This window comes from Augochlora pura, chromosome 1 (genome assembly GCF_028453695.1).
Source record: "Augochlora pura isolate Apur16 chromosome 1, APUR_v2.2.1, whole genome shotgun sequence".
NCBI lineage: Eukaryota > Metazoa > Arthropoda > Insecta > Hymenoptera > Halictidae > Augochlora > Augochlora pura.
Window position 1 is genome coordinate 14793214 of NC_135772.1, and position 72089 is coordinate 14865302.

General features: G+C 48.6%; 1 protein-coding gene across 1 annotated transcript; it reads left to right on the plus strand.

Moving 5' to 3' along the window:
* The first annotated feature begins 6402 nt into the window (after nucleotides 1-6402).
* On the plus strand, nucleotides 6403-52160 carry LOC144478572 (homeobox protein prospero). Its single transcript, XM_078196599.1, has 5 exons — nucleotides 6403-9346; nucleotides 9807-10277; nucleotides 13742-13896; nucleotides 45574-45718; nucleotides 47645-52160. Exons 1-5 carry the CDS (start codon nucleotides 6743-6745, stop codon nucleotides 47822-47824), a joined length of 3555 nt encoding a protein of 1184 aa, XP_078052725.1. The 5' UTR covers nucleotides 6403-6742; the 3' UTR covers nucleotides 47825-52160.
* The last annotated feature ends 19929 nt before the right edge of the window (nucleotides 52161-72089 follow it).

Consider the following 72089-nt stretch of genomic DNA (forward strand, 5'->3'; position numbering starts at 1 on the left):
CGATTCGAATGCAAAATAATAATAAAACAGTCGGTAGATTGTGGGCTGGGGCAGGTCGGTTGGGGGTGTGTGGGTAGGGGGGGGGGGTCGAGCGGGGGTGGCGTCGGCGAGCGCGGGAGGCGGGGTTTGCAGCGCATTAACGCAATTAACCTCCAATTAATAACACATCAATTGACACCCGGTCAACTTGTTGCATCGGAGCAGCCCGATATTATGCAGAACGCGTATCAGCCCTGTGTGTATGTACACGAGCCGGCGTGCTCCGCTCCTTTGTGTGCGTGCGTCATTATGCATATATGCAGCGCAACCCTGTCTCCGACTGTATCCCGGTCTCTCTCTCTATCGCTCTCCCTCTCTCTCTCTCTCTCTCTCTCCACATCTGACGTGTACGCGCGCGTGTGCGTGTACTCACGATTAGGCATCACGAAAGCGCGGGGCGTACGTTTACGTGTCTGCCGATGCGTGCCCGGCGAAGGATGCTCGGTCATTCTGCGGATAATAACGAAACGAATGTTAGAAATAATTTTCTATCGAGGGGGAGAACGCGAGTGGCGCATAGCTATGCGTGCCGATCGCCGGCGTACGTACACACGAAGGACATGGGCTGATGACCACAGTCGGGTTCCCATGCAACCCCCTGCGAACACTCGCCGCCACATGACACTTACGGGGGGTGGAATTCCAGTGCACATGCCGCGTCGTGGCGGTGCCTCGCGTACGCCATGTGGAATACAAGCACCATGTGATACCCGTCGTGTAGAAACCTGCTGATGCCTACTTGCGAGCCGCCCGCCCGCCCGGAAGGAAGTTGTTAGGGCTCCGATGCGAAAGTATTGTTTCGCTTTCGTTACAGATTCGACCGGTCGGCCCCGCTTCGCGTCGATCGAAAATACTCGAGACGACCGTTTGATCATCCGCGAGAGCTCGATGACACGGCTCGTTGAACTATTTCTGTACCCCTCCCTCCCCCCCCTACCCCCTTCGGTAACTATTACGGCTCTAGCAGCGTTCAGGTGGTAATCTATTTCTGTTAGAACCGTTCCTTGAAAACTTCACCTTCTCATTTCTTGGTAATCATTATAATGCACGTAGGAAATAACTGTCTTCGGTTCTATAGAACAGTTTGAAACATTTCTTTCTTCTACCGTAATCTCTGCTGAACGTAGTTAATATGTTCTACAATGAATCGTATAGAAATTGCAGGCGGTACATCGTCGCCTATGAATTCCAAGTTTTCGTACAATTATAGACTTTCCTGATTAGCAAACCACGCTGGAGTACAGATTATAGTCAAGCTTAGGTTCGCATACGTTTTTCTAGTCGTGCCATCGTTCAAACAATGTAATTAGAACGCAGATACAGTTGTCCGGATTAATTCTGTTGCTGATATTCGTTGCATATACTAATGATTGAAATTTATCATTTTACAACGAAAAGCAGATATAATATGATCTTAATCGATCATGAATTATGCTTTGGACTTCAGTTGCAGTATAGGAGAAAACTATGTACAATGCGCTAGAGCAATATTACCAGCTAATGAGTTCTAAATTCTACAAAAGGTATAAAATAACGTAAGAAGCGGAGCAGCGAAATAGTGGAATCGATGTCGAATTTTGCACGGACAGGTAGCCGAAGCGTCAAGACTTTTGCCGAACGTGAAAAGAAAGAAAAGTTGCGGGTGCTATAGACCGCGTGGATAGAAATTTCATATCTTTTCTATTGATTTTCATACTTTCTGTCCTCGCGGCAGAGGGAGGGTGGCGCGCGTCCGTCAAAAGAAGGGGATCAGAATGGCTACGAGATATACGTTTCTTTCTCTTCACTTGCGGATTCATTAAAAAATTTCGATTCGAAGTATTTCCCTTTGAAATCGCATACAAGGTTGATCTACCGATAGGAACCGCGTGATCGGTGGGTAAGAGAATAACGAACGCTCTCCTCGCCTCGAGCTTCTCAGCGGTCGGTCGGGTCTTCCTTAATTACCCGGACCTATAGGTAGGAGTTATCAGCGTCGATAGCTCGAAACAATGGCTACCTTGGATCGTAACCCCTTAACGCTGGAATTCTCCAGGAAAAGTCGACAGAATTATGAGCCGGTCTTCCATTAACCTGCACTCGTAATCAACAGTTAATTTTTAAGGCTGGCACCCCACCCTCCACCTCCCCCCGGGACCACCCTCCCTCTCGGACTTAACTTTTTACCCGGCGCACTTTGTTTCGCGTCTTTCTTCCTTTCTTTCTTTAATGTTTCTCCGATTTCTGCCGAGCGCTCGTCGATGCCCCGGCCATTCATTTCATTACGTCTCGTTTCGTTTCGTAGGAATTTCATGACCGCATTGAATACGCGGCACTCGATAAATCGGTCTCTCGACCGGTCGTTCTCTAATCTTGTGGCAGCAACCCCACCGGCATAACCTGTAATCACCCCTTCAAATCAAGTCACCTGCTTAAACGGTAAATATCGCATGACGCACAGGAAATGGCTGTTGGAGGTTCATCAGACTGTTTTCGCTTCGTTAAAGTGATCGATGCGACGTCATTAGTCCACACAACCGACCGATCGGCCGCGCTAAAAACCAACTTGTTTGCCAAGATTCGCTTGAACCGTAAAATATAGATACAACAGATACAACTTTTAGAAACTCCACACTAAAACTACGTCGAAATAACAGTTCCATACTTTTTTCATTTACTACTAAATCTCGTTGAAATTGCAAACAGACGTTCATTCGATTTTCCAACTTGGATCGCCTTATTCGATATTCTTAACAATTTAAGGCAACTGTTGGAAAGTGATATCTCAAAGACTTATTCTAAAATTTTACTCCAAAATTTTGCTTCAAATCGAAACGCATTTATTTCTACTTTCGTCGTTAATTAAGAACGGCGGGAGAAAGATGCTGAAAGAGCCACAAATTAATTTACAGAAAATTCGTGGATTTAATAAGATCGTTTCATAGTCGCTATTGATTATTTCAAATTGATTTCGATGGAAGGAAGGGGCGCGGTAAAGCCGTTTGCTTTTCGCCGGACAGGTATTGACGCGCCACGAAGCGTTCCCCATCGGTGTTCTTTGCGTGTAATTAGCCCGACGTGTCGACTTCCGAGTCCGGGGCACCCAATGGGAGAGTTCCTGAAACCATTTCCGGCGGAGAACACCTTTTTATTCTGCTCGCCCCACGCGTGACGGCCCAAAAGGGAAGTACCGATCAAAGGTAGGAAGGACAGAAGTTCACGACCCCCCTCGAAGTGTTACGTTCTTCGAAGGCAGATACGCTCGTAGACGTTATCGAACCCGAGACCATATGTCACCGTTTTCAGGCGGCGAGCAATACTCCCCGCACGTTGCCTAAGATAATTGCCAGGGGACAGTATCTCGGGGTGGAATCTTCCTGTCCGACGTAGACTCGAAAACTTGGAAACGTACTAAAATAGAAGGGTGATCGAACGATGATCGGAAATCGCACGATATTCTGAGCATCGTTACTACGAATTTATACAAATTCTTCGTCGAAAGAAGTTAATTAAAAGAAGTCCGAATATTCGCGCGTTCCGGTATCTCCTGAATTTCGAGTTTAATAACTGTTCGCCGTTTTTTAATTTTGCTACGCGATGTTAACAGTCAATTATTTTCTACTTTCATGAAACAGCACGCATACCTCTTTCGACGTATACACGTATACGAGAGCGCGGTCTCGCGAGTGATTCGTATCTTTTGAAAATATTTGATATGAAAAGGCTTCTGGAATTTATGAATACATACATTGAACAGCGCGTCTATTAGAAGCGAGCAGATAATAAATAAATTTCGAAGCCGGTTGCATCCCTTTCGCGCGCGCGATCGCATAAACGGCGGGGAACAAGCGAGACTGAAAGCTCATGCGCGCAGCTCGAGGAAAAAAAGTACAACGATTCCGTGCTTCCACCAATTCGCCGCTTTTGCCACGTGTTGCTATATACGCATTTCTCTTTGAGCCTCCTTGTTGCTTCATGAGCCGCGCGTATACATACGTCTAGTCGCTCTGTCGATATATAGGGACGAGTACTCGTGTCCTCGAACGCAGGCGGCTCGTGCGTAGGCAAACTATGGAATATGTCGGCCTATTGAGCGCAGGTGCTTTAAGCTGCTCAGCTGTTGCTTCGGGATCTCATGCACATTCACGCAAACATATATCGCGGCGATATTGGTGCACACTAAGCAGCCGGCGCGCGGTCGTATCAAACTGCGTGCGTGCAAACGCAGAAGGTCGACTCGCGTGTACTCACGCACTTATGCGTATCGGCAATTGAATCGTGAAACGATCGAGCCTAGTCGCCGTTGAATGAATTTGTGGAACGGCTGGCCGATTATACGTTCGTCGATTCGCGTCTCGTCGCGAGAAACTAAGACACCCGCGCACACCCAAAACGAATCTTTTTTACCTCGACGATCCGATTAATTTTCTTGCGGTACGATTTCTATCGCAATTACAGTAATCACGACTGTTCTTTAGTTACGACAATTTCTTAGAAGTAAAAACATATACATCTTCGTCGTACACCTATATATGTATATATACAACTACAAGGTTTCTGAATAAGTACGAAAGTAGAATGAAGAAAGTAGAACGATCGACGTAATTTAATCCGTCTGAATGTTAAATCGATAGAAATCGATGCGATGTAAATACGTACAATTATTGTAAATTCCTTCGATTCACGTCGTTCATAAATTAATTGAACGATGCGCAAAATGTGTCAAATTGACAGGAACAGCGGGTAACCATTATATCCCGGGTTTATCGGCTTGTAACGACAGGTGCATAATAAAGTGGATTTATTATTATCGCGAAGATGATATCGAATTCAATGACTGAACCGAGAAAGTTGCGGAGGACTGTTCAAAAGGTGTATATAGTCTGCTCAAGTTTGACTACGCCAGATGGTGTGTGCTGGTCTATGACCGAGGATTCACACCATCAATTACTTTTTTGCGCTCCCCTGCCACCAATCGATCAACGACAGCGGCTCGAATAAGAAATTTAATGCAAAGTAATTTTCTTATGGTCCCTCCTCGGCCACCGGCTACTTTCTTCTTTAACAAATCCTACGTGCACGATCCCTACGTAGTCGGTAGCTCTACGGAAACTCGCGGCAAGACAGCCAAAGTTCGAAGAGAATGTTCATATTCGATTCGAAGACGATCGCTCTCGCCTTGCTTGTTGCATATTTAATGTAACGGCGTTCGGCACCTCCGTGTTCGTCGATGCGAAAGGTGCAACGTACCGATCCACTTTTAATCTAAACTATTTTCCGTAAAATTTTTCAAAGGTTGGTCCAATTTGAGAAAACTCGCTAAAAAAAATTGAAAGCGCTCGCAACGAAAGATAGACAGATAAGATAGATTTTAACTATAGAACTCGGCGCGCGTATAGAGCGTTTCTGCAATTCGAAGAATTTCATAGTAAGCACGTAACGCATCAATACTGCATCGAGTCGTTCTCTAAGGTAATAAAGTTACGTGTGGGAAAGTTATGTCACGGGGGAAAAGTCAACAATAGCGTCGCACGACGGCCGTAGACGTTTCTATCTACGGAAGTGAAGAAGCGTCTATATGCGGACCGGGTCTAAAATAAAAGAAAAAAAAAAAACGAGGAGACGGTCCGGTATAACTTTTCCGTCTAACATCGATTCCCCTTCATTCACCACGTAGGCGAGCCACTCTCGTACACGAACCAACTAAAGGGGGTTCAACGTTATTTCTGTTGCAGACGAATAAGAAGAACCGCGGTAACGAAAATCGAGGCGAGGAGAGAGAGGGGCAGCCAGCCCTTTGGTGAGCTCGAAGGATGCAGCTCCCAGGCGGGAGCACGAGGATTCCGCCCGCGAGAACACCGGCTTCGCTTCCCGTAATTATCAACGGCAGTAGTAACATTTCATTGACTGTCGCCGAGAAACGCAACAACGGCAGAGATTCAAATGGAAGCGGCGGTGCCGGCCTGATTTGCCATCGCAAGAAGATCGGAATAGTGACCAGAAGTTTCGGTAACAGTCCCCAGAGCGTGTCCCGTGTCGCGGGAAGAAGTCGTCATTCCGAGACGAAGACGAATCGCCGACACCGAATAATCGCGAAGCCCCAGTTGTTGGCGTCCACCCCACGACGGAAGGAGGGAGGCGAGGAATAGTGAAAAGAAGGCGCAGAAAAACCGAAAAACGACGGAAGAAGCGGAAGAGGTGGTGCGAGAAAAGGAGACGAGGAGGAAGCAAAAGTTCGTCGGGAAGGAGAAGGCTGCCGACGTCGTCGTCGTCACCGGCGACAGCGGAGGAGGAGGCGGAGGAGGAGGAGGAGGAGGAGGAGGAGGAGGAGGAGGAGGAGGCGGCGGAGGAGGCGGAGGAGGAGGAGGAAGAAGAAGAGGAGAAAGAAGAGGCGGCGGCGGCGGCATAGCAGCGAGAGGAGGAGGAGGAAAAAGAAGTGGCGGCGGAGGCGGTGGCGACGGGCGGAGAAGGAGAAGGAAACGGTAAAGACGAAGAAAGTGGGGAGGGAAGAGTATCGTCGGCCAGAGTGGGGAGCGTAAGGTAGAAGGAACGAGGAGGAAAGGCGGCCGTGGTAGGGGAAACTGCCGGAGAGTACGGAGCAGAGAAGCAGAGGCAGCGCGCTGAGCCACGAGGGGCTATTCAAGCGTGAAGGGGAGGGGTGACAAGGAATCCTGGCGGGGAGGGGACGCGGAGGCCTTCGGGGGGCCGACCAACCAGACGGCCGATGATGTCATCGGGGGAGGAGACCGAGTATTTCGCCCCCTACGGAGCAACCACGGAAAGCAAGCAACAGCAACTCCAGAAGAAGCAGAAGCGCACCAGACAGCGCGTGGACGCCGGCGAGCCGCGCAACAACTATTCGAGTATACCGCACTTCACTTCCCGGCCATCCTTTCACGGCGGCGGTATATACGGTTCGATCTTCGCTGGCAACGGGTCAACGCTTCCGCAACAACAACAACCGCAGTCGCAGCATCCTCAGTCGCAGTCGCAACAACAACAACAGCTCCAGCAACAACAGGCTGGAGCGGCTGGCAGTCAAGGTCACATAGGCACAGCTACGACGGGTCCCACCGCTCATCAGCATTCCGCCCACGCGGCATTCGGTTTCTTCGGGGCACCGGGTTACGGCCCCACCAAGATGTTGAACGAGCTGCTCGGACGACAAGTCAAGCAGGCTAGTGACGCCGGTGGTTCACCGCCAGAGGGCGGCCACGGGATGACTGGCGCCGGCATGGATTCTGCCGCGAATTTGCAATCCGGTGCTGTGGTTAATTGCGACGATCCCGCCACCGCTGAGCTCACGCAGCACATGCTTCGCGACATACTGCAAGGGCGCAAGCTCACGGCGCTCTCGGTACCCGAACAGCCGAACAACAATAACAGTATACACAGTAACAACAACAACAACACCACGACGGATCTACTTAAGTCACAGCAGCAGCATCAACAGAGTCCTCAGCAACAAAATTGTGATAGTGCGCGTAGTGGAACAGTGCAGAGTGGGGGCGAGGAGAGTGTTGATGGAAATAATATGGTGAACAACGCGAATCACAGTGATCGTGATACCGTGATGCCGGGCGATGCCGAGGACAGCGCCGAGGACGCTGCCGCGGCTGCACGTGCTATGGAAGAGGCGTTAGCCGAAGCTGGTATGGAGCCTGGGGCCAATTTGGATGGGTCGGACTGCGAGCAAAGTTTACCGCCGAGTCCCACGCAACCAAGGTCAGGATCGGTCTCGGTCAAGGAGGAGATACAGGACTCGATGAATATCAAACGGAGTCCGAGTAACTCGCCTTGCCCAATCGTGCTGAAGACCGAGATCAGCTCGCCTACCACCGAAATCAAACGTGCTCGCGTGGAGAACATCGTCAGCACGATGCGCAGCAGTCCTGCCCTCCAAACGACCACGGTGAACGGCTGCAAGAAACGGAAATTGTACCAGCCGCAACAGCAGACCGTGCACCACGTTCTCCAGCACAGTGTCAACGACACCATGATGGACTACGAGGAGGAGAGCGAGGAGGAGGAGGATCCTTCGACGATCAAGCAAAAACGCGAGGAGAAGGACAACCTGAAGATTCAGTTGAAGTTGCTGCACGAGCAGCTGGCGATAATGCAGCAAAAGTACAATGAGCTTTCGAGCAGAATGGAGCCAGACACGAGCGAGAGCGGCGATGCGCCCGCCAGTCCTCAGCATCAACCTCAACCACCACCACCAAGACCACCGCGACCTCATCCACCAGCGTACAATGGCCTCCCAGCCATACCAGCTGAGCACACGCACGCTTCGACAGCTATGTATCACATGGGACACAAAGCCTACCTCGAACAGCAACACGCTGCTCTAGAGAGAATAAAGCAGCATCAGGAGGCTGCCGCGAGGCAACATCAACAGCAGCAACAGCAGCAACAGCAGCAGCAGCAACAGCAGCAACAGCAGCAGCAACAGCAGCAGCAGCAACAGCAGCAGCAGCAACAGCAGCAACAACAGCTTCAACGACAAACATCTCCACCACCACCCCCTCCGAGTCAAGTACAACAACAGAGTCAAAGCAATACCGGCCCGTCCACGCCGCAAACGCCACAAATGCAATCGGCGAGCGCGCCTCTTCAGCACAAGGATATCCAAGAGAGGTTAAGTGTTTTTAGAGGAGCCGCCGCGGTTGGCTCATCCGGTCCACATATCACTGGTGCGGACCTCGAAGGCTTGGCGGACATCCTTAAAACGCAAATCACCTCGTCTTTGATAAATCTAGTCGACAGTGTAGTGGCGAGATTCGTGCAGCAGAAGGGGTTTCTTGGTAAACAGAGCGAGGCGGCACAGGTTGCTGCCGAGCAATTAAACAAAGACCTCCTTTTGGCGAGCCAAATACTCGAAAGGAAATCACCTAGAACGAAAGTAGTCGATAGAGGAGCACCACAACCACCCGGTGGCCCAAACGGGGCGCGGGGGCCCCACAGTGGCGGGCCCCCTCCTACGCAGCCTACGGGTTTCCCTCAAATCGGAATCATGGGTGGTGTACCCCATGGTTCTCATACTGGCCCCACGGAAAACAATCTTAATCAAATGAACCAGCTGCCGCCACATGTCAGGTCGAACGGCGCGTTATTTCAGACGCCAAAACCGCCGACGATATACGCCATGACCTCCATGCAGGCGCAGCAGCAGCAACAACAACACCAACAGCAACGCGAACACCAGCAGAGAGAACAGCAGCAACGCGACCAATACTGCAAGATGAGGAACGACGAGAGGGAAAACAGGGATTCGGAACAGAACGAGGCCCTCTCCCTTGTTATGACGCCCAAGAAAAAACGTCATAAGGTCCATCATCCATCCATACACTGAACATTTTTTTAAACTTCATTTCTTTAGCGATTATAATTTCTTGCATCGCTGGTAGAATCGATGAATACGCGTCTTAACATTTCTATCCTCGACATATATATCCAAGTACAGAATCAAAATTATTTTGGGCTCGTGCTATCCTAATCAAATGTTCTGGAAAAGTAACTGGTCTCAATTTTTTCCTAAACAAACTCTCAAATTTTAGCGATACGTAAAATAAATAGACCTTTACTCGTCCATTGTCTTAAGAGAACACAAAATTTCGAGTAGGCTAACGTTCATATAGTTTGACGCATGTTTATCGAGTTCGAGTGCTTTTCTTCTTTCGCTATATTTCTTTAGTTGGCTTTTCACGCTATGCATATCTATATGTATAGGTTAAGTATTTGAATTTCGGATTGTAAATCGAGGTACCAATTAGTATTTTCCACCGCAGGTGACGGACACGAGGATCACACCGAGGACCGTGTCCAGGATCCTGGCGCAGGAGGGCAGCTGTTCGCAAGGGAGCAGCGAGAGTCCGCCACCTCCACCTCCACCGAGACCTTACCACGCGCCACCACCAATGCTGCCAGTGTCTCTGCCAACCAGCGTAGCGATACCAAACCCCAGTCTCCATGAGAGTCAAGTGTTCTCGCCGTACTCGCCGTTCTTCAACCCTCACACGGGTCATCCGGGTCAGGTACCACCCCCGGGATCGCATCATCTACCTGCAAGTCCTCCAGGTGCAAGTGTAGAACTCAGGGATTCCCCACCGCTGCCTCATCCGCCGGCTATACTGCATCCTGCCTTATTGGCGGCTGCCCAGCACGGCAGTCCAGACTATGCACATCTGAGGATGGACACCAATGACCGGGGCAGCGAATGCAACAATGGCGACATCGGCTACGACGGAGTGCAGCCTACAATATCCTTTTCTAATGATACAGTTGACCAAAAAAAGGGACAAGAAATAGATGTAAAACAGATCCGTCGGGCTAAAAGTTGGAGAACGTCCAGAACACGGTCTCCTCAAGCAGGCCACCGGGGGCTCGCTCGCAATTGTTACCGTATTGCACAAGTTCGCGATACAAAATCGGCAACCGGCCGGCAATCAGCGTCTCGAAATTCGATGATACCGCGGAGGTAATATTGCGCCGCGGCGACACCGTCTGGACCGTTCTCCAAAGAAACTACCGGCGAACTTTCAATATTAAAACCGGGGAAGAGCATGCACGGCGCGGGCCAAGGCGAAAGAGCGTTAAAACGCGTTAGTAAAAGCGAAAGAGTTGATGACGATACTTAGGCGAATGTATTCGCTCCCCCTTGCGCGGGAAGGGGGAACGCGAAGCTTGGTAACTTTGGAAAACAACCGTCGAGTTCTCCGGGAGAAAAAGCTGGCCGGCCAACAACCAGAAGGAAGTCGGGGAGAATACCAGGAGGCGGGAGAGGAACCTCGGACGAATGTTAGATTAGTTTGCCACGGAGTTAGGCTAATGTTGGCTGCACCTACGAGTAGAGTTTGTCCGGCAACAACGCGCGAGGTCGAAAGTTCTTTGCCTACTCGGCCCACCCTCGACCTCGAGTCTCACCCAACTTCGCAAGCCAATAATCTGTCCCGCAATTTCGGAATTTAACCGCGAAAAGGAGAGAGGAGGCGGTCTGTGAACTTCCTATCACGGAGCGTATACTCGACTTATCGTAGATAAGTCACTTCTACTACTTCCCCGGGCTGCACAGGAATCCACGGGACTCCTTTTCTGCGCGCGGTCAACTTCCCGCCAACTAGATTCCTTATACTTGACCGTCCGCATGACTATGCTTTGCCTCCAGCATTGTGCTTCTCGCCGCGATACCTTCCGCTTCCCTGCGCCGGGCCGGTTCGTTCACACAAAGCCGAAACTCTTCGGGGAACTGTTAATTAAAATCTGTTCGATCCGCGCGTCCCGGATGGAAAGACGATTGTTCCCAAAATTCTCGAGATCTCTTCTACCGAGACGAAAGAACGTTCCTTTCGTTTTCGATTATCTCGCAATCTCTTCGGTAAAATACGCGAAAATTCTCTAGAGACGCGTTAGTCGCTCCGATGGTTTATTCCTAAAAGAAAGAAAATCGTTGGGAACTTTCGGTTGGACGGAACGGAAACCGGAGGAGGTCGCGAGGACTCTGCGGCGGTCTGAAAGCGTCGCGTGCCGAACCTCGTCGGCGAAATATTAATTAAAGTCTCCTAAATCTCTGGGCCCGAAAAAAGACGGAGCGCCGCGGCGGCGAAAGTTTCCCGAGCCGAAGAAAATAGAGAACGACCGTCGAGTTTGTCGCAACAACCGGAAACCGTGGAAGTCGAGATGCTTGGCCCCCCGCGGCAGTTCGAAAGCGTTAGCGAGCCAGGTGCGAGAAGTTGAGCAGTTCCGATTACCACGCATGACCCGGTCGCGGGGGGGGAGGGGGGTTGGGGTTGGTTGCAGTCCGCAACGGGCGTTCTCACTTACCGAAAGCGCTAGCAAATATCGGGCTTACAACCTGGAAAAAAAGACGTATGTCGCGGGTAGGCGGGGGCGTTTAGTGGACGTGTAAACGCGTCGGAAACGGTGCAACGTCGGAACTGCAACGGTGTGTGTTGGTTCGGGTCGCTCGATCGGCCGCGCGGCGTTCTTTACCACCTTTTTAGCCGGCCTTTGATGTAAAATCAATGGCGCATTTTTTTCACTCCCTCCTCTTGGGGTAGGTCGAGCGCATGGCCGCGGTACAACCTGTGCTGTTCACCATTCTCTTCTGGATTCACCCTTGTGTCTATCTCTCTCGGTGCTCTCCGTGCGCTGGGCCTTCGACGTATCCGAATATGCTTTTCACGGTGTCCGAATTTCCTTCCCGGTTCCACGATGCCGGGGAAACATGCTCGTGCACGCAGTAAACGCACGACGAGGGGCTGCGACGACGCTCTCGATGCATCGTCCTCGAAAAATTGCACTCCACGCTTTTACGCGAACGTCGGGCTGGTCTTCGTGGCTAACATTTTTATAAACAATCGCATTTGAAACCAGATATCGAAAACGTAGCATACAAAGTCGTCATACTTATTAACATTCCAAATACACTAGAGGGAGCAATCAAGAAAAATAAAATTACATTAACATATCGATTTTAATTCTATATCGAATATTTTGAACGGCTACAGAACTCAAAAACATGTACGGCACTGTTTTATAAAATAGTACGCTTGAAATGCATAAATAAAAAGTGTGAAGTATAGTAAAGTAGTAGAGATCCTTCTGTACACCAGACGCTCCAAATTCCTTGCTTTGTCGCGCGAGCGATTCGGATTTGGAATTGTAATTGCAATTATTACATTTAGAAACGATCGCTTGGTTCTTGAGAATCGATGCACACCTACCGCTCGTAAAGCATAGAAGGCTGGTTATAACGCGCATTACGAGTGTAGGAGGAAGGACCAGCTCGACAGCCGTGGGGCGGAATAATCCTTATTACAGTCGGGTATCTCGTTATCATCCATCGGCGGTACCGCGAGCGCAAAATGCGACGCGGGGGTGCGCGCACGTTTGATGGGAACGGCTACACTTGTCGACTCGTTCGCTTGTAAACGACAACTTCGCTTGTGCGCTGAGAGAGTTCGCACGCCCGACAGTAACACCAATAACGATAGGCGTTCGTGAAAAATTGTAAACGCCCCGCGTTTTACTCGTCCCGCGCGGAATTAGACGCGGCTTTGCACGGATCGTGGATCTAGGAGACGGTTGCGTAGATTTTTCCGCGACCATTTCGTTACGGACAATTCGGTAATTGTTTCCAACTGATCGCGCAGCCTCCGTTGTCTTCGTGTTTTGTTTTTCTTTTTTTCTATCTCGTGACGGTCGTGGCAAAACGAGAGGGCGCGTTGCGGCAGTTCTATCTTCGCGTTTCTCGAGGATTGACTTGAAAGCCAGTCGAAGGCACAGACGATGCGCAAGAGATTGAACACAGGGATTAGCCAAATAAGAATGCGATGAAACCACATGAAGAGATCCCATTACCGATAAGGAGTCGGTAAGGCTTCCGCTGAGGATACGGCCAATCGTGGGCCAACCTCGCCGAGAACGTTAGACCCCTATTACCCTCGCGACATCCACAGCTTGTACGATTTCTAATCCAATTTGATACGAAGAAAACACGATTAAGTTTGAGATATTTGCGTACACAGAAACCGATTGTCGGATCGGACGCCCCCCTTTCTCGCGACCGGCCTTTCGACGCTTGCTCCGGTTCATCATGCTCTTCCGATCTTTTATAAGAATACCGGTATGATAAGTCTGGCGAGAGCGGTGCTCGACGTAGCGCCGCACAGACATAGGGTTAACGATCACACAGCAACAGAGTATTTCCTTAACCACGGTGAACTCGACAACGCTGTCGCCGATGCATCTGAGGAAGGCGAAGCTAATGTTCTTCTGGGTCAGGTACCCGTCTTCGTCCATCCTCAAGATGTACTTCCCCGATATCAAGTTCAATAAGAACAACACAGCGCAGTTGGTTAAATGGTTCAGCAATTTCCGGTGAGTACCATACTATTATTTATTCATCGCGGAACTGCGGCCGTTCGCAGCCTGCAATCCGGCACGGGGTGTCTCAATCGAAACAAGCCTCCGTATCAGCGACGAAAATATTTCTCTATTTACTCATATTTCATTGTTTATAAAGCATAAGAATATAGAGATAACATTAAATCATTACACTCGATTTGAAAATCTTCTCTCGTATTTTATTTACATTGATTTAATTGGAAGAAACAGTCGGCAGGCTTGTTTTTCTTTGAAACACACCGTGTATCAAAAAATGACGCGGGCACGGAATTTACTCAGCACGGACATAGTCATCGTTCTCTTCCGGTCAAGTGCATGCTCGTTTATCGTATCATTATCGAAAGAATGTAACAACGTACGGGTACGCGGAAATTTGCATTCAACGTTCGCCGCGATGTTCGCCAACAGGAACGGCTGTGTAACCTCCGGGAACATAGCTGACAGATCACAGGGAGGGGGGAAACGATCTCTCCCGATCGGAGCGGGGCATTTTTTGATCGCCGTTTCGAAACTCGACGTCCCGTGTCCGTTTCCCGGGGAAAAAGAAATAGAACAAGACCGCGGAAGACGTTCCCGGATTACGCGCGATCCCATTCCGTGTATGCAAACGAAATCGAGCTTTCCAAGGGATCGACCACTCCCTACGCAGAGAAACGGTCAGAACCCAAGAGACGACAGTCACGATGGGTGTGTCCGAATCTTAATTACCCTCCCTTCGGCCGAGGATAAGTAACGCCGGCTACATTGCCGCCAGGTATAAAGCGTAGGAGGTGGTGGCTACCGACACATACCGGCCGGCAGGCATTAGCCTGATTATAATTAGCCTGAGTACAGTACAGATCCCAGATATAAGGCGGTCAAAGAGGCCGCACTTGGTCACGCCGTTACATTATTGCCGTTTTCTTATCGCGAGAGACGCCCGTCCTCCCGAAAACCATAAGTTCTCGTCGCGCTACGGTTTCACGAGTCCACCGCTCTGTTTCTTCGGCGCATCCCCGTTTATTTGGTTCGGGAATATTGTAATCGACATTTCACTTATCGACAATCGGTAGAACGTTCGCTTTAACATTAGTATCGGGTTCGACAGAAATCAATGTCGGAATTTTCGGTGTGAAATAAATGTAACATGAATTCTAATGTGATTTCTGACGCGATTTCTTCTCAGTTACATTCGCTTGTTCTCGATGTCTTTTATTCACGTTATTCAGACTAACGAACAACCCGAAGTAATTGAATCAAATATCCAGAACGTTTCTCGAATCCCACACGTTGGACCGTCGATTTTTAGGTTACAGATGGTGTTTATAAATTATGAATAATCGACCGTTTCGAAAACCGTTTTATTGGCGAGCCCCGATATTGATTTCGACTAAAAAATTGATTTCTTTTTACCGATGAATTAACAATGCAGGTACTCCAAGTTCAATTACATTCTGCAAGCTACAATTTCTATTTCGGGCTGCCGGAATTATTGATGGCCTTTTAAAAATAATTAACAATTGCAGACTTTCCGTACGAAAAAAAAAAAACAAAAAAAATTGTCGCGACTGCGATTGTAATTTCAGACGAACATTCCGACCGACATGGTGCAACGATCTAGTCTAATAGACAATTAACGTGTTTTAATCCCGCCTTTGGAAACGGCATAGTCACGGGGAAGCCTATTAATAGTACCCCGGTGGCGAAAGCGTTAAAGTAATTAGAGTTCGTTTAATCGGAACAACGGTCGACGTGTTTACCGCTTTGGATTTCTGGTTAGCGATATTCTACCGTCTGGCCGGTCGTGGGCAACGCTGTCAACTTACGATTTTCGCATACATTAGAAGCGTCGAAATGCGCCGCGCGAACTTGACACCTCCGGCCGCGATACTCAATCCCAGCATCGATTTTCAATACGTTCATCATGCCGGACCGCGCTGCCGGCCGATCTCGTACGAAATATTCGAAGCACTCGAGCGAGACCCGCAGGAAAGCCAGCCACAAAAATTTAATTAACGCAGGGGAAGGTCCATTAAAAATTGTCGCATGAAAAAAATGAGGGAGTAGGAGGAGGACACTTAAAATTTTACCGGGAACATGAGCAGGCTATTCCCGGTCGGTCGCGAAAAAATTTGTTGCGTGGAATGAAGTAGAGCTCTCGCTATCAGAATTATACAGAATCGTTTTTCGAACCAGGAGGACCGCGGAGGCTCGAGGAATTAGAAGGAAGCCGAGTTCGCGGCGGAAATAGGCGCGGCACGGAAATAAAAAAAAAAAAAACATATATGTAAATGTATGCGTGTGTGTGTGTCTATACGTGCACGATGGTACACGTGTATGCGCAACACGTACACGATGGGCCGTGTATGTTGACGGGAAAGAAAAGGGTACGCGGATCAGTTGCGAGCAACTTGTCCCTCGTGCCGTTGCTCTCCGGCACTCGGTCCCCTTCTCCCCTGGCCCTGTTTCGCTCTCTCGAAACATTTTCCACCGTAGCCAACGAGAAAGAGAATCGGTTAGAGTGGTTGATAAGAGAGAACGGCCGTGGTGCGTGTTAGCGAAAGTTTGTAACGTCCAGCAAAAATTGCATCGGAGGCCAGGCTTCCGTCGTTAAGCACAAAGCTAATTACCGACTGAATATATTTCGCTACATTTTGTCGTGTCGGCCGCGGGGCTCTTCGGTCTCTCTTCAACGGCGCACTCTCCCCTGCTCTTTCTTTCGTCGTCTCTTCGCCTTCTCTGACTTCTGTAGCCGCCTCGCGATCGCGGCGACGAATCAGACGGAACCAACGAAACGTGGGGGCTGCTACTCGAATTTCCTTACGATAGTGATCGCGACGCTTAGATACGGTCCAGATTTAGACTAACCAACGTGTTAGTTGCATTTTCGAAAATTCTGACGTATGTGAAATACAACGCCTACCTGTTAAAAAAAACAAGCGAATTGAATTATAAAGTCGTTATAGATTAACCTATTAAAGTTACTATAGTTTAATTCTAAATTATTATATATAGGAACGATCCAATTAAATTTCAATTTTGTAGCAACCAATTGAAACCATTAGTTATTCTCTATTAGCAGAAGTTAATTAATAAAATAGAGAAATTAAATAACTATACTTATTCTTTTGAACATTACATCTAAGAAAAACTAAACGAATTTATATAAACTTAGAAAATTATTTATATAGACTGAGAAAGATATTTTATTAATTTGACAATTTTAGAAGAGAAATATGGAATCTGTCGTTTTGAGTTCGTTCATCCGTTGTAAATATTTTTAAATAAAGAAGCTTTGAAATCCACGTTTTTATTTTTGTAGTCTACTCGAAATTAATAATGTTAAAAATTCAAGAGATTGATCATAACGGAAATATTACAAAATCGGAACGAACTGTCCGCAATGTTTCGTGAAAAATTGAAGCTAGAATTATTCGACTGTTTCTAATTATACGCAATATAAAAGGTTTTCCAACGGAAACCGCCGGATGTTCATAAGTTGTTTGCCATTTGAAACATTCTAAATTTATGTGTGCTTTATTTTAAAACAAACTTGTCCTGCAGTTACTATTGGAAATCCGTACGGCGGAAAAGGTACTACCCTTAATTTATCGCCTGAATCTTCTTGAATGAGCATCCAATAGTCTGGTTACATTTATTTTTAAGTGTCGATACAAAGGAAGGCTGACATTATTCGACTTTATTTATTAATTTTTAAAGACATACTTCTTATGGACGGTCCCATTCAAGTTGACTGGTACTATTATTCGAATTGCCCTTAACCCTCGGGCGGAACACCCTTTTCAGAACAATGAAATTAACAATGTTGATTGAACAATGAGAAAAGAAAATTGTTCCTCCAATGCTCGAATTACCAGACGGATAAAAATCGCATCTTTCGGATTTTTTCTTCCACGATCGACGAAATTCTAAAACGGTTTCTTCTCGTAAACCGGTATAATATATCGGTCGTGCTCGGAGCTCGACAGTTCCAGAGATAGTTTAGCAATAATAAATTCTGAAACGACAAGAGACCGAGCTGCGGGTTTACCAGCATCGCCCGTCGATTTAAGTAACTCACGGAGCGCACTTGTCCCTCCCTGTTAAACAAAGTGTGAAAAAAAGGATGTACCTGCGCCCGTCGTAAAATTAACATGTCCGAAGGGGACTGTTTGTACCAGTTAACCGTTGCCGTTGGTGAAGAATGAAGCACAGGGAAAAAAAGATCTCCCTTCGAGCGATGTCCGCTTATAATCTCAATGTTTCTAGCCGGCGGTGTCCATAAATAATTTTTCACGTCTCCCCCGTGTTGGGGGCATCCTTACGGTCGCGAAAGGGAGAAACGGAAACTTTCCTCTTGACAATCCTTGCATACCAGTTTCGTACAAGTTTTCCCGTGAAATGGCGATTAAAGGACGACACGAAGGTGCCAATATCGTGCCTCATTAGGCACACTTTCACCCTACGGGACCCTCTCCTTTGACGACTAATCACGTAAGGGTTTACCCCCCTCGGACACTTTTTCCTCGTCGCTCTCTCCGGGCACAGTCGTTGTGTCGAGCGTGCTCGATCTGATAGCCTAATGCACGGCTTCCTATGCGGAAATGCCCCGCTACATTATTCTACGCCGGGCACCTACCTGCCGGTCAACCCCTCCGCCCTCTTCCCGACCGGCGATCGTCGTTGTACTTTTGTCACGAGCGGCCGTCCTGCTCCGTCACCATCGCGTCGGCCCCAATGCTTTTGCCAATCTTCCGCTGTGCCGAACGGTCGCCAGCCAAAGAAGATTCGACCGAATCGATCTCCAGATCTACTTTAACGTTCAAAGGGTTCCGTGCGGGGCCTAGAAATTCCCGCTGTCACAGGGAAAATCACAAAAGACCGTTTCTCACGGGAAACTTTGTCACAATGACGGATATCGTTGTTATTTCCACGGTGTCTCGACCGTTTTGGTATATGATTGTTATTGCCGGTTCGTGGATTTCTTCCCTGGTCGAATCGACGTCGTTGAAATCGTACATGTATTTAAAAGTCTTAGCCGCACCGCGAATATTGATCTCTCTGTATTTTAATCGACAGATCGCTAACGGCGATAGACATTCTAGTACAGATTAAGATAAGAAGCTGTTGGAGGGGGTGAGAATTTTCGGATTGATCGGGTAAATAGCGGGGAATCGTACGAGGGTTCGATGCGATTGATAAGGGCCGATAAGGGTTAAAAGTTTGTGAAGAAAATATAAGATCGCCGCCGTTGTTCTTCGGCCGATTTCATTCTATAACGATTTTTCAATAACATCGTAGTTTTACCGCACAATTTCGTTTCGTTGCCCGAATAAAAAAATACTTATTCTTTCCACTTAATCCACTAAAATTATTAATAATAGTATCGTACAATTAGCGCAGGCAATTTTTATACAGATTACATAAAAACATTCCTTCATCAGAAAGCAGCGCACAGTTTGGATAGAACAATAAATTATAGCGCATCGAGGTCACCAATTCGAATTTTACATTTTCGGTTTAGAATCGCAACTTAGAACAATAGAGACTTTAAAATACATTTACAACGTCGACGAAGAGCTCCACCTCGTTAAAAACATTAAAATAGCTCTTCTTTCTTACAAATGCAGATTTTCATTTTACATTAAGACTTACGTTCTAATTATTACCAGCCTCTAGTCACAGTCGAATGAAATCTTGTGCCCTTTCGATGAATGACTTTTTGCAGATTTTTCTGCAGTTTTAAGACCGTAATTTTAAAATATTTTCCGAGGATCGTGGAGTCATAGGACCCGAAGTAAAAACGCGAAACCGCAAAGGGGTGGGGATGAGCGTCGACGTTCTGAGGTAGGGAGTTAGGGGCACAGAGCGAACAGAAGATCAGGCGCGGGAGAGAAAGAAAGAGAGAAAAAGATAGAGATAGAGAGACAGACAGAGAAAGAGAGAGAGAGAGAAAGGGAGAGAGCAGGGCGAGCTTTTACAAAGCGATTCTTCACACCCTATTTTCTCACGCGCACGACGAATCGAAAACACGTCCGATATCTTACGGAGACTCGTTGACGTCGAGCGTACATCATCCGATCTGCTTATATCGACGACGATATTGACAGCCTTCATTCGATGAAGCTCGCCGGGGGGAATGATTGGGGTCGTCGATGACAGGGTTGCGACGACGCGACGCCTGTGTGCGGTGCCTTGTTCGCCTCCGTGTGTGCGTGTCTCTCTATCTGCCTGCATCTCCGCCTCCGTCCGTCCGTTTGTGCGCGAAATAAGGGAAAAAAAGGGCGACAGAGAGAAAAAGAAAGGGTGAGAATCGCGCGCGACTCGGGTTAGTTTGTTATCAGATCTCACGGTAGGACATGCGACACGGCCTGGCCGCGATCATATCTGCCGGATGGAAGGAATTTTATGTCGTATAATGGACAGTGGTCGTGCTCGACATGTACGATGGATTTGCGTTACGCGGAAGCCGCGGTTTCTTCGTGACCAGCGAAAATCTAGCTGCGATTCTTCAACGTTTCGCTTCGCGTTCGCCTTCGATTTTGCAATCGCGTATAACGCACAACGTCGTTTCCATTTTCAAAGCCACGGGATCTATCCAAAAGAAGATCGCAAGACCAAAAATTCTTTAAATATTTAAAATCGCTTCGATTGTGAATTTATGTCGAATGCAGATACTTTCACTAAATAAAAAATTTATTCGTAATAAATTGAAGTTAAAGTACTAACTTTTTGGTTCATTTAGGAAATACATTTTTCTTTACAACAATTAGAGATCAAATAATTTTTTGAATACAAGTCTTTAGGAATTTTAGATCTGTTTAAAAAATTAGAGTAACGCTGGCACGAAAGAAATTGAGTTTAAAGAAATCGGCAGGTTTCGTTATTATTCGGTATTACGAAGTTTGAATGGCCAGTTCTTAAACGCTTTTGAATAGGAATGGATGCGATAAGTAGGAAGCACGAACCCCTCGATGTAAATGCTCATTCATTCGGCAACATTAATAATGTATATTGAGTAGATCGTCGGTGAATGGCAGAAGATACGTTTTAGTAGGCCACCGGGCACTGTTCTTCCCTCATTACTCGCTTAAAATATTCACACCGCGTAATCGAGAGGGCTGAAATAAGACAGGGATTAATGTACCGTTCTACTGGACCACCGGAAGAATGGTTCGGCGAACAAGAGCACAAGATACAAACTGATTCTTAGAAATGTTCGAGGCACGAGCAACGCGAACGACAGCAAGAATAATAATCACGATGTAAATAAGGCGAAACGAAAGCTGTTGAGCAAATAACGATGTCACTGAAGAATTCAGCAGGGGTTGAAAAGGGCGTCGCTGAATACTCAATAATTCTCCGACGAAGGTGACCTTCTCGCGTCGCTATACCTAATTTCTTCTTTGCCTCGTGCTTATCGGCAAGAAAGATCTACATCGCGGCGGACATTACGAGCTCCCCACTACGTTCCAGCCGCCCTCGGTGGTTAGGGTAATAACGTGGTAATTTTCTAAACTGGAATTTCCTTTCTCAACCCCCAGCTACCGGTCTCGCACGTGACCGATCGTTAGCGTCTACTGTCCTTTGCTTCCTTGCCATCCCTGGTGGCTTGTTTCGCGTGAAGTCCTCCGGTCTTCTGCTGTTGCCCTAAAAACATGGTAGAACATTCCGGCTAAGAACACATCCGTTCCATGACATGACAATTTTCATGCGATAATATCGACAAATTTCATCTATGGTAAATTCGACGAAGCTGGTCGTGTATTTTCAAAATGACTCATCTAACAAATTATCGAATATAATAAGACCTGAATAAGCATTACAAACATCTCGCTTAGATACTGTTCTTCAACAGTCAATTGAACATTAAACCTACCTACCGTACTGATGAAAATGACTTTCGCTTGACCTAAACGTGTTCCAATTATAAAAGACGCTTTCGTAGAAATTAACAAAGCATACGTCACGATAAAAGTGGCACACACGTTACTCGCCTTTATTGCTCGATAGGATAAGTGTCAAAATGCGATAAGAGTTGAAATCGAGGCCGATAAGACGATTAACACTGACCCCAGACATATTAAAAGATATTGATTCAAATGGCTTTAACCATCCTCGACCGAACCACCTTCGCGTAGACCGCCCGACAGAGGAGCAACAGTCGCGCGTGCAAATTCCTGCACCGCGTTCAAAAGAAACGCTGAAAACCTGTACGAAAGAAAGGGCAGCTGAAAAAGCAGAGCACAGCAAAGTTGCAGCGGTTGTCGCCCGAGGTTCTACGAAATCTTGACTGGGGACGGGCCGAAGGGACTGCAGGCAATCTCCACGTATGGGACCGCGTGTGTTCGCTTTTCTACGGCGGTGACGGCGGCGGCTTGTATTTTAATCCCACAAGATTGTGTACGCCTCGTAGGAGGAGAGAAACGAAGAGAGCGAGAGAGATGGAGTGGGAGAGGGAGAGAGAGAGAGAGAGAGATAGAGAGAGAGGGATGGAGAGAGGAGTAAGTGAGAGGAGCACGTCGGTGTTGGCCAGGGGTAGGTTGGCAGTGGAAGGCGTGCGTAGGCGGCTGCGTGGTATACAGCTCGCAGGCGAGGGCCATTTAGCGAGAAGGCTAGACGCGAGCGTCGCGCGTGTACCCGGTTTGCACATGCACGTGAGTGCTAAGCGTGAGCGTGCACCCATACGGGAACGATGACGACCGAGCCCCGGTTTTCTCTTATTGTGAGGAATAAGCTGACTGCAACCGAGGGAAAAGAAAGGGGGAGGAGGGGGTGGGGGCGGTCGGAGAAAATTCGAGCCTTGAGGTAGTGCACATATGGGTGCGAGTGAGAGAAGCATAGAGAAAGAGAGAGAGAGAGAAATAGAAAAAGAGGGAGAGGAACGTTGACAGGAGGAGAGAGAGAGAGAGAGAGAGAGAGGGAGCCTAGGCACCACGTATGCAGACGTCCGCAGGTAGGGCCGGAGGTGGAGGAGATGTGAACGCGTGCTTACGTTCATAGGTAGCGGACCGTTCTCCCGTAGAGTATGTGAGCTTCCGGAGTAGAGCCGGAAGAACGGGAACCTTGTAATTACTATGCTCTCGTAATCTTTTCTACTTCTCTATCCCCTACCGCCGCTTCTTCCGGCCTGTTCTTCTTTCAGTTTTTTTACTAGTTTTTGCTCGCTGTTCCCTTGTTTCACGAGTCTCCGGGCTCTTTCTCTGTCTCTCGCTCTCCCCGGTTCGTCTCTTTGCGCGCCGGTCGTGGGCGTCGTTCCCTTTTCCCTATTTTCCTCTCTCTTTTTGGCAAAACCACCCGGCGAAACTATACGGATGTTGTGTGCGGCCCTAATTGGGGTCGTTTTCTAATGTAATGCAAGCCCCTGAAAAGGGTGCCCGCTCTTCGGGGCATCAAGCATACCGCGAACAATTATCATCGTATGGATAATTTCGTTATCCCCCGTGGGACCGACGAGTGTCATTGTCTTGGCTTTGGAATTTTCAGTTTTCCGTTGTTTCCCCGCGAAAAAATCGCGGCTTCGAAACGGGAAACGGGCTAGACGCGAACTTCCGTCGAAGCTCCCTCTCTCCGCGTTCTCCGTCTCCGCCTCCCGGTTTCCGCTTCGAATATCCGTGTTCGACTCGAAGAGGAAAGTCCTCTTTCGATTTTCTTCTCCTCCCACGCGGAATAGTCTGGCCCTCGGAAGGAAGAAAGGATCCTGCGCGAAATGAGCAAGCACGAGTTCTTTGAGACAAAAGCCGTCGGAGAAGGAGAAAGAGGAGACGCGACGAGAGAGGAGAGGATGGTCGCTGTCGGTAGAGCCAGAGGTAATACATCGAACATGAAAAAGAGTTGGGGATTGCCCCGGAATACCGGTGCAAGGAGTCTTGGAGGGAGAGAGAGAGCGAGAGAGAGAGAGAGCGAGTAAAAAAGGATACGGAGAAGCAGAAGACGATGGACCAGACGGGGTAGTACGAAGAGAACGGAGGAGGGAACAGGAGAGAACGTATCGCAGCAGTGGCTACGGTAGCCAGGACCCTCTAATGAAAAGAAGAAAACTTTGGTCTTTGACATTCGGGCCGCGGCCTTGCTGCCGGTTATACCTGGTCCTCGTAGGGAACGAAGGAATGGAAAAGAAGAAGACGCCGGTGATCTCTTCAGCAGCCGGCGAGACCCTTGAAATCCACAAAGGAGCGCCAAGCCCGTCCCCCGCCCCCACGCCCCAGACTCCCGTCGTGTTTCTCCGGCGTGTCTGTACACGGTTTGTCCCGCACACGGTAGACCACGTGCAGACATGCACGCACGAACGTAAACGGCGAGAGCCGCGGTTCTCTATATAAGTACATAGGCAGCTCAGCGAGATCTCGAGAAATTCGCGCCCGGCTCCTTAATTAAAAACTCAATGCACGGCACAATGGAGTGGCAACTCTTTGGCCACTGCTACAGTTACCGCGGCTGCTATTGCTGGCGGAACCGGCGAGGCTGCTGACGGTGGCCTTCCGCAGGCAGGTATCCGCAGCACCGACTTATCGTGTCAGCGGACTTTTGCTTCTTTCCCCCCCGAGGAGGTCAGGATGCCTCGTTCCGGGAGCCTGATTTCTTTTTCGTTCAGCCCAGAATCCATGCTTTCGATTATTCAGGAATTTTCCAATTTTTCAAATGCCTCCGAATTATTCGATGACACGATCGGCGTAAATAAATCCAGCGTATCAATTGTCAATGTTGCACGTTGGACGTTGAGATACACAATAAGCGAGAAATATATTTCCCGGCAAGCGCGGCGGCAGCGTTTTCGAGTGGATCGAAAGAACGCAGTTGCGCGCGTCCGCGAGAAACCGAATTTTTCGAAAGAAGGGTAATCTGACTTATGGTGGTGCAACCGGGATGAAGCACCCTGCATCGAGCGAGGTTACCCCACGTGGTGGTTGTGCGCGTAAACGGCAGTCACTTAATTAAAAATTACTTAATTACGTTCTTGGCACTAATTAGTGGCGCTTGGCTCTCTCTCGCCCGTGCGCCTCGACTGCCTAGGCACCGTTGCCACCTCTTCTTTCTCTCTCGGTCCGCCCACACCACGACCTCCTTCAACCCTCTTGCCCTCCTCGTCCGTTAGCTGCCTCCTTCATCTCCTCTTACACCCTCTTTCACTTCTACACTCCGTTCACAACCAGCCGGCAGCGAAATCTCTGTCTTGGTTTGCATTCTTCTTCTCTCTTCCGCCGCCGCAATGCCGCCAACCCCTTACACCCTCCTCCAGGCTCCACCACCGCCTCCTCCTCCTCCTCCTCCTCCTCCTCCTGCCTCCTACTCCTCTTTCTCCACCTCCTTCACCTCCTCGCCATCGCCAACAATCCGCCCTACTCCCTCTTCCCCCTTTCTTTCCATGCTCACCGGAAGTCAGACTAGCAACGAGTTACCCGAAGCGCCGTAAACTTCCGGTTAACGTCATTTTTCTTTTAATTCGGTTTTCTTCCTGGTTTTCACGCACCGTCCACCCTCCTGCCTTCTCGGCTCGAAGCCCCGTCCCGATCCCCGGCATCCGTCGAGATTACCCTTTTGTTGCCGGGTACACCGTTCCAGAGTCATCTTTGAGACCCTCCGTACATCGTGCTTGAGAAACGACTATCTTTTCTCAATGACGCCGTACCTTCGATTGTTCTATCCTTCGTCGGACAATTTATTTCTACCGATTGTCGGTTCTCCGGAGGCGCAAGAGTCCGTATTAATCGGAATCGATGGATCGATGCCGCGTCTTGCAATTCAGTTTAATATTTGTCTGATCTGGACAACGTTGTCATCGACGCCTTTTTCAAGGTGTCTGCGGGAACTCCACCGAAATCGGACGAATTCCTAATCCCGTAGACCCGAGCCGCGAAGATTCCAATCTCCGGAATTTCTCGACACCTCGGCCTCGCTCGAAAAGAACAAGAGTCTTGATCAGGCAGAGACTCGGAGAAGGACGAGCAAGAGCGGGCTCACCACCCTCGTGAAATGTCAGTGCCGTAACATAAGGGGTTCCTGCTGGCGTTGCAGCAGGCAACCAGTCAGGCAGCAGAGCAGCATCGTTCCTTTTCGAATTTTTTGATAATGAACACAAGTACGAGAACCACGACTGGTATTGGCTGGGCGGCAGACAATGCGGTGGCCGCAGGGTTATCGCGGGAGGAACAACGAAGGAGGCGGGGGCTGGCTGACGGGGTTTCGATGGGAGTGAGTCTCCGCGCGGGGAGAGAGATAGATAGAGAGAGAGGGAGAGAGAGAGAGAGAGAAAAGGAGGACGAGGAACAGGCGCGGCGGAGCGGGGGGCAGCGGAGGGTGATACCAGGGGACTTTATAGGGGGATGTAAGCATCACCACTGCAAGGCTAATCCGCCACTATGAGCTGCTACTTGCAGCATGAGTACGGTACACTCCCTGCCAAAGACCTTTTTCCTGCCACCCCCGCCTCCTGCCTTCTGTCTCTCCCACCCTCCCCCTCCTACGGCTTCGCCCTCCGGGGAGTCTCCTTTCCGGTCGTCCTGTTGGTCGAACGGAACGGTTCGTTGACCCTGCCAAGGGAGAATGCAAGCCGAAGGACGAACGAAGATGTTGCTTCTTCGGCCCTTTCTTTCCGACCGAAAGGGTGTGCTCTCGGGGATCTCGAGTGATTTCGACTACGCCCGGCTGCGGAAACCGCCGCCTGGTTGAAGTCTTCGTGCCCGCCACAGAAAATATATCGGAGAGACTTTCGACAATTTCGTGATCACGATCTTTCCTTCATTTATTTGGAGAGGATAATTGTCTGGTTTGATCCAGTGCTCGGGTTCAACCACCATCTGTCCTCTAGAAAAAAAATGCTTAACGTGCATCTTAGTATGGCGACTCTATGATAGCATTCTGGGTTATCTAGCTTTCCCAACAAAATTTATTATTGAAACCTCAACAATGTGACTGCCACGAAACGTGGAAAATGACGAGAAAGTAATTGATAGCTTTTCGATGTTCAATCGATTAAATAAAACTTTTCAGCGTTATGAAATTTTTTAAGCCGTTGGCGCGGCAGTCAAAGTGTTTTAAATTTTAAGGTTGTAATACCTAAAAGTATTTTAGTTACCTTTACGCGGTCTGGGAAAAGGATATTATCAAAATAATCATCGATTATAAATAGATTGCTGATATTTACGTAGATACGGCGCATGCTTCTCCTCTTCTCTTTTGAGACTTTCATGAAAGAACATGTGGAAATTAGAATCTGCCCATACGATTAAATCATAAATCGTGTTCGGAGTCTGCTTGAGTAACGTATCTTGCAGAAGATAGATGCTCGCAACGTCGTTGGCAATAGAATCCGACAAGGATTTACAAGAAGTAACGAATCGATTGAATCGTCGGGGACGCGATATAATGCACGGTGTCCCGGTTCGGCGAGACCCGGTTGTTTCATCATACCGCGGGTATTTAATATCTGGAGAAAAACTGCCGGTGAGGTTCTAAAGAATTTCATTGTCTTGGGCCGTGTATGAACAGCGGGTCCGAGGGCTCGTTATCCGTCTTCCTATTGTTCGGCGAATGCATTCCTGCCAGACAGAAATTACACCGAAACATCTCCCGGGCCTAGTGTACAATATCCGGTTCTCCCTAAGAAATATTGGAAATAGTTGGTCGATCCGCGAAGGAAACAGTTGGCAAGCTGCCTAGTTCTCTCTCGCCGCGGCTTTGCTCTGGATGTGCTACTTGCGATGCATTACTTAGCCCGGCAAGTGCAAGCACGAAGAGAGACCCAGAAAATTCATCGTCCGATGAATGCGCGCCGTCTGCGCGTCGGTTTTTTTCCTCGAGCCCCTCTGCCCCCCCTCTCCTCTCCTCGGCCCCTTTCGCGGCCACCCTCGTGCCCACCCTCGTGCCCCTACGCCCCCGCGAGAGATCGCCCCGGCGTCGCGGGGCAGAAAAGGTACGCGGGCCGGCCGACCGCCGCCGACGCGGCTCTCTTGTTCGTTACGGAATTAAAATGCGATATTGACCACGGAGAGGACTCCCGCTGCCGAGTAACTAAATATTGATCGTTCTCCTTTGCGGTCCTCTTTGTCTCATTTGCAACGGTAGAGGCCAACTGACACGAATATCTTCTTTTCTGCCTTAAGACGAGAGCACCAGCTATTACCGGGGCCGGGCTCGGTTTTCTCGCGACACTGATTCCACTCCTTGAACCCCTTCGCCCCCTTTCTTCCGTTGTTAAGTACACGCGGACTCGCCGGCTTTGAGTAATTGTTTCCCGTGGAACCGGCAGTCGTGTACTTTTCAGACGTTGCGAGAGAAAAAAAAGAGAGAGAGAGAGAGAGAGTTTCTAGAACCCCGGGACTAGAGTTTTCTAGCCGGCGCGCCTCGGAAGGCGCACTTTTCCCGGAATTAATTAACACCGCCAGACGCTGGGACCGTCGACGTTAATTTAGAATATAATCGTTTCAAAAATTATCGGCTTGCGCCACATTTCTTTCGTTTTATTTCCGTACAGTTTTCTTCTTCTGCGCGCGACCCTCTTATCGCGATACGAAAGACATCCGTATTTAAAGAACTTCGTTTGAATCGATTAGAACGATTCGGCTACATTATGGGATAAAAATGTTTTTACATCGGAAGAGAATATTGATTGCTTACAATTAATTTCCGTTAAATATTTCACCTCGTTCATTATTTCGATATAATATATTTAAGGACGCTGTCATTAAACTGCGGATTTAATGCATTCACTTCGAATGATTTAAAATCGGATCGAATAAACTGTTTCAAATAGAGCGATGGAATCTTTATCGCCGTGAGAATATAGTTTCGTAAACGAAAATATGTAGGGATCACAGAAATAAAATATTTTCGCTTCGTAATTTGAAAATCGGGTCCGGATTTTCTCGAGCTGGTCACCGCCGCACCGGGTCTAACAAAATACGTAGTTGAAGGGACCTCAAATAAATTTGATAATAGCACCGCGCAATCTATTATTGCAGCACCGCCTCTCTCTCTCTCTCTCTCCCTCTCCCTCTCTCGCTCTCGCTCTCCAGGTCTCTCCCCGGGCGTACCTGCTGTCGGCCGTCATTTTTCATCCCGGTTCGAAGGATTTTCGCGGAAAAAGCGTGCCCGCCTGGCTAACTGACGTGTATCCCTTGCTCGCGCAAAATCTCGTGAACACGAACGCACACGAGTGTACCGGCAAAGGCCCGTTATCCGCGAGATAACGGAGACTCCGCACGAAAAATGTGAAATGATAATGTACTCGGTATCCCGCCCTAATCGGCTTTGTATCCGCCGTGATGGCTGCTGGACCGGGGGACTGCAAGCCGAGCGAGGACGTCGACGGCGCGGGGGCGGAAGGCTGGCAGCGCAGGGTTGGCCAGGGGACGGGGAACAGGGGAACATGGTGGAGAGGGACGGGGGCGGTGAGGGACGGCGGTGTCGGATCCTGGGGGCAGCTGGGAGATGCAAGTCTCCTCCGGCCTCCATGGAGGATTTAATTTACATCCACCGGCGAAAAACGCGGAAAACAGTTTATCAAAAAAGTTACTGCGCAGGCTCCGACGGCAAAGAGGCAGATAGATAGATGGATAGAAAGAGGCAGAGGCAGGGGGACGGAGAGAGATAGAGAGAAAGAGAAGTGGGGGGAGGTGGACGAGGAAGATGTAGAGGAGAACGAGATGCCGGAGGGAAAGGGAGGGGGAGTGAGGGATAGAAAGAGGGTTCACGACGGCAGAAATGAAATTGTCCGTGCATGGATTACCGTCGACTTCGTTATACCCTCGAATTAGTCTCCCTCTCTGCCCTCCGACGTCCCTCTTTCTCCCGGTTCTACATGTCCATTCTTCCACCTCTACCGTGCGCGCGGGTGCATCATTTATTCACCGCTCCTAAAAAAACACTTAAGTATTTTTTAATAAAACCTCTTAACCCGCGCGAACGCTTACACCTCCGCCGTTTATTGCGCCGCGACTTCCAACGGCCGTTTCTTTTAACATTCCTCGAAACGTGAAACGATTGCGCCTATTATTTCATCCGAACACCTCGAGCAGGTCGCGCGACCGTTTTTCGAACGTCGCTTACGGGGACGCGGGATCGTCTGCTAGGAACGGCCAGTATTATTCACCTTGGCGTCTCGCGCCCGCATTGCGTCGGTCCTCCTTCAACGAATCGGGCGGGAGAAACGGCGAAAAAAAAAAACGGAAAACAAAAAAAAACCCAACCGGGGACCGTTTAAGTGAGAAGAATGCTCGCGCGTGACCCCTGACGCGGAAAACGTTCATGGGACGGGCTCGTCGAGCGTAACTTTAAATTTCCCGCTAATCCCACGGGGAATCGGTTCGATTTCTCTTGTGACGTTTCGCGGCAAAACGTCGGGATTCGAAATCGGCGTGGACCGAGCGTAAAATTACTGTTTCGGCCAACATTTACCCTGGTACTCGGGGGGTAACGTTCGACTGGACAGCGACTCTGAATTGATTTCGTTTGAAATCCCACCCCCGCCGTCCCTCCTGCCTCTTCTGCGTCCGCCGTTCCACCCTCCTTCTTCTCTCTCTCTCTCTCCCTCGCTCTCTTCCTCCCTCTATACCTCTCTCCCTCTTTCTCTCTCTCTCTCTCTCTCTCCCGCCCTCCCTCTCTCTCTTTCGTTCTCTCTGCCCGGATCGTTGTTCGCCACCCTCGATTTTCTGCTCTCGCTCTTACACCGGCTCTCTCCTCCCCTCTCGTTCGCTCTACCTGGGCTCCGCTGTCCCTCTCTCGCGACCGTCGCCCACCCCGTGCAGCCCACACCCGCGCCGCTCCTCTCCGCTTTCAAATCTCGTCCGGGTCTGCGACGTCTACGTACAGGCTGGGCAAAATGCATTTCATTCCGCGCCATTTTCTATCGGTGGCATCGCGCGCGAGCGGACTTCCCCGGAAACGGGAAAAACGACGGGCACATTAGTCCGCGGGGGCCAACGGCTCGCGCGGTATACGCGACCGGCGAAAGTGATTCCGCAATCAATAACCGGCAACGGCGGTTTCCACGGTGCGTGGCCCCGTCGAAATTTCTGCAATTTAGCCAGCGATCGCGGGAACAATGCGAGCCCGTGGCCGCCCGGCCATAGGCGTGATACGAGCCTACAAGGCTTTCCGCCCCCCGCGCTTTGTTTTTCCGGTCGGCACACGGCGCATCCCCTCGCTGTCTAAACACTCTTCGACTCCAAACAACGCTACTTTTCGCTGATAGCCGCCCCGTTCGTTCCTCCTCCTCCTCCTCTTTCCCCGTTCCGGATAGCGACGATCACGCGTTACGCGAGCAGCTCGCGTTTTCTCGCGCGAGCTTGAGCGTGGTTTGCAAAATGGTCGGAGAGAACATTTCATTTGAAACCTTCGATTCGCGACCGAGTTGTTGTTACGTTCCGCAGGGTGCATACTTCTCGTTGTATTTCCGTTTGTGACGGAGCATTGTAGAAATCATTAAATCTTATGCAATCGTCGTGTAATCGAGTCGAGTATTTCGCACGAGTGCTTTACGTAATTTCCATGCTTCTTGATATTAAAAATTCTGTGAAATAATAAACGGCGCTTCTGTCGAGCGTAAATTGGATCGTCGATTCGTGATACAATATTCGAGTGTTTCCTGTAAAAAGTTTGAATTTGTTAAGAGATCCAGAACTTCCCATCCACCTAGAGATTCGAGTTTATTTATGGCGCGGGTGGATGATGGTCCGTTGAACTGCGGGCCTCATCTGTAGCGATTGAATTTTCGTTTAATTCAGGTTCCGTTCCGGCTTGGAAAATTTGTATGTCGCATAGAAATCCATTAACAATAATAAGTAGTGGCGCGACACGGGCAGAGTTATGGTCGTAGCGGGCACCGCGCGCGTAACGCGACCAGTTACGGCCGGCGATGCCTGAAAAGAGGGAAAACCGCGAAATAATACGGTAGCGCGATCAGTTCAAAATTCAACCGTTCGCTTCTGACGGACTCTGGTAATCAATGAACCTTATGTGAACCAAAGAGAGAGATCAATGGACGTGAATGACTCGATGACGCCGATAGGAGCAAAATGAACTCGATGATCGTCAAGCGGCGCGCGAGATTAAATGAAAGGGTTAGTTGAAAAAAGAAGAGAAAGATTTGTAGGAGAGATCCAACAACTACCCCCGGCCCAACCGATAATATCCGTCGTCTATTCAAAGATGAGGGAGAGAGGAGGGTCGGTGTCACTGGTCCCGGAGCCACGTCATTCGATATTTTTGTCAGTAAAACGATATCAGGCAAATTGCATCTGTCCTTTACACCGTGGCTCCAAGCCAGATCAAACGGTATTCGTCCTGGGATATTACTCTTCCCCGGTCCCAGACTGCACTTTCTCGCTCCCATCCGGGAACAGCGGACGTCGATCGGGTGTCTTTCGACGCTAGAAAGGGCGCGCGGCGGAGGAACGAGGCGGGGACGGGCAATAAATTTATAGGCGCTTCGGGCACAGATTTATCGAACAATCTACTCTATGTTTTCGCGTTCCGAAACGTCGAATTGATAGCGAGCTTCTGAAAACTTCTGCTCCATCCGACTCTCGCCGTTCTCTTCCATTTTCCACGTAGCGCGCGCTGGTGCTCGGCTGAAATCCTAACCGAGATGGATGTTGATAATTTGTCCCGGCTACGCGAGGCCGCTTGATTTTCTTCGCGTTTGGCGCCCCTCCAAAATAACCGACTCGGACGGGCGCAGGGAGAGACAGAGAGAGAGAGAGAGAGAGAGAGAGAGAGAGAGGGAGAGGCCACCGTGCCCTGGGCAATGGCCGTCGAACGGGACTCTTATTGGCGTCGTATGTAAATCGCCCATATGCCGAGTCGACTCTTGAGCACATTGCAAGCATGCGGGCAAACGAAATACGCAAAGCACGACTATCTTACGACACGACCATACGGGCGACAAGTAGGCCGACGTCGTTAAAGGAGTAGCAACCTCGGACGTGTCTGCCGAGAAAACTGTTGGGGGGGACCTTTTTCGAACCGCGATAATGTTTCTGCCACTTGGAGGCTCGATCGGCCGAGAAATCGGGAGGGGAAAGCGAATGCCTAGAAATACTTGTTCAGTTTCTTTTTAGACAGATTTCGTACAGAGAACACGTTACGATCTTCTGCTTTTTTACTTCTATACGATAAACGTTATAACAAGCAAAAATATACGAACGTGAAATTGGATTTGTTGAAGCCCCTTACAGAATCGATCGAAATGCCTCAAGGATTTTGTAGATTTATTATTTATCTCTTGAAATAGTATCCGAGAAAATGTCACTCTGTAAACTTTAAAATCAAAGCTATTAAGAAGAAATTTAATATTTTTGGGAGACGTTTCTGGCGAACCATGTTCCAATGACTCTCACAAATTAGGCTGATGTTCACGAGGAAAGTGATCGCGTATCGTTGACACGGTCAATTAATTCTAGAGCCGGAAACATTGCGCGCGAACACCTCGCGACGTTCATTTCACGGCTTCGGAAATAAGGGCCCGGTCTACCTGGCCCCGATGCGCCGGGATCGTTTTCGAGGCATGAACGTAAGTCGGTCAAATATTTACGGGAGCCTCGGTTCATCCCCAGTGGTCGACAGTTGTCTAGCAAATCCTATTTACTGTTACCCAACCGACTATGTGCACTAGAGATGCTGGGGGATGCCTATCGCCCCTAGCTAACCTACTGCCCTACTGCCATCAGTCTCACCCCTGAAAGAGTCCCTCGTATCTTTCTTTCTTTCACGGGCTTTCGCATGTTTTTCGTCTCCCTCGTTCTCACATGCCGCAGTCGGGCTCTTGCTTTTTTCCCTTGGACCCCTCGTCCCCCCCCCGGACGACGACACCATCCTTCATCGAACGTGTAACGGTCCCTCGATAGATCGGATCATGCGATGATTTCACGATTTCCGTTTTCTGTGGGACCGCTGCGGGGAGACCGTGCGTTTCCAAAGGTTTCTCAGCCTAGGGAAACCGATCCCCCGTTCGCGTGCGCTTTAACCCCGCCCCTTTCTCATATTCTTCCACTAATTCTTTGGAAAATCCTGGAACAAATGTACAGCGTGAGTCAGAGGATCTTCCGAGGACGAGCCAAACGTCGAGTTCGTTGCTCGAGCGCAACGGATCGCGCGAAGTTTTTTGCACTTCGCGAGCGACGCGGGTGTACAGCCTGCGTAACGATAGATAGACGCGTCCTCTGATCGGCCACCAGAGATTCCCTGAAAAACTGCGACCTAGACCCGCGTCTCTGTTTCGCCTTGCAGTTCTTTTAAGCTGCAGGCTGCGTTCGTAATGTGGTTTAGCGTGGCATGACAGGAGGTAAACTTGACGACAAAGAATTATTGATTTTTTCTGAGCGAGTTGAACGAGTTGCTGGGCGGTTGAGCGGTCCCGGTAGGGTATTCGACAAAGGATGTTTTCCGAGTCCCTAACCTAGGTAACCCTTCTCCTACGCGTCTCTCCGATGTGTACGTGTTAATGTGAGCTACCCGGAGAGTCCGTGGGTGTACTTGCCCCTGCGTCGACGTGTGTGCCGGGGGTTCGTCCTACTCGTTTTTCTCTCTCCTTCTCCCTTTCGCTTGTCCTCTTTCCCCTCTTTTTTTTCGTCTCCGGCTGCCCGCACGCCGCGCCGTGTGTACTCAGCCGATGCACCAAGGACTTAACTGCCTCATTGTCGTCCCAGCAGGCATCGGAGCTTCGGGACAGATGTGCAAAATTTAAGGTTAGAGTACCCAGAGAAATCGCCGGTGACGTCGAGACCCCGAGCTCTTTCATCGTCCTCGCAGCAACGGTCCCCATCGCCGAGACCCGATGAATGAGAGAGTCGATGACCGGCGCGCTGTTTCCTACGATTCGATTGGCAAACAGCGTAAGAATCCCGTCGGCCGCGTCTTCCTTCGGCTTTGCCAACTCGTTTTCGATCGTTGGAAATTCGCGGGGCCGTAGCCGTAGAAGGGGGAGGATGCACGTTCCATAAAAAGAAAAACTAAACGGCGGCTGGAAATTGAAGAGAGGCCTGGCTGGTTCAACGGTCAAGTAAGACGACCACAATTGCAAATGCACCGTACCGGAACCCGGTAATTGAACCATTAAAAATTCGATCGATCCATGCGGACCCGCCGTAATCACAGAATACTTTTAAAGCAAAGTGATCGGGCACTTTGGTTGCCCCGCGTCTGACATTCCCCGGCGCGGCGCGGAGCAGTGCACCGTTGCATCGGCACCAGATACTGCTGCTGCCGGTGCCGCCGCTGAAAGTGCATCCACGTTAGAGCTCGGTCTTTTTGGAGCAGCATACACCCAAATAGTCTAGTCCAGCTTTCGCACCTTATGCACGCGAGGTTGCACATGCATAGTGCAACACGGTCGGTGCACTGGCTCGGCCGCTAGGGAAAAAATCGATCGAATAAAAAAATGCTTGACCGATGCCGACGTGTGACGAGGACGCGAATCGCGACCAATAGGTGGTGGTGGAGGAGGACGAGGACGCCAGCGGGGTTAAAGGAGGGGTGGAAGGCGGACGAGGGCTTAGTACGCCAGCAGAAGGAGGGATAGTCCGGGACCATTGAAGAGTGAAACCGCTCAAAGCAGCTGCCCCCACCCCCTCCCTCTCTCTTTCTCTCTCTCTCTCTCTCTCTCTCTCTTTCTCGCTCGCTCGCTCACTCTCTCGCTCTCGTCCAACCTTTCGCCCTCTCCGCCTCGCCTCTGATCCTCGCCTGCTTCGGCTTGTGCGCCCACCGACCCCAGAACCTCGACTCTCTCTTACTCCTCGCAGCTTTGAAAACCACCCCTCTCTACTTGGACGTATCATGCAGTCCTGCATTACCCTCCCCTCCCCTCTCCTCCCCCCCTCCCCTACCCTAGCTTTCTTTTCTCCACCTCTCGCTCTATCGTTCCCTTAAGGGAGCCGAAAATCCCGCAGTAAGAGATTTCCATGTGGATGCGATCAGGAAACCAGGTTATGTTTCTGCGACTGATCACTCTTTCTCTCTCTCTCTCTCTCTCTATCTCTCGTCACGTGCTCCTAGGACTGGTTAACTATGACAAAAACTATTCGCGTTGCTTGTCCTGCCTTTTTATATTCTATGACCAGAGTTTATCGCACTTGTACTCGTATCGCGATCACGCAACCTTCGACATCTTCAATTTTCGTATCAAAGATTGTAGACTCAATGAATCGAACAAAAAAATGTATAAAAATATTGGAGCACCGGTACTCGTGAATGGACCGAAAAAACGGCTTACTTCGCACAGGGTGGAAAGTCTGCGTCAATGAAAAAGAGGCTATCGCTTACAGCGACGCATCGGTCGTGGTATGCAAATGTCTATTCTCAATGAATACCGACTCACCCGCAGACAAGTTTTTCTCAGTCGGTTGCGGGTCTAATGCTCTTTGCATAATAAATTCAGGCCGGCGATTTGCATCGGACAAGCGAGCGCGCGCGCGCGCGTCATGGTCGGCGACATAATTCGTCTATCTGACTCCCGAAAGCATCGATGTTCCCCGATCGATGGCTGAAAGAATGAAAACGAGTTAGAGAGAAGAAAAAGAGAGGATCAACGAGGGGCGAAGAGCGAGCGGCGGGTAGAGGAGGGGGGGACACGCGAGGGGGGACAGCGCGTGTGTCTAAGGCAGCCAGATGCAGGAGAGGAAAAAAAAAGGAAAGAGAGAAAGACAAGGGCGGGCGAGGGGAGTCGAAAAGTAAGGGACACACGAGGAGCGTATTGTAAGATCGGCGCGTGCGGCACACGGAACCTTCGTTGGCTAAGTCTATGCCCTGTCGCAGAACCCCCCCGTGTTCAAGCCGGGCCCCCTTCGCCCCCCCCCCCCCCCACCCTTCTACCTTTTTCGTGCCACCGTTTCTCGAGTTCCCTCTATTATGAAGGGGCGAGGGCCCAGGAGCTCATTGTCGGGGGCACATCTGCTACGCGATTGCCGAACGATTGTCTCGCAAGCTTAGGAAACTCGCTCGTGGAAAAGAGGGTAGTTTAGCCAGCGGGTCGAGGAACCACGCCGGTCGAGACATGGACACGCGTGTGTCCCTTTTGTGAAGATGGGCCGGTGGGACGGCTGTTTTCGAACTGGTGAAGTAACTTTCGCGCGATGCTTATCTGCTTGTTAATGATTCGGCTCTTGTCCTGGCCGGTTCAACGAACGCGCGCGCGTTCTGTTGGCCGGCGTCCCCGAATTTCGGCAACCGTGCTTTGGTATCTTCTTTTAGCAGCGAGATTATTGGCTGCGAGTTGTTGGTGGTAGCTAATGAAATTTTTGGAGCGATTAACTAATATACGATTCGCAGTGTCCATCGTTTAGCTATTCTGCTTCTAAGAATTAAGATGAATAAGTGAGGATTCGTGTAGATTTGTACACTCTTCATTCGTCATCTTCGTATACATTAGGGATAAAGATTACAAGAAATTAGGAACGATTCATTCGTGCATCGAGACCGCAAAAAAATCGATGAGTCGTGTTGGTTTAGTGTATACCGCGAAGAGCGTCTGCTTCGTTACAGTTGTCCTCCCGGTTTCCCAGTGTCCTGAAAGAAATTCCAATTACGTTCCCCTGGCAATTTAAACGCGTGCGGCGCGCAACCCCGAGAAAATCATCTAATTCCCGTATCCATTCGCCCCGGATGCCCTCAGATGTTCCGCGGAAAAGTTCATCGTTCACGAGCGAGGAGCTACGAGCCGTCACCCCCTACCGAAAGGCGTCACAGCGGATATCACTAGGTTCCCCTGAGCCGCCCTTCGTTCTTCGCCGGGTCCAACGCGCCGCACCGCCGGTCGCAATCAACAACGCGTCGCAGCCCTTATAGTCGCCGGTAACCGTTGCGGCGCGGCGCGGCGCGGCGCGGCGCGGTGCGGCGCGGGCACGTCGGTGCCGCAGAATGCATCGTACTTGGCTGAGTGGCCGTGACGGAGAAGAATGAAGTAATCACTTGTTAACTTGTATTTTAATTACTTGATTTTCCGGGCCGCGGTTGCGCCAGCGTCGACAACAGCGACGAGGAGGACGATGTGTAGCCGGGCGGGTCGGACGCGACGCCGCGGATGGAACGGGTGGCAACCGCGTGACGACGAGCGTCGTCGCGTTTGCCGCCTGAAAATCCGAGTGCAGATGGCGTTAAAGTGTTAATTACCAATTAAGAAGGGTGCACAGGGTGCAGCATCAAGACCCTGCGCGACACCTTTTTGAACGCGCCCTCTGAATGGACGTTTACGCCCTGACGGGCAAACGCGTGTACTCACCCATCCATCCGCGCTCATGAGCCACGCAACCACACGCGTCTACGTGCAACCGACACACCGATGGACAAGGACGGCCGCGTACGCGCGTGCACACTGGCGCGCACGCTGCGCTCGCAACCACGATTTGCCCGCAGAGAGAAGACGCGCGTCTGTGCAAGGTCTACTCGGTTGCACGCGCGCGAGACGCGAAGGGACGCAACGAGACGCGGCGAGACGCGCAGCGACGCCGAGCGTCGCCGAGCGAGACCGCACACCAACACAACCCAGCCGCGGCCTGATCCGCGCGAGCGAGCGAGCGAGCGAGACGCCGAGAGTACAAGCGCAAACACGTAAACATGCTCGCGCGGATGCTTAATGTTCTCTCGTTACATGCACTTTCACGCCTCGTGCCCGTTACCCGTGAGGATAAAGTAGAGCGCGACACGACGTTCCTCTCGAATTCTTTGCTAGCTTCTTCTTCCGCACCCTCGCCGCAACCGCGACCGCCGCCGCCGCCACCACCTCCTCCGCCTCCGCCTCCGCCTCTGCCTCCGCCACCGCCTCCGTCTCTACCGCCTCCACGGTTTTTCCAGCTGGCTGTGACACCATCGGTCGCGCGCACAAAGCGGCTACGCGTGAATTTATCTCCGCTGATGGCGGCTGAATGCGCCGGTAAACGTCGCCCGCGCGCGATGCCTTTCTGTTAATCGCGCTGAACGCGCTCCCATTCTCCGGACGGACTTGTTCCTGCCCAACGATAATTACAACGTAACGGAAGCCAACCGTGCCAATAAAGAAACCCGCGACGACCCGTTGTCCCGCGCTCCTTTCATTACTAATTAAACGACTCCTTGAGGGGGTCGCTTGGTCTTGACACGTGGTTTTAGGCGGTCTCGACCGTTACTTCGCGGAACCAGTTATGCACCGCGGAAAACATATTTATCGATGCAATAACGCAAATTTTTCTCGTTCGCCTTCTAAAAATATTCATCGATATCATATTTCTCTCGTAATTGAGTCTACGCGATAGCCACTGAAAAATTATTCTCCAGACTTTATGCATCTGTGAGAACAATATGTGTGTAAAACGCGGCAAAACGAAAACAAGTTGAGAACTTATAAAATACTGTTATATTATCTCCAAAACCAATTTACTAAATTTATTAACAAAATATATCTTCACAATCGAGGTATAGAATTTTTAATTTACATAAAGGTCTGCTTATCGAAATTTATATTTCATTATCGAAATTGTATCTTTTCGTTGATGCTGAGAATACATTCACATAGAACGATCTTACCGTTCGGTCGAATCTATGAAACGATTCAGCAATTTACGAACGTCAATGGCTTTCCGCCGGGAGACGTTTAAAGGAAAAATAAAAGGTTGTTCCCGGTCGTTCGGTTCCAGCTGTTTCGTGCGGTGGGGAACAAAGCTTTCAAGGTGATCGACACCGGAGCCGACACTTTGCGAATCTTAGCAGATTGTCGGCTGTTCCTTGAGCGTCCGCGCTCCCCTTCTCGGTGGAGTCGTCCGTGGGAAAGTTCCGCCAAGAAAGCCGGGCGAGGGATTGAGATTTTAAGGGTCAGCCCCGGTCTTGGGGAACCGAGGTGTTCTATATTGTCGAAGGTCGACCGACTTGGTATAACCGTTAAAAGGGAGCCGGTTCGTTGGCTTAAGAAGCACGATTGAGGATCTTTGAATGGGGGGGGCTCCGTGGAAGGGGCGAGTTTTAAGGCGGGAAGACGCAAGCCGTCGTTACACGCCCAGTGTCATTTCGCGGCTTAGAAATCAACGCAATTGCCTGTTGTGTTCTGCCCGTGTTCCTTCTGTCGACGTTTCGCCACGCCTTGTTTGCCAAGTAGAAAACGCGAGTCAACATGCAAACGGACCGACTCCGTAACGAGGAGCAGTCACCGCGCACGAACGGTCGAGGAACCAAAGGGATCGGACCCGCGATCGGTGAAGACGCTGAAATTCCGCACTTATGCGCGAATCGAACCGGAAGAGCGGCAGAGTAGCGCAAAATTAAAAAAAAAAAAAGAAGAAAACGCACACACAGAACCGGGTGGCGTGTCGTCCCCCTTTTAATTGGTACTCTCGCCTATACCGCGTGTAATCCATTACAAAAGCGACGCGTCGAAACAGCAACTCGTGACGATAAAGATCACGTATGAAGGAGGCGTCACGTCGACAACCATCACCGCCATTAAACGCTTCAATACACGGCACCTCTAAAGCTCTCGCATTGTTGCCTCACCTGCGTCGCGGTACGCATCGCTGTTACAAAAGAGGAATTCACGAATTCGCGGGAGCCGCGGCTCTGTTCGCGGGTCCTTTTGTGCCCGGAGCCGAGTGAGAGAGGAAGAATGAAAATTTAAGAAACCCTCGGCGCCGAAGGAAGAATCGCGACGCGGCGCGAGCCGCGGCGGCAGGGTGAGAAAATGCCAAAGCGGAGGAAAATTATTAAAGAAAACGTTTAAAACGGGGGTCGCCGAGTGCCCGGCTCGAGTGGAGCTTCGTGGTAGCAAAAGCAACACCATTAAGATCGGAACAAATCGTGGGAAAGAAGGACGCGACTATCACCTTGGTCATTCACCGCGCCTTCTCCTCGGGCAGGGATCTCTCCTCTGGGCGGTTGATGAGGATCGCGAAAAAACGCGAGGTAACGATTTCCGTTCACGGCGAGAGCTAATTATTCCCTCCTCGAAGACACCCCGCATCTTCATTTCCTTTCTAACCACCACCTCCCTCACTGTCTCTCTTTTTTCGGTGGCAAAAGCAGGTCGTAATTAGATGCTAATAATCAGCACCCTCCAGGAGGATCACACTCTTTTCCTCTGTTTCTGCTGGCCTCTCTCTGTCGCGGCCTCGCTCTCTCTCTCTCTCTCTCTCTCTCTCTCTCTCCCGTCTCTGTCGACGTCGCCCCGTTGCAACGGGGCGCAAGAAATCCCAAGCCCCTGAAGAGCTTATTATTATCCTAATTATACAATACTATAATGAATGACTTCGTGGCTCACCCTCTAGCCCTTACTCTCACTATCTTCCTCCCGGTCGCGCGCGCGCGCGCTCGCTCGCGTTCTCACTCTTTCTCTTTCTCTTTCTCTCTCTTTCTCTGTTTCTCCACACCTCCTCCTCCTCCGCCTCCTTCCTCGTTCTACTCCCTCTCACTCCTTCTCCTTTCTTCTCGTTCACCGTTGCTCTTCTCCGCTGCACTTGGTGGTCGAAGAGTGGCAATTCTAGCACTCGGGCTTTTTGTCAAACCGACTACGGAACTAGTGCCATCTCCCTCGCGCCCTTACACCCTATTATGCGACCAGCCTCGTCTCTCGTCCCGTTTTCTCTCTGTCTCCTGGTGTCTGTTTTAATTAGGCACTTCGCAGATATATATACGTATCTACCATGCAGTATTACGTAGGTACATAACCCAGCCAAGCGCAGCCCAGCCCAGCCCAGACCTAGCCCAGTCTCTGCCTACCATATTCCGCCTATACTCGGCGATCCGACGAGCTTGAATGCGGTTGATGGGTGGTTGAGTAAGGATTATAGACGCAGGTGACACATACACGTTACCTCCGAGAGGCTGAAGTCGGGGGTGGCTCGGTCCTGATGGGTGGGTGCCGGTGACGGTTCAAGGAGACGTTGAAATAGAGAGACGAACAGAGAAAGAGAGTCCGAGAGGAAGCGGAGAAAGAAGGAGAGAACGCGGGAGAAGAGACGCGCGCGCGAAAGGGAGAGCAACCAGAAAGGGAGAAAGTGAACGCGCAACGCGCTCCGCGACCAAGAGGGAGAGAGAAAGGGCGCGGGACACGATTCCGCAGAGACACACTCCTCTCTTTCAATTCTCCTCTCGTGTGCATAACCTTCTCTGACTGACTGCTGATAAGAGCACGTGAAATTGTCTTAATTGGCGAGAGAGCCAATCTGGAGTGATCGAATGAGAAGAGCCTCTCGCGTTTCTGCCACCTGACTCCTCCTCTCGCCCTTTCTTCTGGTCGCCACGTATAGATCGGGACGCGACGCACGAAAGATCACATTGTTTTCTTCCGCTGGTTCGAGTGGCTTCGATCCACGAGTGCCATTCGGCCACCAAATCTCGAGCCCGCCACCCTCTATCTTCGCGATCTTACTCGTTATCGAATCCATCGATGCTACCTACCGCTGCCGATGCCGAACTTATCATCGGGAGCCTGGCAATTTCGCTCTCCAATCGACTCCAAATATTAACCCTTTGCGGTCTACAGTTTTCCCACTCCCTCATTTTACAACATGCTGCAACGTCGGCCGAGTCGACCGATAAGTTCATCCGCATGAAAGTTTCTCTTCGGTGAAACGTTATTTGAAAAAACCATTCCTCATATTAGTTGCGACTGCTTACTTACACGAATTTAAAGCGTTCGGAGATAAGCGAGGGAGAGTTTCTGCTCGGACTTCCCTCGAAAGGAAAGCGTCGATGAAATAAAAAATATAATTCGTATCTACACGATCAGGAGATTTTTTTAGCGCACATTCGGTTCAAATGACTGCGCGTTCTACCCATTATCGGCGAACGTAATGCGAATTTCGGTCGGCGATAATTCACGGCGACTCGAGGTAACGAGATCGTCCTCGCGTGCAACATGTGCATGAATGGACGCTGGGGCGAACGGGAACGTCTGTTTTGAAGGGTGGCAGAAGGGGGGTAGTAGGTGGATGAAGCTTCTTAATAGAATGTTCCGTCGTCGACGGTACATCTCGGTTCACTCGGCAGACAACGATGAATATGGAAACGTTCGTCGATTCTGCGACGAGTTCTGCTGCGAGTCCGCCAGGCGGAAGCAATCTTAAAAATTGCTCCCAACGGCACCGAGCGAAGGCCAAGACTCGAAGGTTGAACTGGTTGCCTCACATTGTCGAGCATTCAGGGATCTCGAGTTATACAAGCCGCAGTGGCACTACCGGTTTCCCGCTGAACCGTACTTCTTTCCATCCCCTCGGGATCCAAAGTGCAAGATCAACCTGACTGCCATTCTCACTGCCATTCTGGCTTGCTACTCTAGGATACTTCCACCAGTACGGGCCGGGCATCGGTGTGCGTTTAAGGGTAAGCAGGATAGGGACCCCGGAACGAAAGATTAAGAGAAGAATGGAAAAATATCCGGGCATGTAGCAGACTCCGTTTACCATTTCTCTCTCTCTCTCTCTTACACACACACACACAGACGCACACAACACTCTCTTTCCTTCTATCGCGAAACCTCTCTTACCCCCCGCCCCCCGCTCTCTTTCTCTTTTACTCTCGGTTTCGCGTTAAGTCGTTCGCGTGTTTACTTCGCTCGACTTGCTCGCTCGCGGTACCGAAGAATACAAGGACCGTCCTCTGCTTCGTCGTCGTCTTTCCGTGTCTTTTACCCCTACCACCAACCCTTCCGCTCGAGCGAGATCCCGGGCTCGAAGGAAACTAGACTAGAGTAGCGTGCATATTTGCCCCCGTCTAGATCTTGCCGTTAATATTCCATGAAAATATTTTATGCCGCTGTGCGTGCTGCCTTCGCACATTTCAATGCGATGCTGGAAGCCGGCTCTCGCATGTCCGCGCAGACGTCTACGGCTCCCTATGCAGCGTCACCTTCGCTGCACCTGGTCGGTCGCATCTTCTTCCTTCTTTGTTCTACCTTTTGGGATTTCTTGAGTGGTACCCACTTCAGCGTAGTCTTACAACCGGTCCGAGTCAACCTGTCAACTAATACCGCGTGGAAGATTCTGTAACCTTGTCCGCATTTTTTAATAATGCGAAAGCGTTACAATTATTTATTTATTCTACGAAATATTTTTAACTAGGGCTGATTTCGTTCGTATCTCGGTCAAATGTTAGTCAGTTATTCCTCAGACGTTTCCGAAATCTATCTTTGGTAATTTCAGCCAGCTGAAAATAATACATCGATATTCGTAATTTGTTTCGAGTTGTATCGCTTTCATCACGCGAACATTATTTTGAAAACATAATGCGCACGTAATCCCTGTATCAAATAATTAATACCGACAGCTAGAATTATTGAACGTATTAATTCATTTGCAAGCACATTATAATAAACGTTACATCGCCGACAAATACCCTTGTAGTTCGTTGGTATAAAGAGCCAGAACACGAGCAGAATTCGACGCGCGCGCCGCCAAATTAATTAGTACTTACGCGAAACATTTGCGCGGGGGTGGCGACACCATTTTCTCGGTCGACCGTCGAAACATAAAAGCGACGTTAGGCGATCTGTCTCGGTGAATTTCAGCGGCGTCTCGGCTGAATCGTCGCGGTCCGGGATTATAACGTTTCAATTAAAAGGAAAATAATTAATTTCTTAATCAGTGGCAGTTGCATTGAGGTACCGCTCACAAAGACGCCGTACAAAGAACAGCGACGCTCAAAGTGCACGCTCCTCTCGCGGTTGCGGCGCGGCGCCGAGAGGAGCGGTGCACGCTCCTTTCCTCAGTTTTCGGTGAGATCCACCGAAGCGGAGGCCACCCCTTCGAGCTGCCCCCTTTCGGCGGTCTGTATGAAGTCGCAGGTCACTATTACTATATAAATTACCCGCCAATTAGTGATTTGCGCTTGTTTTAACTGCGTTAATTAATGAACGCGAACGGCAAACTTGACGGGAGCCCGATTTTTTCCTTTGCCAGGCAAGGCAAGGAAACGAGAGGAGAGAGAGAGAGAGAGGGAGAGAAAGAGAGGAAAGCGTAACGCACGCGATTCCCGCGATGTTTGGGCGAGTGCGCGCACACGCGCTCCCAACTCTTTTCTCTCTCTCTCTCTCTGTTTTGCACATACTGGCAACGTTGCCACCACCCTGCAAAAGTCGACAGAGTTCGCCTACCCCCTGCGACGAGGGCGTTGAGATCTTCTTGGACGATACACTGTAACACGTTCTTAATAGTCTCTTTGAACCGCGTCGCTTGCCATCCGACGAGGAGATGTACACACCTCTTTGCGACTCTCGCCCCTTCTTCCTTCTTCATCTTCTCCCGCCTGCGTCAGACCACTTTCAATATCGACCCTTAATTAATTATCGGTAGTGCATTAGCATTCTCCGATCCGCGAGAATTAACGTCGGAGGGCACCGTACACTGCCGGCCCCGTTAACTCCGAAGGAAAAAATTATTTTTGCCCTTTCGCGGTCGCAACCCCTAAGCCGCTCCGGCAGCTTCTTTCTTTTTTGTGTGTTTTTGCGCCGCGCGCTCCTCTCTCGCGTTTCGGATGCCGGGGGAACGAACGGCTTTCTCGATGTCGCCGGATTCTCTATCGCCCCGCGTGTACTAATTAACGTCTGCTCGCGGGATCTCGCGGCGAAGCAAGCACCAAATCGGTTTGTTTCTTCTTATTTCGAGAACGTTGACTGTCGCCGTCCGAGACGCCTAAGCTCGCCCGCGGCCTTTTTTTTATCTCTCCTTCGACAGACGACGACACGGCGCCCGCTCATTAATTCGCTTTTCCCTTTTTTTCCAGAGAGTTTTATTACATCCAGATGGAGAAATACGCGAGGCAAGCGGTTTCGGAAGGATTGAAGAACGTCGATGAACTACGGATCTGTGGTGATTCGGAAATCTATCGGGTTCTCAACCTCCATTACAACCGAAACAATCACCTCGAGGTAAGAGTCCAAAATGTATGTACTATTGTTCTAGCAAGGATCTGTATATTTTTTTGTGTTGCATGTATTGGATAGATGCGAACGGCAAATATTATTTCGTGCAGGGTGGCATCTCGGTAGAATCAGTAGAATATCGTTGAAATGCAATAATAAAAAGCTGTCGAAACTTTGAAAAGCAAAAGTAATATTACCGAGAAGCTATTGGGCACCGAAATACCTTTAGCTCTTTTATGTTCGCTAAACGATACAAACGAATACTTTTTGTTGATAATTAAAAAGTAACGGAGACTATAACTTTGAAAGACGATTATTTCTTTGTACATTTCATTCTAAAATTTTGGAAGCAATCGTAATTGAATTCAATGATAACATAGCGTGATATCGCGTACTATTTTTCGTTCGATTTGCTATAAAAAGAAAAACAAATTTTAAAAGTACCTATATAAATCCTTCAATGGGCACAGTTCATTCTTTTGAAAACCTTTTTCCGCCGAATTTTCTGTTTGCTCGCTTTCTTTCTTAAGTTTCGCACATACCGGCGACCGAGCGAAATTGTCTCGGTGATGGGCGCGCGGACAATGGCGGCGGAATTGGAAAATTCGAGCCGAAATCGCGTAATTACTCGCTGACTAAACCGATCCCCGCCGCGTCTCGTTCTTCTGGCAGTCGAAACCGCGACGAATTTCGAATGCGTCCGGTTTTCACGCCGGCAGCCGATTACGTTTCCTCGCAAATCACTCGTACATCTCTGTTTTCCATTGTGGGGCGCAATTTACTTTCGCCACGGGTAATGACGCTGATTGTATTTCCAGCGACAGCGTTGCCGCGCGCGGTTGTGCGCGCGCCCGTAAAGCAGCTATTTAATATTATTTAACGAGTCTCCGGTGAAACCTGGAGGCCCCATTCTTTTCCGACGCGGCTACAATCGCGACCCGCTTGACGTGTAATTAATTACTCGTGTTCGTTAATAACCCAAACGTACTAATTATAAGTGGAAACTCTTAGCGCGCGCGCGCCCGCGCGCTCTCGCGTCTCTCGTTAAGCGATACGTAACATCGCTATTAATTCCGCGGATTCACGGCTCCTTCGTTGAACTGTAATGAACGCGGAGAAGTAATCTTTCTCGTTTGTGCGACGCGTTCACGCAACCGCGTCGCCCGGACTCTATACCGATTAAATTATACGCTTGTTACAGAAACGTCTAAATTAATTTAAACGCCGGTTTACGTACGCTCCCGCCCTCAACGTGCGACGCACAAAGCAATTACAGAATATTCTTAGCAGTTTCCATATTTCGGTTGCCATACGGTTTCACCTGGTTCGACGTCGAAGTTCGTTCGGTTCGAGTCGCGCGTTTTATTCGCGCGGCGCGCCAAGAATCGGTCTATTCACCGGCAAATATATTTATCGCTTCATTTTATTATTGCTTTCGCAGCATTGCTTTGATTCGTTCACGTAGATGTTCCGTGTATAAGCGTTTGTAAGTTAAGCGAAAAATTAAATGAATGCTTTGAAATCATATTCAGGAACGTTGAATCCATTGTCGAAATTGTTTAGTGATCTTATGAAAATTTAATCGAGTCGAAGTAACTTCAAAGAGAATATCTATAGTTAATTTAAGAAAGAATTTTATAATTAAAAAAATCTGTTTGCTGGATTGGTAAAGGAGCAAAGATTATAAACTGGACTGAGGAGCTTTATGCATTCGTAACGCATTGAAATGGAAAGTAAACTATAGCAATCTCAGAAATAAAACGGATTCGCGACGATTCGAATGAAATGGAAACACGAAATTCCGTAAATCTCCGCAGTCCAAATATCACGCGCAGTCTAATACTTTTAAGAAATATCAAGGGACGTACATTTAAGAGAAACGACCGCGGGAAAAATTGCGTGCCAGCCTAACGATTGTGGTAACGATTCCAGGTGCCGAGCAACTTCATGTATGTCGTCGAGCAGACGTTAAAAGAATTCTTCAAGGCGATCCAGAGCGGCAAGGACTCCGAGCAGAGCTGGAAAAAGTCGATCTACAAGGTGATCTCAAGGCTGGATGATCCGGTGCCGGAGTACTTCAAGACCCCGAACTTTCTGGAGCAACTTGAATGAATCAGTAGGTCGTGTGGCTCTTGCTCTTCGTGGTGCACGGGCTCGGCAGCGCTCGTCGGCTCCCGGTAGAAACCAAGAATCAGTAAGAGAGTGAAGAAGACGAAGAAGAGAGAAGAAAAACGGAACGGCCAGCGAGGAAGGATCGCATCCGCCAGGAGGTACACGTCCTTCGCGTAAAGCGCGTTCAGGTATCCTTAAACTAACATATCGCAGAACGAACGTGAGAGAGAGAGAGAGAGATTGAGAGAACGTGGGAGAGAGCTTACGTTAGGGAGAAGTATTGCGTCGAGGAAGAAGGAGAAACACGAAAGACACACGCAGCGTTTTCGGATGTGTGATCGAACGACGAACAGAGTGAAAACAAGGTTACGCGTATCGAAGGGATAGAGAGAAAATGAGTACGCGTCTAACGGAGGCATCGATCATCGAAACCAGAGTGACGATGAGGAGTGCCGACAAAGGATCAGGCTGTGACCTAATCGTGAGACCGACGTCTGCGCGCGCGAGACAGGCTTGCGGGGACAACCATTCGGGTATCCGTGTTTTTCGGATTCGATCCCCGGCCGAGCTTGTCTTCGACGAGGCCTCGGCACCGTCGGAACTACCTAATCAGTGGTGCCTGTACTCGTCGCGCGGCGTGCGACGCCAGAACACACCCACACTCACACACCGAATATCAAATCGCAACGGACTTCGGAGAGAATCACGAAGGACGAAACAGGACGAGAGCGTGGTAAATGAATGGCAAGGATTTACATTGTACACTAAAACACTACTGCTTCGAGCGTCGAGTATTGTTTCGATTTGTTGCGTACAGTCCACGATCAACCGCCTAATTTTAAGACGGAATAGCAGCGGAACAAATCGCTGTCCTCGGCGACGACCGACCGAGCGGGTGTTTGGCTCTCGTTTTCGAAATGGTGGTCGATAGACACACACACACACACACACACACAGATACGTACAGCAGAGACACTGAAACGCACGAGGCGCACGGTAACGCTATTTTGTCCATGTTTATCGTCTTCTGAATGAAGAAAACCAATCGTACCGTTAATTGTCTAATCGTGGAGCGAGATCCGCTGGACGGATCCTCCGCAGCTTCCCTGTTGAGAGGCGGAAGAGGAGCCCTTCTCGTGGATCTTCGGGAATGACCCGGAACGGATGCGTTGTCCTCCGTTCCGTGCCGTTTCGTGCGCATCGAAACAACGACCGTCGGTTTCGCAAGCGGGCAATCTCGTCAGGCTGCGCGCCTCGTGTCGCCTACAGTCAGGTTCTTCTGGAACGACCGTTCGATCGCTGCCGCTCGTCGATCTGATCGAACAGCGAGCCGAGCCGCGGCGATCGAACGGATCTAGGCGGACCCGGTGCTCCGTCGTCGTTTGAGCACGCGCATACACACACACACACACGCGCGCGCGCGCGCACATCCGTCGGTCGTCGTCGTCGTCGTCGTCCAGACAGTAATTTCATTTCTAGTACGATCACCGCTGCGAAACGTCGCTCGCCCGAAAGCGAGCCTCGATTCGTTGACACGAAGAAGAAACAGCGTCGAACGTAAAAGAATAGAGAAACGGGCGGTTCGTGAATCGAATCGACGGACACAGCTTAGACGGACACTTCTTAGATACGATTCATTTATGTCCCCGGAAACGGAACGAGGCAAACATCGGTTCGATGAAAAAGAATACGCATATATTGATATATATATATTACGATATGTATGTCAGACACCGCCGGGCAAATCATATGCCGTCTGATAGGATCTCGATCCTTTCTTCTTAAGTTGTACATAATTATGTTAGCGATCGAATTCTCATGTAAAGTGTCGAGGCGAGGGAGGCGGATCGTTTCGAGATATATCGCCTCGATTTTGAACGGAAATAGATGTTGTATATCCTACGGTATGAACATTCCTAACGATACCGCGGCGCAACAGCCAGCGGATTCCAGCTAGCGGACGGAGCGTGACGCCGGAAACATCGAAAACGTTGATCGCCCGCGATCCAGACATTGTCGTTTGCGTGGATCGCGATCACGCAGAACAGCCGGGAGGAGTATATAGTACAGTTTAGGTTTTTTTCTCGCGGTCGAGGGTACGATTCCTTGTCGTTGATAATATTATATTTTCTTGGTCCGTAGTTACCTCGGCGACGACCGGAGAAACGAAACGCGAGTTTTAAAAGTGATAGGGGAGAGGCGAGGATTCTTCGACGAAAATAAATAAAAATAAACGGCTGGTGATTAATTAACGATTAATTCATTTCCGCGGCGTGAGCGTTTTTAGGACGACGAGGCGATGCAAAACAAAACGTGGAGTTGTTTTTATTGAGAATGGTTGATTGGTAGGGGGAAAAAAAGTGAAAAAAAAACGAGATTAGGCTAGTCGCGGCGACAGGAGTACTAGTAGCATGGACGACAAAAGGGATTATGGGCAAAACGATATTTAGGGGGAATAAAAGGGAAAGGAAACGACCGGGATCCAGCATCAGCGGCTTCCGTGAGCGTTAGATTTTTTTAAGGAGAAAAAATGATGATGGTTGGAGGACGATGATGAGAGAAATTACGGAAATTATGATAATAAGTGTAACGAAAAAATTGACTAGGTGATGAAGAGGAGATTAATGGAGAGAAAAAAAAACGTAAGAATACCGCGAGCCGGTGCGTAACTATATACAAAGTAGATTATTTTAAAAACTTATATATACACATATATATAGAAATATATATATGAAGAAATTTTTGGGGACTGTATGTGTACATGTAATTGCATGTCCAGATTACATGTATACATACGTGGAAGACTTATGAAACAAAAAAAATAAGGCGGATGTTGGCGCGATTAAAATTGCGTAAATAATGTGTGACAAAGGGTTTAGACACCTCCCTCATTCCTCTTGTACCCGATCTATTTTTCACACACCCATGCACACGGACATACACACAAGGAACATATTCGTACACGGACAACACATATGTACACGTACACACTTTGAACGATGTAGAAATGAAAAAAAAAAGATAAATCACCCGCGAATCCGTACATTGTACAAGGGAAGAAAGCGCAATGTTTAACGCCTGTGCGTTTACTATACTCCAACAAGAAGTTTCGTTCCCGCTAGACGGTTTGTAGATAATTTATCGTAAAAAAGGTATAATGATTATGATTATAAAATATATCTTTGGATGGTAGTCAGTCCCTCTTAAACTTAACCTACATTTTTTCCTATGATTTCGTTCTGTTTTCTTTCCCCTAATTATCACTATCACTATTATTCTCGCTATTACGTGCACTATTGTTATGGATAATTATTACCCTTTTTATTATTATCGAATAATACCGATACCATTATTAAAATTATAATTACGATTATTAGTACTATTATTATTATTATTATTATTGTCATTACTATTATTATTATTATTATTACGTTCCGAGTAAACAGTGGAAACGTGACGATTCGCAATTATGAATGATACGCGTCCGATGGCAATTGATAATTGTCACTGATTTAGTTTACGTCCAAACATTGGCTCATCCCTTTTATGTCGTGGGAACGCACGGTGCCGAGCCAAACGATCGATGTTCCCTGTCCTTGAAGTCCTGTCCCCAATTTTCTGTTTCTCTCGGTCCTTAGATTTCACGATCAACCCTCGATAAAAACAAAACCATCCCCTTGCCTCAACGTTTTCGACGTCGTTACGTCCACGCTCTGGCATTTAGTTATTATTATTACTATTATTATTGTATTTACTTATTTTACTATGCCAACGTCGATGATTATTATTACTATTATTATTATTATTATTATCATTATTATTATTATTATTATTATTATTAAGCATGTATTATGCAGTGTACACAGCAGAGAAAAGCAAAAAAGGAATACCACATAAAACACACACGTTTTTTGTAAGCGGTGAGTCTTAACCTAGTCACGAGTCACTATTTTTTAATTTTAACGATCAATTTATCGATTATTATTTTATTTATTATTTACGACAATAAAAGCGAGACCATTAGACTATGAGTTGTCTTTATTTTCGTTCGTTCTGTTCATTACTCCTTGTGTTAATAAATGCTCGTAACACACCCCCGACATAACAACCCACGAAACACCATATTATGTATACCTAGATTTGTTTAGCGATGGAAAAGAAAAATTGATATTCGTTCGGAAAGTTCTGTTGAAACTTGCCACGATCGGCTAACCTGGCCTACCTTCTTATTCGATAAACGAACGAAGAAAACGACAAAGACACTACCTGGGCTGGAAACCGAACTATCGTCGAGTCGAATCGCAATCGCGGGACACGAATATCACGGTCTCTTTTAGTACGATACCGTGGGGGGTGGGAGGGGGGAGGGATGGGGCGGGAATAGAGAAGTTTTGGAAAGTATGTAGGAAAATTTTCGGAAAATTTCAACTCTCTTAGATAAATAGACAGTGGCCTAAAATTAGTGATCTCCTTCGGCGCTGGCCTAAGATTTTGGTCTAAACGTTTTACGGGGAGAGAAATAGAAAATGATAGAGAACGAAAAAAAAAATTGTTGCGAACGTGTACGACGCGAGTACATTAGCTGGGGAAAATAGAAAAACCGTAGGAAAATTGTTTCGGGGGAAAAAAAAACGGTGTCGACGAACGTTGGTAGTCATAGTACCTGGGGTCGCGGTCGCGTGGCTCGACGATTCGATACCGCGATTTCTAGCCTGATCACGTCGTGTCGTATCCGCGAATTCTTCCTTTCGTTCGACCATTTTAATTGCCACCGTAAACTCTCGCACCCACTGAAAAAAGAAAATAAATAAAATAAAAACACACTACACGCCGGGGGGAAAAAAAAAATGTTTATTGAACGAATCTCGAAGGAAATTTAATCTACCAATGCACGATGCGATTAGCATACTCGCCGCGTTCGACAAATTGCGCTCGTTTGTGCCGCAAATATTTGCCGGTACGACTCCAATCTGGCCGAGGGGGGGGAAAAAAAAAAGAAGATAAAAGAGCTCGACCGCTTTCTATTTGTTTATCGGGCACTATGAGCAACCGATCGACGGGAAGCGATCGTCAGGTTACAAATTACAGAAAACGAAATAAAATTAAAATGAAACGATTCCTCATCGTTCCCGATGAATTACTCGATGAGATTAGCGTTAAAAATCGTAAATATAGCAACGTTATTTTCGGCGAATTAGTTTAACGTTCGGATCAACGATTACCTTAATCATTCAGACCATGACAAACGCTGCAACAGAACGCATTCGTGGATTAAACAGAGCTCGTATCGCGGAACTTTCGAATCACTTTACGCGTCAACATCTTTTACAAAGGAAGCCCAAGCATATCCTCTTCACACCGCTGAGAGAAATACATCTCACCGCCGAACAATGAAATATGATTCGCAAAACTTTATGTTACTCAACGACAGAACCATACGGAACTTAGTGAGAGACTCCATCCCACTGCGACAAAACACCGGATAGAACCGAGAAATTGACCATCAGTAACGCCCAACCGACAAACAGCTGGAATTAGAATCAAGGATATCATCAACGCAACAACGACAAATTCGTTCAAAACGATTCAAAACCGAACCGAGCACGCTTTATTAGCAACAGAAGCACGCCAGCTAGCCAGGAACAAATTTCTGTTTCCCAGTTCGACCGACGAACGTCCGAGATCGAAATCCATTTCCGAATAATCCCGAGTCGTACTTCTCATCGCGGACTTGTCCGCAACTGGGAGAGAAAGAGAGAGACAGAGTGAGAAGAAGAAGAAGATGATGATGAAGTAAGAAGTAAGAAGGATAAGCCAAGCCGTCATTTTCAACGAAATCGAGAAAGGAAAAGCGTTCGTCGAAGCAGGCAGACTCCGAGCAGATTGAAAGAATAACTTTCGATTTCTTTCTCCGTCGATCGAGGTTCGATTAGCGAAGGTCCTGTCGAGGCGATGGACGAGCCGTCAACGGATCGAGACGTGTCGCGAACGGAACCGAGAAAACCCGCGTCCTGCGCTCCCTGTCGTCCCACGCGAGGATCCATCCGGATCGATCCCCGGCGTTTGGCGGCGTGGTGGATCCGAGGCTCCGAAAGTGGCCCCGGGGACAGGATCGGGGGCGGAAGGGTAGTCGGGGCTGCGGAGAACGAACAAAATTCGGGACTTCCTGTGCCGGCGACTAGTTTTTGCCGACTTTCACCGATAACAGACGAGTCCGCGCGATGCTGTTCGAGGTACGGAGAGGGACGATTGTGGATGAAACAAAACGGGACGAAGGATAATGACGAACAATAGCCGATTAACTTTGCCGTCGTCGCTCCGTAACGCGGGATCACAAAATGCGGGAAGAGTGACGACGATGACGATTATCATGATCCACGGATGATGATAAATGATGATGACGATGACGACGATGATGATTCGATGAGCATGGACAGAAGGAGAAAATCGAATGGAACGCGGAATCGAGAGATGTAACGAAAGAAAAAAAAAAAGAAACCGAACACGAGAATTGGGATAAATGATAAAAAAAAAAAACGTCAAAGCTAAATAAGCACACATTACGTACATACCTAAACGCGTAAGTCTTAAGGAACACACACATGTGTAAGCAGAATTAGTTAATAGTATTTAACGTTAAACACTTGCAAGCTATTAATTATTATATAAATGATTAAACTCGAGGTAATTAAACCAAAAAAAGTATAAATACTAATGAAAACCGAGCGGAAGGTCGTATCACGCTGCAGAGAGGACGATGGGATTATAAAAGTATGAACTACCCCCGATTCAAACGACGGCGGCGTAGAGAGAAAATTAAACGGGAATGAGTAAACAGACACACACACACGTTAATTAAACTAATTATTACTGTACGATTATATATTATTACTACGATTATTACCTATCGAGTTCGAGAATCGTCGTGATAAAAAGAAAGAAAAAATTGATTAAAAGCCGTGTCGACGTAGGATATTTAAGATGGCGAGAGAGAAAGAGAGAGCGAATGCTAAATGGGATTTACTCGAGGTTAGAATGAGAAATACTAACGAGGAAGTGTGTGTGTGTGTTCGTGCGAGTTTTACGAGAGAAAGGGAGAGAACGTGTATAAGAGTGTGAAAGAACTGACGAGAGAGAGAAAGAGAGAGAGAGAGAGATATGAGAAAGAGAGAAAGAGCGCGAGCTAGCGAGATGAGGAGCAAGGTGAGAATACTTCGAAGTACGTTCATCGAGAATAATCATTCCTCAAACTATTAGAAACGTAATTAGGATATACATATTAATGACGCAATGCTGCGCGATCCACGGTGGATCGACACACACACACACACACATGTGTGACGCGTCGTAATCGCGGACGCGCGCGATAGAGAAAGTTTAAGCAAAGAGAGGTCAGAGAGATAGAGCGCGAGAAAACATGGGAGGTTGATAATATAGCAAATGATTTTTTTCTGCGTAGTGTCTCATCGTGAACCGGGGGAATAAAAAAAATAATCGTGCGCCTTTCGGATCGGGCGCGAAGCGAGCGAGCGAGCGCGCACGCGACACGTTAGTCTTTATAGTTATAGGGACGCAAGGGAGAAGAAATCGAGTGTGATTCGGGTATAGTGTGACTGAAACGAGGAGTACCGAGCACGTGAGAGGGAGCGAGATTGTACAGTGAACAAGAGTGAAAGAGCAATAGAGAAAAAAAGAGAGAAAGCGAGAGAGAGAGAGAAAGGGAGAGAGAGAGGAGGATGAATGTGTAGAGAGACGAGAGAGGAGTTATGTTTTTATGTGAGGATAGCGCGTGCGTATGCGAAGAAATTAAAGAGATGAATTAAGCAAAAATAATGAAGAGAGAGAGAGAGAGGGGCGCAAAGCAGGTGATTAGGGGAAGAAGAAACGGGAGTAATTACTGATTGTTGACACCGAGTGAGCAAACTTTCTGTGTGATAATCTCGTAGTACACGTAGCACGTTAAGTCTACAATAAGTTTCGGTAGGAGATTTTTAGGTGAGAGCGACTAAACTTTTTAAAGAAAATGGAGAAAAGAATAAGACGAACGGGGGTAATTAGGGCGAACGCGAAATTTTTGCGGTGTCCTCCGGTCCGTGGCGTTCGGGAGGCGTTCATGTTCGTAGATTTTACGGAGTTTTATCCAAAAAAAAAAAAGCAGAAGACAAAAATCTCTGGTGTTCGGTCCATCGATCGTCCGTCTACATATCACCGCGTTTGTCCTAACGTTGATTCGTGTGTCGATCAGTTACAGGGGACTCGGCGCGACCGTGGATCACTCCGGTCCGTCGAATCGATCCATGAGATTCGGTTCTTTGCGTTTGAATCTTAATCGCGTCCCGCTAGAGAATCCTTCTGCTCCCGATCGCGATACACGAGACGCTCCCCCTAAACTATAGTTTACAGAACAGAGGGCAGTCGATACTCCTGCCCGCGATCACAGGTCGGCTCTCTGCAGGCTGCGTTGTTTCAACCGGATTCATTTCCCTTCGCTTTCATCGTTTCGTAATTTTTCGTTTAATCGTTTGAACCGTTGATTCTGCAATAAATTTCGTTGACCGCAGAAAATGTTCGAGTTCGGTTCGAAAAGCCGGGGTTGTTTGCTCGAAACGCGAATAAACAAATATTCAGTCTGAAATTTCGCAAAATGAAGGGACTAAGAGTCGAGAGAATTAGTTTAAGTAACGTCTTTGGCTGCTTTTCGAGGTCTATTTCGTGACGAGCGTGTGTGAGGACGAGTGAACGAGACGAACGAGCGTGTGCACGTTAAAGCGAGAATGTGATGAGGAAAGAAAAAGAAAATAATAAAACTTTAATAGAGGTAGCGAAAATTCTAAATTAAAGTTCCTATCGCTTAGCCTTCTAGCTGAACTTCGGCGACCAGTTTCGACTAAACAACCCCTAGAGTTCCTGCATGAGTACATTGATCGCCGTTCAACTACCTCGAATTAGACAAACCACTGACGGCAGCCCGCAAACGCCGAAAACAGCCTGCAAAGAATCGACACGCGCGCGCGCGCGCGCACACGCGCGTTTCCCAATCACTTTTCACGTGACAGCCGATAGAACGAGAGGTGCCTGATACTCGGACTCTCGCGCGATTTATACTGGACCGGACGGTCCCACGATACCCCCCTCGGTATTTTCGTGTCGCGGTACGATCGGGGAGAAAGATTTTCGCGGACCGTGAAAACGCCGCCTCTCGGGGCCCGCTAGCCAAGACAAGGGAGGACCCGTTCAAGTCGGAAGTCTAAGGGGTGGGTGGATGTTCACGGGGATAGAGAGGCGAGGACCGACGAAATTGGGAATGGTATAGAGAGGAGCGTGTAGGGAGCCAAGTGTCCTTGATGCGACCGTCGTTGAAGCCACGAAACCTCGCGATCTCAACAGGTGATTTTTTTGGTTCGATGAGAAGAGAACAATCGGGAACGGTGTGTTCGATGATAGTAGGTTGGTAGCGGCGGTAATACAGTTGTAGATGGAAAGAAAAAAAAAAAAGAAGGGGAAACATCAAGGGAGACAGTTTAGTGAAGAGGGCGGTAGAGGAAAGGAACGGAAAAAAGTCACGACTGAAAAGAAATCCATGCGAATTGTGATTTCGGAACTGAGTTCGGAGCCACGGGCGATAGACGTTCGGCGCAAACCGATCCTAGCTGAGAGAAAAAAAATGTGAAGACTGGTGTGAGAGTGAGTGAGAAAGATAGAGAGCGAGATGGAGAGGAAGAGTGAGAGCGTGAGGAAGAGCGAAAGGAAACGAGAGAGAGAGAGAGAGAGGGAGAGAGAGAGATGATGCGACTGAGGAACGAGCGGATGGAAATCGGTCGAATGACAGATCGAGCGTGTGCGCGGAGCAATAGAGACAACGAACGAATGCTTTGAGGAAAAATTTTGAAAAGAGGAAAAAAATTGTGAAAAATTATACAGAGATCAGCCGACCTCCTTGCCTACCGGGAGGTCCGCATATATGTATTGTAAAGAAAACAAGACTAGTAAATGATAAAAAATGTGCGCGTGGAACAACCGAGCGAAAGGGCGACAGACAGAGAGGGAGCGAATGCGAGAGAGAATGGAAAGAAATTATTAGACCAGTTGTATATGTAAGTTAACGAGGAATTTTCTCCCCATCCTTTTCGTGCACGATACTTTCGGCCAAACTTTCGCGAGCGTGAATGCGAAATCGAGAAAAAGCTGAAGCGAGATGTTCTGTGCGTGTTAACCGTATGAGTAAGGGAGAGTGAGAAAGAGAGGAACGTAAGACATGGGAAGGTTTTCTTTTTATTCGATAAGGTCAATAAAAGTCAGAGTAAAGAAGAAAGACGGAAATTATGTGGCCGATATCATGTCCGTCGTTCAACTCGATAGCACCATGTTCGAGCAGGATCGAATCGATTGCAGAAGAGCTGGCAATACGGATAAAAAAAGAAGGACAAATAAGACAGAAATATTAGAGAAGTGTCGCTATCCATCTAACCCCTAGTGTGAAAGCAACGAATGTCCAGCCGGAAATGTTCCAAGATGAATATGAACATGCTCGCCCGCTCCCATTTTCGCTTCATTGTTATCGAACATGATTCGATAATCTTCGCCCCAAAAGACACGTTTCAATGTCCACCTGTTTACTGTCCCACGGGCTCTGAATATTATTGTTAATGAGAGAAGAGCAACGTTGTAGCTAGCCCGCGCGTCGACTGTTCGATTTCAACGAGGAATTGAAATCGGATGCAATCTCCTTCTAAATCGGTTGTGCTCCCGAAGATGCCGCGAGCAACTTTCCCCAACTTTCATCACTCTCATCTAGCTATCTTCCAGCAGGGATAAAACGGAAAGATAAAATGTAGGGAGTGAGAGCGAGAGAGACAGAGAGAGAAAGAGAGATAGAGAGAAAGGAAACGCAGCCAGCCCCACGTTGCGCGATTTGCAACGAAAAAAACTTTTTCATTGGCCATTGGACATATTCCTGCTTTTGTGAGTGAGTCGGAGAGCCCGAGGAGATGCTGATGAATGTACTTGCGTGTACCCGAGAAGAGCACACACAAGATGAGAATGGGGACGATGATGATGATGATGATGATGTTTAAAATATCTGAAAATGTATTTCTTGCGCATACGTCTCAGTCAGCGAAACTCGTGCTAGGTTATACACGTATTATCGTATGTAGGGAATCGTAGGTGTATTAAGGTTTAACGATGCATTACAAAAAATAACAAAACAAAATAATAACAGGGGATACTGTGGATGAAGTGAGGAAGAGAGAGAGATAGAGAGAGAGAGAAAGAGAGAGAAAGTGAGAGAGAGAATGTGAGTGAGAACGAGAGAGAGAGAGAAAGAGAGAGAGAGAAAGAGATACTTATTTAGCGAACGAGATATGGAGAGAGAGAGAGAGAGAAAAGAAAAATAAAGAAAAGTAAAAATAAAAGAAAATAAATTTAGCAGAACAGACAAAGCAGTAAACAAAGCAAAATACCTACGTTGATGTGTGAGGATGTGAGCTAGATCGCCACGTTGAGTCCGATGAAGTCCTCAGAGATAATATACAAGCGCAGACCCTCCGCAGATTGAGGTGAAAAAGGAGACGCGAGCCTGGGCACCGAGGTCGGTCATCTTCGTCGCTCCGGGACAAGTGTCGGGGGTTTTATAATAGTTTTAAAAAGAAAAAAAAAAGAAACGAAAGAAATATCTCACGCCAAAAGCCAGACAATACTTTGATAAAATAAATGTTAGTCGTTAAAACGTTGGTCGCGCGCAGTCTGCGCGGCCGCACGGGGATGAACAAAGATTTTCGAACAGGAATATTTTTTTCGAAAAGCACGCCGAGACGAAGCTTGGGGGTGAAACGAACACGGTGCGACGAACGATGGCGCTGACCATGCCCGGTCAGCTGGAACGTCTTGTAAGAATATTGTGGGAATTGTTTTTCTGCGCTCCGACCGGTTCGAGATGATCGAGAGCCGAGCCGGAGCAACCTACACAAGCAAGTACATTTTCGACTCGGCACCTCTGTCTACACGCCCGCCAGACGCGTTACGCATCTTTCATCCATGAACAGTGGCTCTAGGATCGCAGCTCTTTCGCCGACTAGAGCCACCCAATGGTTTTTGTTTTTCGAACGACGAGCGGCGCGAACGCAAAACGATCCACCGTCGTTTAGATCTCGTAGCAACGGCGATTAAATTTTATACCAGCTAAAGTTCTATTTTTCATTATTCCGACGAGGTATCGAAGAAATTAATGATCTCTAGAAAGTGCGGCGGCCAAACGATCAATATAACGACCAAATACTGATTAGATGATAGACAATGTATCGCGGTGGTAAAGTTTTCGTGCGCGCCGATCAACGACAGTCACGACGACAATCGGTTTTCGTTGCAATAGCGATCGGCGCGGGTCGTGCAGACTCCGACCCCCCACGATCAATCAAGTCCACCCCCATTTGCCCCGTTAACAAGCAACCTCCTTCGATTCGGCCTGGAACGTGAGACAGAGGTACCAACTCGTCGACCTGCCTACTTTTCACGCAATACGATATTTAATGACTATACCACTTTCAACATATGGACATTCCTTTCGTACGTTCTACCGGAATTTTACTAAGTTCGCTTTCGACACGAGAAGTTTTTGGATCGATTCATTGCTGTCCTAAGTTGCGCACAAGACGACACACAGAGATGTAGTGCGGGGGAGTCGTCGTCCCCGATCGTTCCGCGGGCCCGCGATCGAGAATGGTCGCGGGACCGGCGGAACGGGAACGCGCGACGGCTCCTCGGCAACGGAGACTGAAAAAATTCCGTGTTTCGGCAAACACCAAAAAAGAAAAACTCAGCTCGGATGGCGGGCGGGAACGTGCTCGCGCGTACGATCACAACCGCGTGGCAGTGTTCCCGTTTGTCAGCAGAACACACAACAAGTCAGTGCTCGGCAAGGCGAAGTGCATCAGTCGCCTAGCAGCACACCCACACACACGCGTACAACGACACGGAGGGACGCGGGCGCACACGTGTGTAGAAGGGTCGCACACGTTGCACGGCCGTCTCGCAAAACACGTTCGCACATGCACGCACACCTACGCACACCTCACACCAAGCGACACGCTCTGACACGCGACACACTGACACCCGACACAGGTACACGCAGTTTCGGCCAGAATCCAAAAGACACATCAAGGAAAAAAGTACAAGTTTATCACGTTGCGCCTTAATGTTAAAAAATAAAAGTTGATCAAAAGAGTGGAAGATGAGAAAAAAAAATAAATGCGAAGCGTATTCTTAACCAAAATCGGCCTTAGTATATACTTTTCCAGGGCCGAACGGTGATAGACGACCAGCGACCTTCCGCGCTCTCGACCATCCCCCCACCCCGACCCCCCGCTCCCCGTATGCCCCGGAGAGAAAAGAAGCTCCCTCTTCTCTAGATTGTATAAATGATATATTATAAATATATGTATACATATAGCGGTTGGTATCCGCCGGCGGTGGGACGTTTCGAAACCTCGCAGCTAACTCAGCAAATCACAAAAAAAACCATCGAACGATTTAGGGAAAAAATTTTCGCGGACTTTAACGGGAGAGGACAACGGAGGAAGAGTTTGTGTGTGAGAGAGAGAGAGAGAGGGAAGGAAGGAGGAGAACGAAAAGGCATAAAGACGAAAAGAGGAGCAAAATAGTTTTCTCGGTTCCCACCGCGTCCGGCTGGATTCGAAATTCTTATGGTCCGCGTGCATGTTGGACGAGGAGCGAGAAAATCGGCGGCAACGCGAGTCGCCCTCACCCCCCGTCTACGACGTGGACGCGAGATCTGTCTTTCAAAGCCCCATCTCGATCGCCGGAAGGTCTCCAGTCGATCATCGCGCGGCCCGAACACTCCATTCCCGCAACCTCATCGCGATTTGTCCCCCCATCCGAATACCTCCCGCCCCGTAAAGAAACCCTCTTCCGCCACCCCCCTACGCCCCGAACCCACCGAATCCTAATCTGCTCGAGAACGGAACGGGCAGCCAGAGATCTAGAATGAGGATTAAAGGAAAAAAATAAATAAATAAACGGAAACACAGTGAACACTCATCCGTCAGACGAGAGAGAGAGACAAGGAACGAGGCGTTTCCTTTCTCGCGTCAGCGAAGAAAAACAGTTCCTGCATCTGAAAATTAAGCGACAACGCGAGTGGACGGGTCACCCGGAATTATTCCAACGGCCTTTCGTCTTTGGATCGTTCGACATCGTGGTTCCAGGAAAGTGAGAAGGAGATGATAGTGGGGAACACGGTCGGAAGACTGGAGGATGTGGAATAGTGACGAACGGGGATATGAAAGGGAAAGAATGTGCACAGGACTCGACTGTGGGCTCGCTGTTCCCCGCGGCCGGGACGAAGGAAAATTTGCCAAAAATCCGAGAGTAATGTCGGATATAAACCTGCAGTCAAGAGCGAGAAAGAGCGAGCGAGAGAAAGTGATCGAGAGAAAGAGAGCGAGAGAGAGAGAGAGAAAGAAAGAACGATAGAGAACGAAAGGGCATTAAGGAGGGATTAACCATGTATTATCTCGTCACGTAGATCTGCGGTATTATTTAACATCCGTTTTTTGAAACCTGTATCTGCGAGAGACCCGACTTAGGACTCGAGAACGAAAACGGGTCTTCATTGACCCTGCTGCTCGCTCCAAGTTCGAATACAACGTACACGATGCTACGCTTTCGTCGGATAACTGTGACCGCAACACGGGAAACGTCAGAAAAATTCGAATACTTTACTTACTTTAATACTTTAATTCGGCATATCTGCCTGCAATTCTCAAATTTCGATACAATGTTACTTAATATCTACCTATTGTCAATTAGAGAGAAATAGTTTAACTTCTAGAAATATTTTACTCTGAATTACTAATTTCTCTAGAAAACATTACTCGGCAATTATTATACTTTCTAAATTCAATTAAAATCTCGATACTTTGCTGAAAAATGCAACTAGAAAATTTCATTATTAGACAAGTTTAGTTCTAAAATCTGCTAATTGGAAACGACTGTTACGAAAATTAGGCGTTTCACCGTGTCAGCGTCCAGTCACCGACTCCGCCGCAGGCGGAGGCGCAGTTGGGCCACCTCGTCTACTCACGTGCCCATTATCTTGTTCATGAAGGTCGAAGGGCCGAAGAACGAAAAGAGGAAAAAGGAAGTAGCGTGTCAAGGAGCGATCGTTTCGGCAAGCCTTCTAGTATAAACGTTTGAAATTGGTCACGGACGCGAGGTACGCGCCGATCCGCGGACGCGCGCGTGCAGATCGTACACAGGATCCCATATAAACCCCGCTTTAAACCCTCTGAATAGCACGCGACGATCCAACTGACCCGGCCCAATCCGACAGCCATGCAAACAGTAATCGTTCGTACGAACCAACGCTGGACACACGAGACAATATACGACAGCAGCAGAGCAACATCGGCGACTACGCGACAACTGCGATGCACCCGCATTCATCCAGAAACGGCGACAAACGCATATAGAAGAAGAAAAGAGACACGCGCCGCAATCCGACCGTGACAATGCAAAAACGTACTAGAAAAGAGAGAGAGAGAGCACGAGCGAAAGAGGAAGAGAAAGAAAGGAAGAAAGAAAGAGAGCGAGAAAGGGAGAGAGAGAGAGTAAGAGAGTAAGAGAGAGAGAGAAAGAGTGAGTGAGAGAACCGAATGCGATCAGCCTCAACGAGGCGTAATGCCCCGAAAGAAGAACGTAGAGCGTCTCGGGATCTCCCTTCGAGTAAAACAAGAGCAACAGTAACAACCGAACGAAATGAAACAAATAAAAGAATAATACTGTACAGAGAAAAAGGAAAGACGGTGTGGAAACTCGGTCTTTCTCCGATTAGTCTTCAGTGTACATAGAGTAACGATATCACCAATAGATAATAATAATAATCATCCCGGCAAGCAATAATCACTGGTACAATTATTGCTCGTTCGTCCAATTCGTCGAAATAATGTGGATAGGTAAACCATAAATACCCGTTTTAAGGAGCGACTAATAACGGCGTGCCGACGGCAATCACGATCACGACAGCGTCGACATGCGCGGACATGCGCCGACGACGCCGATCGGATAGAAAAGGTGGCTCGATATATTTTGCCGATATACCTTGTAACCAGTTCTCGAGAAACGTTATTTTTTCTATTTTCAAGACAAAGCGCTGCAGTGGCAGCGCCCCGCAACGATACATATACATAATATAAATATCATTTACAGGCAGAGACGTACACGTCGAACGAATCGACGCCGGTTTTCATTTCGCGCCACGCGCAACCACCGCCCGGGATCGGTCTGAGAACGATCTAGCACAGCGGAAACGATATAGATAGTAATGACTTAATTGCCTCACAATGCCATACCTCGGTTTATTTTTAATAACATAAGCTCGTTTACAGGCAGATACGTCGAATCCACGGGATTCGACGACCGGTTTTCCTTAACTACCTCAAACGCCGGGTACCGCGGCCCTCCCGTTCCGAGGGCACGGGACCGGCACCTTAAGACTTACGTAATTAGTTAAACGGTAACGCAGGTCTTCATTTATAACGAAACGTATCGGGCAACATCCTTCGCGAAATTAGATATGTCCAATCAAATTGAATCCAATCGTAGACAACGCGGGGATTAGGGTCGCGGTGCACGGACACCAGGACTTTGTCGTCGACGATCCCTAATCTCTGCAAGACAAACACGCCCCGCAACCTCTAAACCCCCGCTCCACTCAATAACCGCAGCGATATGTAAAAAACAAAAGAAGAAGAAACAATGAAAACGAAACAAAGAAAAATGCAAAACGAAACGATGGATTAAAAAAAGAAAGGTATTTCTCACGACACACTAAACGGGACAAGCATTACGAATCGAAGCGGCGAGTATCGTACTTCCGGCGATCGATCCACGATCGGGAAGCCGAGAACGCCTTCGAAAGCCAGACTCTTCGGGACGAAGAGTTGGAGCCACGTGGAAGAGGAGAAAAAAAGAAACACGATATCGTTGGCCCACGAAACCGCCGGGGCAACGCAGAGACTGATATAACCGAATTCTCTCAATGAAGCCATGAAGGAAAAAAACGTAATCGGGAATAAAAAAATAACCGCGCCACACAGAACCGAAAACTGCAGAGAGTGTAAACGGGATGATGAACGAAAGCGAAAAAGAGAGAAAGGAAGAGAGAGAGAAAGAAAGACAGAGATCGGACGACAGAGGATACGCGAAGCACCGATAAAAACCGATTCACATAATCCAAAAGCCGGAAAATGTAATAATAAATGCGTACGCGCGACGTACGACGGGAAACGTAATAATTGAGAAAACAATACCGATCTCGCGCGGGGGTGAGACGTTTGCTAAACCCTCGCGGCGCTCGGGTCCATAGTTTTTAGAGAGAAATCTCGCCTGCTTCGTAATAAAAAAAAGCGATTCGCATGGCGTGCAAACGAAACCACAAACGAGTGCGTGTGTTTGAGAAAGAAAGAAGAGAGAAAGAGAGAGAGAAAGAGGGGGAGAGAACGAACGAGAGGGAACCTGAGTGTGAGTAGAGAGTGAAAGAAAGCGTGATAGAGAAAACATTTCGAATCAAAGGAGACCCCCCACGATGAAATGGAGACGATTGTGTGAACGGGAAGGAGTTTTCTTTCGATAGGTGGTCAACGAGCGAGGTGGTAGAAAGAAAGGGCAAGAGAGAACGAAGAAACGGAATGAGTGATTTTTTTCGAAGAGCACACGAAACGAAAGCAACAATACAGAATGGATAATAGTCTAAATAACCGAAGAAACGAAACCAACGCAAATGCAAAAACAAAAAAAAACGTTAACGGTAAAACATATTTAAAAAGACAAAAAAACACCGGACAAAAGCAACAGAAAAAAAAAGAGACACAAAAGAGCGAAACTTCATGGAATCACTGGAGATTCGTTATTCGACTTTCTGATTTTTCGCAGATTTTCGCGCGGGACTACAGGTGCGTCCCCTCCGAGATCCCATCCCGCCCCCCGTAACCACCGCTAAAATGCAAAATGAGATAAACGATAAGAAACCACCACCTTCCAACCCCTCGGTAAATCCTTCCCAATGAAACGACAGGAAATAAGGTTTGCTTCCAGAGAAAGAGTAAAAATAATTACTAATAATAATTAATAATAATAATCCATACACGCGTTATCGAAACCTAATAAAATAAAAAAAACTATAAACTACCTAACAATAATTATTAAACGATAAAAGGGTTAAGAGTATTGATTAATTGAATTATACCTAACGATTAATTAAAAAGGTAATTAATTACTAATAAACACACATATAACGATAATACGATTAATGATATATAGTATAAAAACGGTACGAGAACGATCCGGTAAAAGATAAAAAAGAACATGACGGCTAACAAATAATCCACCGAGACGAAGCGATATCCGGCCTAGATGGGGGAAATCGGTTTTGCCCGAGCGTTTGCGGTACGGGGCGGCGCCGATCTCGAGCGTGACGTTCGATCTTTCCTCCGAGAAACGGTCGCGCTCGGGCTCCCTCTTTCGAAAGTTCACGGTTATTTCGACTCAGGGGCTAAACGAAGGCCAATCCAACGCGACGTCCGCGCCGACGCCGACGTCGCGACGCGTTTACCGTACGTCGGATTCCCTCTCGTCGAGGTGGTCGTTTCTTACCCATCATTTATACGCTAGTTTGTAACATGAGACTTAAGTATAATGAACAGAGAAAAATGAGAGAGAAAGAGAGATGAAAGGAGAAAGAGAGAAATACACACTACGCGATATACACACGGGGATTCACGCCCACACAGCATACAAACCCACTAATGATACATAATGATATAATTATATTATTGATATAACTTACGATTATGAACTATCCTAGTGGTATTATATGACGACATAGTTGATTGATCTGTTTAATATTGAATGTCTGTAGATCACAGAGCGTTTGGAACTCTCTATGCTACACACGCAACGACCCAGCTTTGCTACCCCTTACCAGACCCCCACCCCCCACCCCCCTCGATAATCCATCCAGCCCTCTAAAAAATCCTCCTCGATGTTCCTCCATAACCCCACCACCCCACCCCCCAACGCCATGCAAATCATCACTATCTACATACAAATGTAAAAAATGAAGAAAAATATATGAAAACCGCGTATCACTTGAAACAATCGTCGACTGAATTGTATAAGTTTGTACAGTGAAATTGCGCTCGATTGGACGCCACCATGGGAATCAATTGAACCGCTAAATTCTTCGGAACCTCGTGATAAAAAAAACCGTAACATTGAATTGGATGATTCGACATTGAAATTTTTGGATCCGCACGCGAACGAATAATTACTCGTCCATGAAATTTGAGGACAAGGAAGCCTGGAAGCTGCCAATTGCGCGTACGAGGACTCCCGGATCGTTCGATCGTACGCGAACGTGAAAAGAAAAGGAAAAAAATGAGAAAAGAAAAACATATGCTCGAACCCTTCGAGGCCGCCACGGGAAGGATTCAATGTGACAGAAAATTCGTCTTCAATTGATCTCGCTGAGGGCGCGAATGTTTCATGGCAGGATGCGCAGAAGGCACACACAACTTGCTCTGTTTTACAACCGGATTTCAGTTTCGCAGACCTTTCTCAACCGGCCGCGGCGCGCGAGCGCCGCGGCACCTCCATGCCCAAGCAAACACTTACTCGAGGACAACTGGTTTTAAGTTTCGAATCGAACTGGACGACGCAAATAGCACACGAACGCAATAGCAACTGAGGGCGGCAAGCAACGCACGCGTGCCGCCCGCCCACCCCGATAGCCTTCGGATAGAGCACATCCACGTGGAAATATCATGGACTCAGCGGCTGAACGAGCCGGAACGGACCGCAGCTAGTATAATTAAATAGAATCATTTAAATCAGGTGAAAATCAGAAGGACGCGGAATGCAGAAGAACGCGAAGAGGCCTAGAATGGAAAAGCGATTCCGCGAGAAACTCCTCCAAGCCCTCTGCCTCTGTTTTGTAGAAACACGCCTGCCAGAGCGACGTCCATCGAGAAGAGTCGCGAGTCGATCGATCACGGTCCCAAGACCGTCTCGAGACGGTTCTCGTCTTCTCGATCGACGTCTCCCACCGATAAGATTGTTGAGTTTACGTTTTTTCTAGCGAGTAAATTCTTTGCTCAGGCGACCGAGCTGTCGGACGCGTTCATCGCGGACTCGCGACCGACTCTAGCGGCCTCGCCCGATTAGGGGTGGTCCGCGGAGTCGGTCGTGTCCCGTGGTAACGCGACCGGTCTCGCGGCCGCCACGATTCTTTGTACATTCACCGGTATGTTAGCATTTCGATGATCGGACGTGTTTTTTCTTATTGACGCTGTTTTATTGCTAGTAAGACTCAGCCGTTTGTCGAGCTTCCGCTCCGCACGCGCCTGAATGTAGCACGCTCGGCGACTCGCCGCGACCAGCCTCGGTAATGTATGTGATAAAATGGTTACGTTCTGCTGTTTGTCTCGATTGATTATTTCGTCTGTTGTCTCGTTGAACCGATACGAAGGCGAGGCTGGGTCCGCGGGCCACGGGTCCGCTCGAGAGACGTCCACATTCTGTCAAATGTCGATGTCGACGTTCAGGGAACGGGGAGCGGTCGCTACCGACACGACGCTGATCCCCGCTTGGAGACGATCCAGCTGGATGTTATTACGTAGATTTTTACCGTTATCAGAGGGTGACACGGACAGTTCAGGGATGACGACGAGATATATCGAAGTTAGGGACCTCTAGGAGCCGCGCTACGTTATACGTGGAACCGTCTCGCGAGACACGTCGCGATCGTTCGCGCTTCGCCGGCCGTCGCGACGTGCCGGCAACCGCCGCCGATCGTTGTTAATTGATTCGATACAAACGAGCGACACTTTGGCCACGGTAACGAGAGACTTTCGATCACGAGCGATCGTAGAGCGCGCGTCGAAGCCGCGCTCCATATTCTAGACCGATCGAAGGGTTCCTGTCGGTTCTATGTGCTTCCGCACTTGTGAGCAATGTTTCCCTCTCCGACGAAATTCTGTCAAGTTCAAAGGACGAATGAAACACACTTACACACGGACACCCCGCGTGTCCCGGTACACACACGCGATTACACGCAGACTCTTCTCGTTATGAACCCGGTGCTCGAAGTCCATGTTAGGAACGGCCTGTTCCTGCTATCCAGCGCAGACCACGCCTACGACTACGGTTCCTTCGTTTCCAGAAAAATAATGCCACCCGTCCAAAGATCGTTGAAACCGAAGACATGTTATCCAGTACAGCCGCCGACCGACGTCGATACTCCGTCGTGTCGCACGAACTTGGATTCACGATATTCGAAATTATCACACAAATATACTTTCACAACTCTTTCGGCAAGTTACCGCAATAGTTGCTTTAAACGAACTTTCAATCCAACGGTCTTTGGACGACGATATTTCGGATTTGCCCGCGAAACTCCATAGCGAAAAGACCCCCGATCCAGAGCGGGTCTATGTATTTGTTCGGCCACCGGTTTTCAGTTCGGAAAAACAATAAAACACGCCGTTGTCTCCGGTTGGATCGCGGACGCAGGCCGTACCACATGAGACTTGAAGCACAAACAACCCCAGACGAAGGTTGAGTTCGCCCCTGGGTAATGTCAGGCGAGCGTCGGGCCGGCTCTCAATTTTGAAATAGCCATTTCGACGAAAAGCGAAAAAAGTGAACAGACCCCCAAAACCCGACGCAATAGAGGAAGGCAACCGGATCAAAATACCGCCACACGAATCAACAGTTTCTCGCGCGGGGCCCGGCCGCGGCTGCCGACAGATATTTCTGCTTTAGGGGAATAATGAAGAAAATTAAGGTTATCCTTGACCTCCCTATATTCCCGTCCCACGTCCTACTCCGGCACCCCCGGGCGATCACGGTCCGGGGTGCTACACGTGAGCCGCGTACTCCCCCCAGAGGATATCCAGATAATTTTATTAGGTGCGGCAGCCCGCTAGTTTAAGGGACGGGTGCATAATGCTCGCTCTTCGGGCCCGCGAAAAAATCGCCAGGTGAGCCGCGGCCACGTGAGCGCGTGGAAGCGGGTCCCGCGCCCAATCTCACTCACAGCACACACTGGGCCGACTCGTCCGATAGAATGTGCCTTCAGTGTTGATTTTATACGAAAAAAATACTAAAATTATACAAAGGGGCCCGACATAGACCGAACGCCCACCCAAAGCCTGACTGGCGCTCGCCCGATACCCGTTTTTCATCCTGCACCGGTCTGAATCATACATTTACAGGAACAGGCACAACCGCACACAGCAATACGCTCCGGAAGACGTTGCAAGCGAAACCCGCGTCTCGCGCCGCGTTCCTACCTATATCGACGACCCGATCAGAAATCTCTCCAAATTCGAGGATCACGCTCGCGCCAACGATCGAACAACGATACTCACGAATCGAAGAAACTGCCTGGCGTTGCGAGATCCTGTGCCGGCCGAGTGCTCGAGAACGTCGCGTCGCCTCTTTCCACGTTTCAGTGATTTAGAATCATACTCGCGTCTGGGACCATGTTTACAAAAAAAAAAAAAGTAAGAAGAAACGTTACGTATTCCTGTAGCATTAAATTAAAAAAAAATCGTTCACGTGAGCGTAGAACGCGTTTAGGACTTTGTATATTGCTCGCCGTTGAAACAACGCAAAAAAAAGAACCGATCCTCCATACGTGTTATTTTGTATTTTTTTATTGAAAAGATATCGGTTACCCGTGGAGGATTCACGAGTCTGAGGCGAAAGGCGTTCTCGGCGGTGCCGAGGTCGCGGAGCGCAAACTGTGTCGGCGCGGTCGAGAATGCGGCGCGGGGCGGCGGATGTCCTCCGGGACCTTCGTCGCCTCTATCCGCGCGTCCGCGCCGGTGATCTTGCGTCCGAGACTCGAATCCGAGCCGACAAACCAGAAACTTGGCGCATCGATCACGTACGAACGCGGAGAGAGACGCTGGCAGGAAACGCGTCTTTCGGAGTCAATCCGGAATAATTCGAAAAGAAAAGAGACACCCTGCCGCACTTATACGCGGAACGATACACGCACACGAACAAGTGGTAACGTGCGCAGGGAGTATTTGAAAGCGTACAAGCACTCTGACACAGTCACACGTACACGCACACACACGTACACGCTCTAAATCTATCCAACCACACCCCAAAAATGTAATTTTGGTTGATGCAAGGAGTTCGGAACGCTGCTATGCACCGATAACACACACGTATATTGATTAAATGCAATTACTATGCGATAAGTATACTTACATAATATATATGTGTACTATGGTCTCTCCCACTTTCCAGTCAGAAAATCCCAAGCCGTCGCGCGCGGATCGTGCGGGCAACCGTTGACCCGCGAACGCACGCACGACCACGGATCGACGATCCATCATCAACGGCGATCATAAAAAAGCGATGATCCGTTGGCCGTGTCGAGACGCGATCGGCAGCATCGTTCGCGATCGCTCGCCAACTAACCCGGATCGGCGTGCGACGTCACCCACACTCTCCAACAACCCTGGGATTCCCGACATGCCACCGATCTACCAATTCCCCGAGATCCTCCCACCCCACCCCCCACCCCCTCGGTCCCACACAAGCCCCCCAAGAAAAAGCCCCCAAACGTCCCTGGCCCACCAAAATACAAGCATAGAATTTAACCACATTAACTATGAATGACAAGAAGCTACGTAAGAAGCTAACTAACTAAATAACTACAATTAAACTTACTTAATTATTAACAATTAAACAAGCAGTAAAGCAGTATAAACAGTAAATGCCCAGTAATCATTGAATTGTGTGTCGACAACTACATACTAACTACCTACCGTATATCGAAGTAATAGCCGTATGTAAAACGAAAGAAAAAAAACTTGTATTCTACCAGTTGTATCAGCCAGTCCAGTTCTAATAAGCAAACGATTAAAAGTAACCCAACGCCCGGTTTTAATGATCCCCCCATTCCCCTCCGCCGACTCTACCGCCCCGTCAACCACCGCCCCGGTACCCCGACCACCCCCGAGCCCCTTCTGTATCCCTCTTACACCCTTCACTGGATCATCCAATTACTTAACTCGTTCCTCCGATAATTGTCCCGACCTAATTACCAATCTATCCGTCTCCTTCGACGTAAGTAACCCGCAGAATGTACCCGACGTCCCCTCCGCCATTCTCCTCCCACCGAAGCACCCTATCCCAACGACATTCCGCCACGTCCCCCCCCCCCCCCTGC

What these genes read in the sequence shown, in the direction of transcription:
- LOC144478572 (XM_078196599.1), top strand. Translation starts at nt 6,743, where the DNA reads ATGATGTCATCGGGGGAGGAGACCGAGTATTTCGCCCCCTACGGAGCA. An exon ending in AAATGGTTCAGCAATTTCCG is followed by an intron (nt 13,897 to 45,573) that starts GTGAGTACCATA and finishes CTTTTTTTCCAG; the next exon opens with AGAGTTTTATTACATCCAGA. An exon ending in ACCGAAACAATCACCTCGAG is followed by an intron (nt 45,719 to 47,644) that starts GTAAGAGTCCAA and finishes TAACGATTCCAG; the next exon opens with GTGCCGAGCAACTTCATGTA.